General features: G+C 41.3%; 1 protein-coding gene across 1 annotated transcript; it reads left to right on the top strand.

Moving 5' to 3' along the window:
• Nucleotides 1-7,494: 7,494 nt before the first annotated feature.
• Nucleotides 7,495-43,254, top strand: LOC143322250 (solute carrier family 23 member 2). Its single transcript, XM_076733312.1, has 12 exons — nucleotides 7,495-7,566; nucleotides 15,450-15,602; nucleotides 21,342-21,499; nucleotides 25,234-25,417; nucleotides 26,709-26,890; nucleotides 28,374-28,491; nucleotides 29,259-29,415; nucleotides 32,589-32,842; nucleotides 34,824-34,988; nucleotides 36,482-36,590; nucleotides 40,603-40,698; nucleotides 40,784-43,254. The coding sequence occupies exons 1-12, from the start codon at nucleotides 7,495-7,497 to the stop codon at nucleotides 40,966-40,968; spliced, it is 1,833 nt and encodes a 610-aa protein (XP_076589427.1). The 3' UTR covers nucleotides 40,969-43,254.
• Nucleotides 43,255-68,259: the final 25,005 nt, after the last annotated feature.

Consider the following 68,259-nt stretch of genomic DNA (forward strand, 5'->3'; position numbering starts at 1 on the left):
CACCATCTTATGGACAAACGAGGGTTTGCAGCCTTGTAAGTGTTTTCAGCTTTCTGTGAAATATTCTTTACTTTGAAGAGCTGTTTTAACAGGAAATCTGTTCAGTTCAGTTAATCCACTAATTCAGCATTTTCCTGAAGGGAACTATAGTTTTGGAGACATAATTTAAACCACACAAACACCTTTAAAATACAGCATGTAGATACAATGACTGTGCTTTGTGAAAAGTTGTGTCAGACAATTGAATCACTTTAATCTTCTATTAAATTCAATGTCCTGATCGGGGTGTAAAAACATTCCACGAACAGCTCGTTACAAATGAAAAGTTCACAAACATATGAGGAAGCCTTCGTCAAGGCAAGAGACACAGTTTGACTGGTCAGTTTTGCTGCCGTCGTGTCTTTGTTTCACACATTAGGTCTGAACAAAAGCCTTTGTTCGACATGACGTATTGTAAAAAGCACATGGTGCTGCAGCCGAGGATGCTCGGTTAGTGTGATGTAGGGCAGTGCCAGAGAAAAACAGATGGATGCACCTCTGTGATGCGTCAGAATGATACTGCCTTTTATTAAATATCAGGTAAAAGGCAGGAAGTGTCCTCTCCACAGAGAACCACACAGAAAACAAATCAAGTTTCCCCACCACTGAGAAGCATTAGAGCTTGTCCTGCGATGCATTTCATCTTCTTTTTGAGGCTTCCGAACTTTTTATTTGAAGGTAAGACTGAATATCATTATGACCGCCTGGAAGGACATTTGTTTGTTCTTTTTTTTTTTTTTTAACTCATCAAATAAAGCCTTAAGAGAACATGGCACAGCTGTCTCTGTTGTATAAAGTATATAAAAAATACAAAACACACCAGCAGGAGGTAACTTCATGAAAGAAAATTTGATGTTTTCTGCCTTTAATTCAAGGATTTCTCATAAAAACAGCAGCTCATGTGTTTAATTGAATATTCCACTGATATCTTTTCAAAAGGATTAATTGAAAGAAGTCACCATCTGCTGTCTATCACTGCAATTGTTTGCAGGTGTGGCCTGTAAAAGGACATTTTGTTTTCTGGATCTCATCTCAAGCTCAAATGAGATCTTTTTGTCAGGATGCTTTCCCGTTAACTCCATTTAACTCTGCTCTGAGCCGTTTTTTAAGATCAAGAGGTCATGAGGAGACAGTTAGCGCTGCTTAAGGCACAGAGAGTTTCATAAAAGAAGATTCATAAATCACAAAACAAAGAAAGAGACGGTCGCCTGTTCTTTCAGCAAAACATCTTTGACAGCAGAGATAAATCAGCCTGACGTGCCACGAAATGCAGTGAACTTAACAGATGTATGTCTACTGATGAAAAAACTGTTTTGAATCAACATTAAAAAAAAGTTGCATAGTGTGCAAAATGTCCTCCCACAGCCACTCACAGGACACAGGAAATGAACACTGGTCTCTGGTTCTACACCTCCTATACCCTCCACTCACTCACATGAAACCTGTTTACACAGTCACATTGTGGGGACTCATCTTCCTTATGAGGACAAAATGCAGGTCCACATAATGTAAATCACTGAGGTTCAGGTTAGGGTAAGGGTCTCAGCCAAAGTCTATGTAATATCCCCAAACTGATAGAAATCTATTGTTACATTCCCAGAATGTTCTGGGAACAAAACTTGACTTGGGTGAAATTTGCATCATTTGAGCAAATTCAGAATGTCCAACCTTTATCGCAGGGCTTTGCAGAGTGTTGGCGGGAGACCTGCTGAGCTGGCGAGCTGTGGAGGAGAGAGCCGGGAGCAGAGTCGAAGCTTCTGGAGGAATAAACACCAGGTTTGGCTCTGATTCTGAAACGTTTGCCAGTGGGAGGAGAGCTAAGAGTTTATTTCTTATATTTGTGGGATTAAAAGGCAGATTTATCGCCACTTGCTTCTCTCCCTGTTTCCACCGTCAGTTGTTTGCAGTCAGTCTCCGTCCATGTTGACTGCTCACTGGGGAAATGTACTAAGTCTTCATGAACACAGAGGAGAGGAGGAGAGAAGAAGGACTGGAAGCAGAGAGAACTGCCATCTGTGAGTGCTGAGTTCAGTCAGAGGTTGAATAACCACACACACACACAAACACACACACACACAGACACAAACACACACACACACAGACACAGTCATGCTTGCGGATGCTTGCTAGCTTCCTGCTAATGCTTAGGTGTTATAGCTGTTTCGGACGAATAGACACACAGGTCGAGTATTTGTATTTATTTCCCGCAGTCACAGGAGGTGAAAGTTTTCTTAACGTTTGGTCTGAAAACACCGTGACGCTCTGCTGACCACCCTCCTGCACGTGGTTCAGCAGCTACAGTATTGTGTAAGCTCCTTTTTGTTGAGAGCGTCACGGTGTCACAAGGGTCCACGGTTCATCAAAGCCCGGAAATGAGCCCCTGATCAACTCTTTTTAATGAGTATCTATTCATATCTTTCACTAGACACCATCAACCTAAGTAACGTACTAACCTAACCCAGCTATCTGTCTGATTGCTTGAAGTGACTGACAAGATCATTTATATTAAATATGCAGCACATTTTACAGTACTTCTTGGTTCTGTAAGTCTAAGTCAACCGACTCACTGTGTTTTCAGTGAATGCAGCTCCAGAATGAAGTTTTCTCAGCATGGAAATATTCCCACCTCTTTGGTTTTATCACATGAAAGCTTCACTACAACATTGTTGTGAACTGCGAGCGGCTGAAGGTACAAAGAGTCTTTTCAGTCCAAGTGGTACCATGTCAAATCCCTTCAGATACCTGCTGGACAGAATCTCAACAGCAGCTTGAAAAAAGCCTTTGAGCGAGAATCATGGAAGAAAATTGACTTGAGTATGGACGATTGCACATGCGGGGAAAAGAGCATAAAACGCAATTTACAGCTTCAAAGACCTGAGGAAATACAGAGCGTGACCAGGGGGCTTCATTGTGGTGATGATGTAAGTGCACGAAGAAAGTCATAAATAAGAAAATCAAAAGGTGGCAGAACATCGGACGCCTTTGAGGCTCGCCGATCCTCACGCCAGGCAGAATTTCTAAAGTGTACCCTCACAAACTGACCCTCACAAACTGTTGCATCCCCCTTTGATTCAGCTCCACATGGTGCAGTGACACTCAACAAACACAAGTCTCAGTGGTGCACCAAACCAAACGTTGCTTAGTTGCTCAGATTCTTTAATCAGTTCAAAGGAGCTGCACTGTTTCGTCTTTTCAAGCAAGTAAATAAAACTTTATTTACATAACACTTTTTAAAACACAGACACAAAGTGTTTACTGGAAAATGAATGAACAAAAGGGTAAAGCTATAATTCAATACGAAAGACAACACAATGAGAGTCAAACCAGACAACAAACAAAAAAAAACAAAACAAAAAAAAACATCCAGAATGGAGATCTGAAAAAAGGCTTGCCTATAAAAATTAGTTGAGCAAATCTGAAAGATGGAGAAGAAGATTCCAGAGATTTGGGGCCAAAACACCTTTTGATCACCTTTTGTTTTTGCAGTTGGAGCTGGATGATGGATAAAAGGCAGAGATTAGAGGATCAAAGTGGTTGAGAAGTTGAATACGGGATGAGGAGATCAGAAATGTAACTTGGGGGAAGGTCATTCAGAGCCTTATAAGTAATCCGTAGGATCTCGTAGTTTATTCTGAGCTCTACAGTAAGCCAATGGAGGGAACCAAGAACAGGGATAATGCGTGACCGTCATCTTGATCTAGTTAATAGTCTGGCAGCTGCAATCTGAACTGACTGTAAATGGTTTAGAGCAGCTTGACTGAGACAACTGTAGGGAATTACTTCTAAGCTGGAGAACACAGGACTGAAGAAGTTCAACAACATTCTGGTCAGAAGTCATACACTGATCTCAGATGATACTAAGATTATTAGCAGTCGATTTGATATTTGAATGAAATGGACCAATAAACTGATCAGCTGGAGAGGAAAAGTCCAATTAAAAGAATTTCTGGTTTCGTCAGAGATGACTAAGAGCCATTAATTCCATTCCATTCTTTGGTGGCAGCTAAGCAATCATGGGAGGACAGTTGATTCAGGTTACTGGGTTCAACAGAGAAATAGATTAGTGTCATCGGCATAATAGTGATCTTTCTTGAACCTGAAAGCAGATGCACAAATGACCCCGAGGAAGCATGTCCAATCAAAAGAGGACTGGTCCAAGAAGCGACCCCTGCGGGACGCCACAGAGTAGGGGAGGTGAGGATGACGCATATTTGTGGATACAGACACTAAAATATCTATTTTTCAAATTGGAAAGAAGCCATTGCCGAGCTGTATCAGAAATGCCAACACAGTTATGCAACCTATCAAGAGAAATGGCGGGATTGATGGTGGAGGAAAACAGGAGCAAATTCAGACAGGAAAACAGGACGGCTGAATGGTGTGGACGGTAAAACAGACGGTGGAAAGTTGGACCTTGGAAAAGAAAAGAAGAAATGTTCACAGACAACAGAAGGAGGAGGGGAAGAAACCTTGGGTTGTGTTTACTACTATAAATTAAGGCAGAAAAGAAGGACGCTTTCACTTTTTAATAGTTTGACTCGGTTTAAGCAATAACCGATATGGAGGTGATGAGCTTCAGGTTTTAGATTTTCTCCACTTCTTCCTTGTTATACCTCTTCTTTGCTGTCTGATGTCATTGTTGATCCAGTGGGTTGTACTAACAGCTGGAGTAACCCTGGATGTGTGCAGAAACATCAAGGGCTGCTTTACACTAGTCATTAGACCAACTTGTTCATTAATATTAATGAAGTGAGGAGGGAGACTGACCAGATTAGAAAAGTAGCTGGAAACTGCTCATCAATGATGCCAGAGGGGATTGTATGTGTCTGTTGTAGTAGGTAGTAAAGGTGCATCAACGGTGCATTCAGAACCGTGTGACCGGGTGGGCAGAGCTCCATTAGAGGTGAGCACTTGGCAGGTTTAAGCCAGGTCTCAGTAAGGAGGAGGAAGTCTAGGTTATGGGATGGAGTTTAATCATTGATGATGATGGAACAAAGACAACTGGAATAAGGGTGCTGGAGTGGATTTACTACTGCAGACTTGTAATCAGATTACCTGACATTTGCAGCATTTAACCGTTCAGCTAGTTGTGGAGTCGGCGTAGGCGACCAAAGCGAGAGATCGGAAATAATTACCCAATTTCAAGTGCACGGAATCTGTTTTGATGGTCTCAGACTAATTTGGGATGAGGGTTTGGTCGTAGACGAGTGCAGAGGCAGTCTTCTTAAGCTTGCATAGACATACATGACTGTGACCATCATGGGGCGAAGGATAATAAAACCATTCAATATATTATCTTACACTGAAAAATTTTGATTCTGATTGGCCGGCAGGTGTCCATAAGTGTGACTCAGGTGTTTGTTTGCTGTTTCGAATTAATTAGCTCGTATTAAACCGTGAGAATCGAACAGTTTTGTTTCAAATTTGTTGTTGACTGACTTTTGTTTTATGACTTTGAGCTACTTTGATTCATTTTCTGTGAACATGCTTGACAAATGCTGACCATTCACCTACTAAATATCAGTATTGGCTGAAAAAATGATGTCGCAGGACACGTTTGATGGTGGAAAAACAAATCATCTGCTCACAGAAAAGGGCAAGACTATGTCAGACTGAATGAGTCACAAAACCAACAGTCATTTGTACATCAGACTCAGAAATTGAGATCTTGGGTGATACGGTAGGTATGCTGATATTTAGTTAATATTAAGCTTCGCGAAGAAAAAGAAAAGACCTGAACTTCGTGACTAGCCCAGTTGTTCCTTTCTACCGTGTAATTCAGTCTGTGCAAAGTCTCCTCAAATTCCTCTCTTCTGTGACATGTGAACTTATGATTCCCTGCATCAAATTTACACTTTCCGACTAACAAGCCTAGAAAAGCACGAGCTCCGAGATGCTCCCAGACCAGACGACCCCTTTTCTCAATGACTGCCGCTCTCATGACAAGCCACCCAAAATTACCGTGACAAAGGACTGAATTGATTTCTCTTTCCCTGAGCAAAAAATATTTGGCATGCGGGACAGTGATGTTCAATATACTTTTCATGTTGGTTTTCACGTACCCAGTGTGTCAGCGCCTGATCATGTGCGGTAATGGAAAAGGACAACAGGAAGGATCAGTGCGTCTAGGTCAGATGAGGCTTCGGTTGTGGAGAAAAAGTCTGAAAAGGCTGACTTAGAGGTTTAGAAAGTAGCTGTAATGTGACGGCTGCTTATTGTCATTGTTATATCCTGTAAAATACAGTAAACTCCATTTCTGATATCCTGGTATCCTTTATAATGGATTTAGAAGCCGAAATAAATGTAATTAATGGTTAATAAATCATCATTTTCTCAAGCTATATTGACCAATATCAGCATTAATGACCTTGAATCAGTTAATGAGTCCCATGTTTCTCACATTGTAGTCATCAAGTCTGCAGTTTTAAGTATTTAAAAAAATCCTTTTTAAATGCACATTTCATGCAAATTTTCATACAAATGTTAATTATTTTAAGCAGTATTTATGTATTATATAAATATCATTTTTCATGACAGGCCACAAATGAAATATATTGTCAGTGAACATTTTGCTGTCACAGTATTTCAGATAAGATATGATAAGACTTTATTGATCCCACACCGGGGAAATTGAGTCGTTGCAGCCAGCAAGTACTACAAAAAACAAAACCAGTGGCCCAGAAGGGTCAAGATAAAAAAAAAAAAATATGCAGGAAACAGAATAGAGAAACAACTATGTACATGTGCATCACATACAGATAATAAAAATACTTAATGCCATAAAAATCCTACTGCCTGTTAAAGTACTACTACCAATATTCTCGTCATACGTTGTATTGCACTTGAGAGACTGCTGTCGCAGAGCAAGGAAATAATTTCTAGGAGATAAATGGAAATGTGGAAAAGACCCAACAACAATTTAAAGACAAGACTCGGTGGCGGCGTAACTTCATCACTCATTCACTCAGTAAGCTGCAGACAGACTGTGTGTGCAGCCAGAGCGCATAAAAAAGCACTGTGAATAAATAACAGTTAACACTTGTACTAAGGTGAGATACAGTAAAGGATTGTGGGTGAGAGAAAGTTGGAAAAGGAAAGTTTTAAAAGTTGTAACAGAGGTGCACAATATGAGCTAGACAGGAGGCTGGAGGTGAAGGGACCGAGAGCCGCCTGTGACAAATGTCTCCGCTCATCCACCGTCACACAACAACAGGCACATGACCGCAAGTCGGAGGAAATAAAGCCCTCGCTCGCCTTCGAGGACCAGAAACGTTTCAGAGCTGGAGACCAGATTACAAAATAAGTGAGCCGCTCTCTGGGCTGTGATAGTCAGTTTCCGTGGTGACGTGAGGCGGTCGGTCACACTTTTACTCCCACAGCGTGTTTGTTTATCTGAGTGGAGTCCACTTTTATCCTCAGAAGCAACTGTACAGCACCTGGCCTCATTTTACCACAATGCATCTCTCTTCAGAGGAGAGAGTAGAGCTGGGACTCAAGGAGCAGGGGACGGTCAATCCTGCATTCGGGGTAAGAGTAGCGTCGTCTTCATCTTCTCTTAATTGTTCAGTTTGACTTTGTCACACCAGCAAAATCAGGGTGTCAAACGCTGGGCGAGAAGGTGAGACAGCACTTCTTTGTAACGTGGATAACTAGAATATGGATGTTGTTTGTTGTTGTTATTATTAAATTTCTGATCTTTACAGACCGAGAGAAAGGGAGATGCAGTGTTATGTTCTTACAGTACAGCAGTGAGAGCTGAACGTAAGCCACTGTGGAATGCGAAACGGCCAATGTGAGCATGTGTCAGTCTGTAGTCGAGCCGAATCAAAGAGCGTCGAGCTGAAACTGGAAGGCTCTTTGGTAAAACACCAACCGAGACGCAGAATATTGAAGTGAGGACATGGAGGAGGGTGTAAGTGTACACAGCTGAGCCGGGGTTGATGTTTCCCCCTTTTTTCTCCCCATCCTGATTAACTGAAGAATTTAGAGAAATGGGAAGAGCAAACAAACAGCGCAGCTTGGACTGCAGGTGGGCGAACACGCCGGTCTGTCAGCGAGGCACGGGCCCTCATTTATATTTCTTATCCGTGTATTTAAACTACCCGACACTCCTATGCAAAGGCCCAGTGAGGGACATCCGGCACACAATGAATTCAAAGACTCTGAGGTAGGATTTATACGCTCAATAAATCAGGCTTCCTGACTCTGGCATCCAGATTAAGTTTTCATAACTCATTTTTAGACTTTGTGTATGTACATATGTTTCACAAGAACCTTTTGTTGTTGTTGCTGCTGGCTTATTTTAGGCTATTCTGGGAGAAAAGCACCAAAGACTAAAGAGATGTGCAGAATATTTAGGTTCATTATGAGCTCTTTGTCCTTTATTGTAACGGCCCTGTGTGTTAGAAAAAAAAAAAAAAAATGGTGCTAAGGTGATGGCATCACTTCACACATTGTTATTCAAACAGAACATGCATCATCCCGCCGGCAGATATTCTTACCCTGTGGAAGATTCCATTTTAACACTTGAATACCATAATGAGAGCCTCAGGAAGAGGCAGTGTTCTGCAGTGTTTGGTGCTAAAAACATCAAACGCAGATAGCACGTGAGAAATCCCAGCAGTCACTTCTTTAGGTTATTAAGAGTAGAACACCGATTCAAGCTGTAATGACACGGAAGCAGAGACCAAACCAGTGCAGCGTCGAGATCTTTCTTAGATGTTTGTATATGATAACCTGATAACGACTGATCTTATGTGAGATGGTGCAGATATCCCACACAGATGCCTGAACTGAGACTGTTAGTTGACTTTTACATGACGCACAGAGGGTCTTTTCTGGAGGGTCAGCGGATGTGTTTTTGTTTGCCTGCCCGAAGGAAGTCCATTCAGGGTTTCAGGTATCATCAGAGGGTAAAGGCTAAACTCCAAAAACAAAGGAATGTCTTGTTAGTTGTTGTTGGACTTCAGTAGCTTTCTCGGGATAGTGGAACGCTGTCTTGGTCCAGCAAATCCGACCCTTGATCGCCTCACTGGTGGTTGTTTTTAATGCTGGTGATAACAATAAGCTTTTGGGGTCATTCTGGGTTTTACTCATTGCGAATGACCGTGGATAGATGTGTCATAACTGGTTAACATAAAAAACTAACTAAACTTACTAACTAAATGAATTAATACAAGGGAAGGATACAAAGTCAAACAGCAGAGCCAGTATTCTTAGACAAATGTCCCCCCAGCAGTATTCAAAACAAGGCAAGAAGGTATATCTTACAGTGGAGAGCAGGCGCTGTTCTAAAACAGTTCAGTTTGCTTGACTTGTTGAAGAGAAAAACTGTCATTATCCGGTTCATAATTCCCGAAGATGAAGGTGATTAGCATGCGGGAGAAAGAGCAGAAGAGACTGCTTTGACGATCAAGGTGAGTCCAGCACAAAAGAAGTCATAGCAGCGATAAATCTAAAATCAATGGTCGAAGATGGTGACTCGATGCTGGCGTGCTTGCTATCAGTTTTATCAGCCCCTGAGCAGCCTGGACCTCAGTGCCAGGCTAGACGCTGTGCGGACAAGTTGAGCGATGAGTTGTTGTTTGAGGAGGAATTCTGGACAAACACCACATTAAGCAGTGATCAACTAATGTACATGTAAACATTAACTTTGAAAAGCATGAAAATGGGAAAAATAAGACCATGGAGAGTGCTGGTGTAAGACAACCTTTTGACCTCTAGATTAAAACACAGGAAGTAGCTCTGCACAGTTCCCCCTTTTTCCTTAAACATCTACTTCAGATATGCAGATGAGCATTATACTCTACCAACACATCCTTCACATTAACATCCTAAAACCACAGTGGTTAACGTTCTGCATTACACTAAACAATAACCTCAGTTTGAATATCTGCGGCAGCGCAGAGAAGTTCACAGCCAACACAGAAAATCAGTCATCTGGAAAGCAAACCAGCAGTTTTTCTGTGGTACGCTTTACAACCTGTGGCTTGAAGAGCCTCTTGAAGATCATGCATGCAGCCAGCAAACTGATTGGTTCCCACGGCCAGCTTATCCATCCATATCATCTCAGCTGCGATGTGGAAGGCACACATCTCAGCACATGATGCTGTGCGCTGATAATCACACTGGGCAGCATTAGTGATGATTAACCACACTTTTAGTACCATCTGCTTCCAGTTATCTGTCTCTGTGTGTCTGTAATTTTCAGGTACTGGAACATTTGACCACTTCTTTGCATGACTCTAAAATAAAAATATATTGTGCAGCTGCAAAATGTTGATCTGCTCACAGCTGCTAAAGAATTATTAATATTTTTAGAGTGACGTTGAGGAAGTCACAGCACTTAAGGTTAAAGTTATGGAAAGTTTGTGGTGTTGGTTTGAAGCCTGAGTTCATGGTATTAACATGCAGCAAAAACTAGATTATTTACACACCTCTAGTGCTCTAAAATACGAGTCCTCCGTGTGGTTTAGGCGATAAAAAGACTTTGGTTAAGGTCAATGAAATGTTGCAGCCTTGGTTAAATGTTAATAAAGAAAGATGGTTCTGTCTTAAGCTACTGTTGGCTCACAAATTTGTGATAACGAGCAGCAAATGTCCCAAGCTTCAATCAAACCAAGGAAATGGCAGTTATGTGTGATATCTGTCTCTTTGCTGGTGGATCTTATTCCACATAATGCACAGAAAATTTTCTCCAGTTAAACCTGATTACAAACAGGTCTGTGGATTGTCCAGAGTAACAGGCCTGGCTGATATTTCTCACTTACATTAGAGATTTCTTTTAAAAAAGAAAACAAAATCATCAACAACTTGTCATTACAGAGGTAATATCTCCAAACTTAGACTAATAAAACCACGATGTGACCATTCAGAATATCTAGATCCTGCAGAAAGTGAGAAAACCCGCTTCATTTTCTTGTTGTGGTTTTGTAGACCTCCCCAGTCACCTCCTCTCCTGTGGTTACTGGTAGATAACCACTAGATGGAACCAAATGGCCAGGTAATCCCTGAAGCTAAACCACTGGCTGAGACCTTTGAGACGAGAGTGAATCGAACACGAGACGAGACGTGATGCAGACGGCCTGTCTCTGCATGGTCCGTCTGCATCATGGGACTCTTGTGTGATAAGGCTGCAAGGCCGAGGTGTTGTGTTTGACTGACCACCAGCTTGAGAGCAAATGCTGGAGCACGTGGTTTAAATTCATTGTGGACGTTATCTTGTGTGCTGGATCTCGTGTGTCATAACTGTGACGTCCAGAGGGATGATGCTGCCGTCCGGACCCTGTTAATTATTGCTGATTTGATACAAAACAGACAGATGGATGGTTTGATTTTACACGCAGGGCTGAAAGTACTCGCACACTTCAGGAGAATCATGCCATCGTCTCCCCGTGTTTGTAAAACTGCTATATCATTGTGAATTTCAACGTATTTTAATACATTTTTAATTTGAATATTTATGAATAACAAGTATTTTAGCAAAAAGGTCAACAGACAGATTGGAAAAAAAGATTCCTGTGGCATTTGTTACACCTTGCAACGTCCTGTGATATGTCTCTGCCTGAGCTCCCTCCTCTTCCAGCTTTAAAACATCTCCCACAATGCCCCTGTCACGAGTTACACAATTCTAATGACTTGCTTACACTTCAAACACATTCTCAAAAGAGTTCTACCAAATGCTCTGGAACGTGATCTGTTCCATGTGGACTGTGTTAGAAGGGAGCTGACCTCTTTGCATTTGAAGACAGCTCATGGGTGTCACGGCGGCATCCGTTCATTTGCTGTTCACGCAAATATGTAATGCTGGAAACTCCTCAGAGCTGTTTGTATAAACACAGGAAATTGATGAGTCCCATGTGGCCTGTTTTTAGAAGGTGTTGACCTCTTTGCCCCTGGTCGCACATATCACATGGCCCTAAAAGTCACTCTGTATCAAAAATCATTGAAACAACGCAGGCTCACATCTGCCATCTTCACCTATTCCCCAAAGGATGAAAAACCCAGAGCAGACAACAGGCTGCCTGTCCGTCACGGATCTCTCTGACCTTAAGAGAGAAACAAGCTTTAGTCATCAGATGTGACAGATGTGCTTTTAGATCACGATAGAAAAACACTTCAGTGTCATCATCAGAGCGTTTGAAGTTGAAATGTTCAGTTTGGTAAAACACACGAGGGCAGAGCAGCTGAGGTCCCTTTCTCGCGTGTTTCATCTCCTCTGTCATGTATGTATTGTTGTATGTTAGTTTTATGGCATGCCTTAAAGCCTGCGGTGAAACCAAGGGAAAAAACTCACATGGCGGCCAATAATAAAAGTGATTCAAGGCTGGGAGCTTGACTCACTTATATAGGAACCCACTCTCATGATGTTACAAACAATGTGAAGCTTCGCTACAGTTTCTGCCCGTCGCTGATTTACTATTTGGACCGAACACTTGATGCATGGCAATAAAGACACATTTGAATAAACCCGGTTCATTTTCCGTCAGGACGTATCGTCATTCTTTAAGATCATGTCAAATGGCTCCAGCTCCCTGCTGTATGTTAACTCTGCCCGTATGAGTGCTGCCAAATTGAGTCGTTCTACTTAAAACAGTGTGATGAAGGCTCAGCGCCAAAACGCAGACGCCAAATAAGCGAGAGGAATGTAAATATTTTGTCCTCCTCAACTTCATAACCTGGGGTGTGATTCCTTTTTATATTTTTTGGAATATGCTGGCGGATTTTGGATTTAACACTTCACTGAGAATAATGCTGTTGCTTTCACGGTCCACTAACAAATGCCAAACAACCGTCAGGTATCTGACATAAATATATTGAACTGTAAGTTGAAATCTAATGTTGCGTTGGCTGGATGTGTAGCACATGCGGATTTGATTGCATTTGTGTGTGTGGAGACGTAACTGCTGTCCTTGGTTGCACAAACTGTTGCCCAGGGACATCTGGCTTTTCAGCAAAATGAAGTGGGGGGGGGGGGGGGGGGGGGGGGCTTTTTTTCCCCAAAGACAATGTATGAGTCTTTACATAGAACTGGAAAGTATCATTCATGGCTTTTATTTTGGCAGCTTCACTGCCAGAGGCTGTCCCTGTTACATGGATATGCTTTATCGACCACAATTTAATTGTAAATCATCACATATATGTATAAAACTGCTTTTTGTGTGTCGCATTTGCAACTCTTACTGAGACTTACTGTCTCCATACTGAGCCAGAGTTTCAGTGTTACATACCTGAAGACCAGAGGACCACACCTGATTTCCGTTTACCTTCTCAGTTTATGATTTGTCTTGGCTTGAGCTCACCTAAATGATTTAAATGACAAAAAAGTAGAGAGGATGAGGTCGTTTGTGAATCCTTTTTGACATCTACTCAACTGAAAACAGCACAAAGACAATATATTTAATGTTTGACTTGCAGCTTCATTGATTTTGGTCAATATCTGCTTATTCTGAATCTGATGAACACGTTTCAAAGACTGGGAAAGATGTGGAACGCTCCAAAAACACCTGTTTGGATCATTCCACGGGTAAACAAGTTGATTGGTAACAGGTGAGAGGATCACGATTGGGTATGAAAGGGCATCCTGGAAAGGCTCAGTCGATCACAAGCCAGGATGGAGCGAGGTTCACCACTTTGTGAACACGTGATTGGATGAAGGAGGTTTCTATGGACTCAGGGACACCTTTTAAAACTGTTTGAAAAAGATTCTGCTGTTATTTACCTTTCAGACAGCGTCCCAATTTTTTTGGAATCATGATCGGAAGTCGCCCTGATGGGAACAGAACCTCTGCTGCTGTTGCCGACATTTGAACAGCCAAAAATAAGAGGTCCAGACCTCAGTACATTTTCCCTGCTTGTAAAACCTGAATACAGCTTCCCCTTCAACAGAGACCTGTTTTTCATACTACTGGTAGCTGCTGCGTAAGGTTTAGGGGTTTGTTTGCTGTTGTGATTTAATCTGCAGAATTACAAGTTGGTTTGCGGGAGAAGTTGATTTCCCACCATGACCACAAGATAAGACAGGACATACATGGACAGCAAACACACATGCATCTTTGTTAACGTACAGTACATAGAAGACTGAGCCCCACATTCCGTATGCATGCTACATATCTGAATGTTAATGCTGATGAGGGTGCCGTGCTTGCAGTCAGTTTGACAGACATGTTCAGACTCTCTCACAACGTGGACGTGCAAATAAAATGCTTTTATAGTTATGTGTTCGTCGCTCAGCTTTTCATCAGGATCAGATCATGCCCAATCCCAGATTTGCCTCATAAAGAAAGTTAACAACATGATTTGCTGCGTAAATATAAACAGATGCCAATCACAGACACTTGTTGGAAAGTGCAAAGTGCAGGATTTGAAAATTCACAACCATGGTTCATTTCCTTTGTGCCGTACAGGAATGCACACTCGTACACTTCTTTCCTACACATGCATGTGTTTAAAGCAGCATATGGACTTTCCCCTGGTAATGTTACATTTTCTTAGTAATCACGCCTCCCACCAAAATCACTGAAACATGATACAGACATATACACATAGAAGGTTTAAATGAAGGTTCTTGGCAGCTGCGTTGAGTTTTTATGCTCTATTGTGTTTTGTGAACTGCAAATCTTAACTTCATTCAAGTTAATGGAAATGGATAACATTCATTTTCATCCATATCTATATCTGCAAGCGCGCATTCCAATCTAAACATGTAATCAATACGATGCAGGACGGCGGTATGAACTATCATCTCTTTGTAGCCACTCAGGGCAGTGGCTGCAGATATATTTGTCCTCAGTTTGACAGCTTTCCAAACACATTCTCAAGGTTTTATATGAATCCAATTGTTTGCTGTATGTTGGACCCCGAGCCAGCAAACTCAATGCCCCTGTGCCAGTGGAGGGGGATGTTGTAATGGAACGTAAGTTACTGTTGTCAAAAAAAAATACTTAACATTTTCTGTATGTTTATATAGCTGTCAAAGGTCAGAAATGTGGTGTGGGAGTAGCACCTTGATAGGATTTGTTCACCCCACCTGCCCTCCACTATGGCCCCTGTGGGTGTTCCACATGCCATAAATCAGTAATTCCATTGCCTGTGCTGAGTCTTACTACATCAACAGAACTAAACTAAACCAACAACTCCAGATTAAAGTGCAGATCTCGGAACTACCCTCAGTTTCAAGAAAAAGCAAAACCATTAAGAAACCTTTGGCTCTGTGAGAATCTCTGGTATGTGCAATGCAATGCTGATTGAAAGTAAGATTGTGTTGTCGGATGATTCTGGGAAATGGTGTCCAAACAGTCTGGATGGAGTTTAAGAGAATATTGTTTTTTATTTGATGTTGCTTGGATAAATGAAACTGATGAATGAATGATGGGTCTGCCTGTGCTGTGCTTTTTTTTTCTTTCCCCAAGAGCAAAGAGAGTGATGAACAACCCCAGCTGACAGTTGAAACTGGGGAGCCACACACAGAGGCCCTGGAGGAGACTGTGGACAAGTGCAGAGATTTGGTTTACTCCCTCAATGACAGGCCGCCGTGGTACCTCTGCATTCTGCTCGGCTTCCAGGTAAATCAATGTCATGGCTGTTCCAGTGGTCTTTGTTACAGAAGTCCTCTTGTTGTCATCCAAACTGACAGACACAAAGCTCTGACAAATCATGGCTTTGTTAAGCTGCTACGATTAAATTGCAGCATTAGCATTCAAACGCTGTCATGTTTCTGTCCACCTGATGAATGTGCGTCCAATATTCACTCCTGTTTTAGCTCCGTTAGGTCTCCAACAACTCCTGAGAAAAAAAAGATTCGCCTCTAACTGAGCTGCTAGAGGTTTCAATCAGCTAGCTCATTGCTAACGGACACAGCTGCCCGCTGCAGAATAACTGCATAAAATTAAGCATATCAAAAATGCCTCTTGTGTATCTTAGTTTTCGACTTATCGTATTTTTTTCTGATGGTTGTATAATAAAGTTGATTGGTCTGTAATGTAGATAAGTACGGTGAATATGATACACTTGCAGCATATTGAGCAACTACTTGAAAAAACATACTTTTGCAAATTATATAATTCTGCCAGTTTACAGAAGAGGGTTCTATGTTTTAAGAAATGTTAGCGTGATACTCTCCTAATAACTCTAAACATGAGGCTGGGAGCCTGTGGCATTTCTCGGATCTTAATTTATCAACCAAGCTCCTTTTTTTTTTTTTTTTTTAAAAAAAAGAAGCTTAATCTGCTTTTTTTAGAGCAAAGATTTTGCGTGTTCGTTCCAGAGGAGCTGCACCCTTTCAGTACCTTAAAAACACTTTTTCTGAATCTAATCCATTGGCTTCGTCAAAGAGGGATTGAAGCTGAAATTTCCTTTTTCAAATTGCTTACAGCAATTGTTCTCATGCAACTGCATTCATATGTTAATGATGTGCTTGTTCTGCAGTGCTTAAAACATGTTGCTTGATGTTCTTTCCAATCATGTTGGAGGAAGAAACTTGTTTCATTGGTGTTTTATTATAGGTGGATATCCACAGTGACAGATGGGGAGAGTATTTCTAATACACAGGCTAATGTACAGAAAAAGTAGGTGATGAAAAGTCGTATGGAGTCGTATTGGTGTTCAAGCTTAGATGAGAAAATCAGAAGACTGCAAAGTCATGAGTCTTATTCCAAAGCAGAACAGCCTTGACATTTGAATCATGCAGTAAAATTAGTTCCAATGAAGCTCTGCAAAATGGATAAACTCTGACTTGTTGGTCATGAATCTGCAATTTAGATATTTTTAGGGTGTAATATTTTCAGTTTTCCTGTGCATTAAAGGCCTCAGACTGACAAAGAACACGCTGTGTTTGAAGTGTGTGTCTCGTGTCAACATACCTTGCTTGCTGTTCATTACTTCCAGCTGAGAGTTGTTGAAAGACAGATGTGATCATTTTAACTAGATGCTTAGTTTCTCGTTTTCCTGATTTTTGTTGTCATTTATGTGCATTTCTTTAAAGAACACAGTCATATTTTGCAGCGCATCAAAACTGCAGCCTTGAGGAAGAGATGTAAGACATTATTCCTTATGTTTGGACGTTGCAATGACTGTATGTAGAGATAAAGAGCGGTGGGCGCCAGTGAGCGTCATGGCAATTCCCTAACTGAAAGATCAGCTTGTGAAAGTGAGAAAAATGGGGAACAAGGGGAAGGTCAATTGTCAGCTTTAAGAGGTTGGCCCGTCCAAGTTGGATCCATCACTTATATTGTGATAAAAACTCACCTCACCACAGGGATTATTGTCTCTGTCCGACTTTTCAATTTACTGCCCCTCGTGCCTCTTGTTGACATGCCTCTGTTTTCACTTTGCTTGCCAAATATTAGCATCATGACTTCCAGGAAAAGGCCTGCGTGGTCTCCAGCGCCAAAGCAGTGCTCTGCTGAGTGATTATGTTGTTTAAAAGCATACATGTATTGACTTTACTTAGCATTTTGGTAAAATGTCCAAATTTCAAGCTTCTCTAATGTGAATATTTGCTTGTTTTTTATGATAGTAAACTTTGTTTGGGGCTTGTTGGCCGAACAAAACAACGCATTTTACGATGGTAGTTTAGACTCTGGGAAATTGTGATTTGGCTCATTAACAAATCTGGAATTAATCAATAATTCAAATAAAATAAGCTGCAGCCTTAAGTTTATTCAGAAACAAGAGGACCCTCTATCTATTACTATATTACTGGGACTGTCCCGCTAATTAAAATGATTTATTTCTTATGACTGATACTGATATTTTTGGACTGAAGCTACCAAGTTAGCAGCCACTGAGTCAAACATTGTTCATTGCCATGTGTTTTCTTCTTTTTGGATTAAACCTGTTGAACTGTTACACAGGCAGCACACTGCCTCATCTGAGTGTTGGAGGCCACGTTTCCAGCTTGTTTGGCCCCTGCGTTTGATTAAAGTTAGACCATGATTCTTCCTGAAGACTCGGTAATTATTTCCAGCACCTCACCACCCAATGACCACACTATATGGCACACACACTTACTGTACACTCAGGTAAAAGCATTAGTCGGTGAGCTCTTAAGTCTCTTTAAACTTTTGACAGAACACAGGAACAAGCTAATGGGGCATCTGTTTTTAGCTGCGGTTAGATTTTATTCCATTAGTAGCTTGTAGTCCAGATAGAAACTTCATTCTTCCTAAAAAGGGTGATTGAATCCAACAATATCTACTCGCTCTCTGCACATGGTTGAGTTAAAGGATACTGGCACGGACACATCAGGATTTGAAATGGCGACAATGGATGAAGCTAAGGTAGCTTATTAGCTGTGTTGCACCATTTTTTTTTTTTTAAATTTTAGTTAACCTCCTCTGTTGGAGCACAAAGTTTTACAGAAAAGAGCAACGAAACTGAACAGTGGTGAGACAATTGAAAACAGCTTTGGAAGCTATTGTGGCTGACTAGCGTTAGCCTGGCTGGGCTGGCGAGCTAGTTAGCAATCGCTAACTAGCTCCTGTAGGTCACCATAATGAGCTCAAGCTTCCCGTCCCACATATTTCATTTGGACCTACAAATGTCATTTTGCGTGCGACCTCTGCATGAGGCTGGTGTTATGCTGCAGTTATTGTCCAAATAATAAATATGAAAAATCACAAACCTACCATCTTTAAATAGCCCAGCTGAAGATATAAATCTTTAAAAACAAGTCAACAATAAATAGTTTTGTAAATGTTAAAGGACTATTTTGAGTTGCGGATTAATACAAATTTGTATATGTATTAATACTTCACATTGCATTACATTTACTAACTAACTAAATGGATCCATGGTCGAAGAGAGGATCAAAGAACATTTTTTGGGAACAGGTTTTGGTTAATATACAGAAAAAATGTGTTTTTGTTCACTAATGAGAGGTCATTAGGCCATTTTATAACCTTTTCCGTCTCTGAGTCATGCCCCTTCATTATTTGGTAGGTTTTGGGAAACTATTACTTCTTACTACAGTCAAAAATTACTTTCAGAGCACACTGATATTTTTTTGTACGCTTAGCTTGGCTGTACATATTCAGAACAAGGTGAGATTCAGTTCGTAAAAGTGACAGGGGCTTTGACCGTTTAACTTTGACATTTACTTTGATCCACAAAGAATTTTCTCTGTGTGAATGTCAGTGTATTTAATTAGTAAAAACACTGAGGTTTATACAGCAGTCACAAAAGCTTCTGTCAATCTGAGTGGGCGGCTGTGGCTCAGGTAGGGCGGTCGTCCACCAATCAGGTGATCGGTGGTTCGATCCCTGGCCTCAGCAGTCCACATGCCGAAGTATCCTTGGGCAAGATACTGAACCCCAAAACTGCCACCGATGCTGTGCCATCGGTGTGTGAATCCATATGTGCTTTGGATAAAGGCGTCCGCCAAATGTCTAGTCGTGACTGTGTTGCTCCTGAGGGAATCCTCCTCCCAGTTTCCTCTGAGATGAAACTGACCTTAGCCATCTTCCTCTGACTTATGGTAGTTGTAGGTTTGAAAATACCTCCATAAATCTGCTGAGGCCTGTCAACATCTGTCTTCAATTTCTTCCGCTTTGTCTAAATTCTTTTGGAGCAACGGCAATCCCCACCGTCCCAACACACACATGCACACGTAGGTAACGTTTGCCGGACAGTTAATTGCACTCGAGCTGTAGAAGTACGAGATGTTAAAGAATATCTTGCTCTATGTCAAATAACCCTGTGTGCGAAATGATTGCCATATTTATCATCAATACAATATAAAGGCTAACTGCTCTATCTCTATCAGAACTGTCAAATGAAGAAAAAATGGAAACTGTGTATTTATACAGTTACTCATGCACTTTAAACCATCATACACGCGATGCATTAATGACAAAATATTGTATGAACCATGTTCCAATACTACATCAACACTACCTTTCAGAAGCTTATAATGTTTGTTTTTGTTGAGATTGCTCTGGGCGTTTAATCAAATGGCAGTGTTTGCTTCCTGGTCATTAAATCCAATGACATATTGTGCAGATGTACAAGGTCAACCTTGGATTCAGGTTCCTAAACCAGCTGAAACTTAAACCACAGAGGTGGTACATGACAAAACATTCCTACGTAAGGTGCTGGCAAACCATGTTGTGGTGATAAGGGTGCTGGATTAAAACACACTAATAGGTGTTGCTTTAGAAAGCAATGGCACACAACCTGTTTGGCTGTTTAGGTTGGAGGACTTGTTGGGGCATGAACGTGCCGGAGGGTGCCCAGGTTTACTCGACATACTTAAACTGAGAACACACCCTGTCAGCTAATGTGATCTGGCATGGTGTCTTATCACTGCCCGAGCTACTGCTGAGCTACACTGGATACGTAAGCAAGCACAGCTTCATTTGTATAGCACAGTTACAAAGTGCTACACACATTAAAACTTAAAAATGAATGAACAAATCTGATAGACGGAGGAAGGTGATTCCACAGGGTTGGGGCTAAAAACGGCAAAGGCACGATCATCACAATCAGTCCACAGGGTCTTGTAGTTTATTCTGATTGTTTCTGATTGAGGCATGTGTAAAGGGAATTATGATAATTAAGGCAAGAGAGAATGAAAGTGTGGCTGAAGAGTTCAAGATCTGCCACAGACAGAATATGTCTGATGGTGATATTTCCTGGCTGAAAAAAAAAAGCAATACTGAGATCCTTAGTGGTGCATTTGATATCCGAGTGAAATGGACCAGTAAACCGATCAGCCACAGAGGAAACGTTACAAGGACCAATGGAAAGAATTTCGGTTTTGACAGGGTTTGGGTGGAAGAAATTAAGAGACATCCGTTCAATGGGGGCAGCTAATCAGTCATGGAGGGAGGACACTTGATTGGACTTATTACATTTAGACGATGACCTCTTTCCTCTTTGTCTATCTTGGAACATTTGTTGCGTGTCATCTTCTCATGTTTCTGCTTTATCTCTCCTGTCAGTAACAGGCTGAAATGTGAAGAAAACATGAGGAAATCAGTGGTATAACATTCAAAACCTGTTTTCTTTTGCTGTAGCAGATTTGGAGGGGTTTTATGCTTGATTGTTTGAAACAGTAATAATAGAAAATACATTATTTTGTTAGCTAACAATAACTTATTTACATAAAATAAACTATTATCAAGGCATTTTAGCATCGTATTTTTCCACCAGTCCTTTCAGTTTGTTGTTTTGGAACACATGTTAAAATAAAGAGGTAAGTTCAGAGGAAACCAAGAAGCCAAGATAAAGCTGGTGTGAAGGAAAACATTTTTTGTACCCCTTCAAAGAGTCCCCAAATGTGTCCCTTACATCTGCCCCGACAGCATTACATCCTGGCGTTCGGTGGCATCATCGCAGTCCCGTTGATCCTGGCCGAGCCCCTCTGCATAAAGGACAACAATGTGGCCAAAAGCCAGCTCATCTCCACCATATTCTTTGTGTCGGGGTTATGTACGCTCCTGCAGACAACTGTCGGCACCAGGTAACAACCCTTTATTGTTCCAGTGCACCAGAGAGTAGCAGAGATGTCGACAGAGCACTTAGAAGCTGCTAAATGTCATGTGGGTGGAAAATGTCCTGCTTATGTGTGAAATTAAGTACTGTAGCTCTGTGTGGAATGGCATTTGTTGGTGTGTGTGTGTGTGTGTGTGTGTGTGTGTGTGTGTGTGTTCACATTTTAAGCAGCGCTGTCAGTCAGGTTTAAGTTTCACAGCAGGTACAAATGAGGGAATGCCCCGGTTAAGAGAGTTCACAGTATGAAGGAAACTCTCATTATATTACCTGTTTCACACACAATAAGCCTCAATGTTTCACACCTCTGATGCTGAGGATGAGGAAGTGTCACATCTTACTTTACAGAGGATTATGCACAGTATACATCTGTCCTCGAGCACTTTCCTTTCATAACTGCCTCTTTGCAGTGGTCTTAGTAATGAGGATTCAAGCTGACTTGGATAAACATGACGTGGATGATTGAGTGTCTTTGCAGATATGGTTTCACAGTCCTCACGCCCACCCAAAGCAGCACTGAGCTGTATTTGCAGCAGCCTGAAGTTATAACTCAGCTCATGCTGAGACCCCTGCGGTGTTTCATGTGGAATTAAACTGTCAGTCAGTCTGGTCCCGGCCTCTACGTGACACAGGCTAAATGAGATTTACCCTGCAGGATAAGTTCTCAAATAGTTTTGCTTATGATCTCCAAAGTTTTGTACCTCGATATGTCAATATATTCTTATAACACACATGTGAAATCCTGCAAAGTGTTTGATACTTAAGTAAGAAAATACATAGTGAAACTGATGAATCAATCTTAATGCTTTACAACTGTGCAGCTGCCTCCCCCACATGCACACACATACACACACACTGTACAGTACACACACCATCCTGCCCCCCTCAGCACTGCTGCAACAGTAAGCCTGAGCAAATAGCCGATGCTTTTGTTTGAGTTACCCACCTACACAGTTTGACAAAAGCTTAAAGGGACGAAAAACGAGATTCCAGTTCACACTCTGACATTGAATAATGAGGAAGTTAATCGTTATTGCTACTGGACCTTTCAACACTGTGGTATGAAGGGTTTTGTGAAACAAGAGAACACAGGCACAAAAATGCAAACATACAAAGGTTCATGGAAATACTTTTGCTGGAAAGAAAAAATTTCCTGGTTCAAGGTCTTTTGCGCCCAACAGAAGGACACTGCTCAATTGGCCAAAATTAAAGCTGCAAGCAGCAACACGCATCTTTCAGGCTTTCAGGCGAAGGAGTGAGACCAGTCACACACTTTCTTCATCATAACAAAGCCTGCAGATATTCAGTAACTGAGTTTAATCAGCATTGCTCAAAGGCATATTGAATGAGCAAATATGTGATCGGCCATGCCCTCTTACACCAATCAGTATGGCTCTTCAGATCTTGGTTAATGTTTGCACCCAGAGCATGCACGCCTGCTGATGAAACGTCGGACTTCCAGGCCCAGTACACAAGCAGGATGAAGATGTCACTGTCATCACTCAGTGTTTGGATGGTGCCCCCTGCTAAAAGTCAAGCAAAAGGGCCCCCGTGTTGTAGATGGGCTTGCCTTTAAAGCTTTTCTCACCTCCATGGTTATGACTCTCTACTCAGTGGTGCTATGGAAACCATCCACTGTTCACTAATCTGAGAAGCATGTTGCACGTTCAGAGTCTGGAGCCACCTGTCTGTTCATGATGTTGTACAGGATTTGCTGATTCTCTTTCATGGGACAAGAGGGTTTCTGGAACTCCTCCACAGTTTTCTCACAATCCCTTTGATCCTGCTTTCCTCTTTCTCACTTTCCTCCCCATGTTTCCATCTCTGCTTCTCATTTCCATCCACATATGCATTTTCTTCCTCCTCTGGTTTCTTTAGCATGTTCTGATTTACGTACATGTCCTCCACTGCCTGGAGAAGATGGGAATGATTGGCATGGGAAATGATGCACTCTGCAGGCTGGGTCCTGCTTGGTCTCATGTGAATAAGTTACTGTACCATCCTGAGGTGCCAGGTGATGTACGACATGTAATTATGGTGGTCAGCTGGGAAGAAGTACGGGACCTTCTGCTGGAGACAGTGCTGCTGTCAAAGGAAGCTGAAGGAAAATGAAGTGTGACATATCAACAACCTTCCTGTAGGGTGTTCACATTCTTTTTCCAGATATTCTGTGAGAGCAGCATTAGAATGCAGTCCATCATTCAGAAGTCCTCAGAGGTGGATAGCCACAAGTTAACTAGAAGCAAAATTATGCTAATTTCTGGTTTTTGGTGAATAATTAGCTCATTATGCAAAATACTCACAATCCTAACATGCAACTCTTAGCATGTCATTTTCTGAGCCACAGGAAACAACGTTACAGGGTTTCATAAGGCCACACAAGGGAGTCACTTCAGCTGGTTTAATTTTGTTTAAAGGAGACCAAGCGCACACTTGTTTGATCATCACAGAGCCTGCAACATTTCAACAACTGCACGGTCAAAGTGCTGATATTTGTCTACTTCCCTGAACTTGAATGACACTTGTGTATGCAGGCGATAGCACAGGATGTCACCCTGAATTTAATCTCATCTCAAAGGCATCTTCAGTCTATTCCCAGACAGGGCTTGAAGATATGCCCTGACATTTATGATGATTGGCCAAATCATTAATGAGTTATGGGCATTTCCCTGCTAAGCCCCGGCCTCAATATCTAGAAAACCAAATAAGATATCAACAGGTTTTATGAAACTGGATGAGCTTGGTCCCATAATGATCCGCAGACAATCTAGTACCAATCGGACCTACAGTTTAGGAACTGATCTCAAAAATGTGGGGATGGCGCCTCCAAAATTGCATTTTTGGGCCTTAAATATGATTCCTGGACCCACTTTCATGTTTCTAGGTCCATCTCATGGCAATTTGAGCCATGAGATTCATTATTAATAATTACAGTAAACTGGTACAAACAGGGTCATACCCCTTTACGGCTTGAACATCTCTGGGCATGGGACATGTGTTTCCATTTAAATTTTAGTTTCAGATGAAAATGTAAAGCTCCTCTTACACTCAGTGAATTCCTTCCAGGCAGTTAGATGTTGAAATGTGGGCATATTATTTTGGAGTTCTACATAGAAGGCTGTGACAGCATGCTATTATAATGAGACATAAAAACTGCAGACAGAAAATCAGAAAAACTAAGCCAGAAAATACACAGAAAAATGACAACCATGCAGAGGACAGGATTAGCACAGCGTACTGTAAATGTTGCTAAAATACCCTGCAGGACAATTGCTGCAGTCAAAGTTGAAATTGTGTCTGTAGGAAGTGACCAAAGCTGCATCATTTTCTAAATTAACAACCTAAATCTCTGTATGATATTAGTCTGAGACCGCTTCTAAAACTATTACATTACTATTATATTATCCTGTGAATATTTGGATCAGGTTCGATTTTAGGAGCTGCAGCTTTTGTGAAATCCAAGATGAGATCATTTTTCTAAAATCAGTAAGATTAGTCCTGGGATTTATCTTAGTCCTTGTTTAGTACTAATAATTAATGCTACTAATTAGCACTAATAATGGCTCCCAAGTCTGTGGCAAAAAGCAAACTGCTCATTAAAATTCTCAGATTTCCTTTCAGGCTTGCTTTAAACAGACCCAGGTCATTCTCGTCCGCAGAGACCTGACCTCTGACTTTTAATCCCGACATGGTACTGACTTGCAGGTTACCAATCCTCCAGGGTGGGACCTTCAGTTTCATCACTCCGACCCTGGCCATTCTCGCTTTGCCCAAGTGGCAATGTCCAGCCCCCAAAGCATCCGTGATGCTGTCCACGCAGCTTCAGAACGGCACCAGTCCGCTGCAAATGGAAAATTCTGATGAGGTCTGGATGTCACGAATGAGGGAGGTATGTAAAACATCACTTGAGCCAGAGGACGATTCTCTGTACCTTCTGTGTCCAATCCAATTGGTCACGTGAGCAGATTTAAGGGATACGATGAAGACCTGTATACCTTTCTCAGACCTTAATTTTTGCATGAAGATTTCACACAAAATTTGCCAACTTAAGACAGATGCATGCCACACTTGGCAAGTCCTGAACTTATGACTTGTTGTGAATTCTTGTAAATGTTCTATATTGTTCTCTTATCATAAACTATCAGTCCAGATAAATAGACTCTTTATGTTTATAGGTACATTAAAATGCATTAAAGTGAATTACATTTTCGATTGAAACGGAAAAATTAAAAAAATGACTTGGGGTAAGACCCGAGAATTGTTTTAATTTGATTTGGTGCAAAACTTGGGGATGCAACAGGACCAATGAAGTGTGTGAAAATGCAGAAATGTGAAATAAACAAATGTGAAACAACAATGAAAGTTCAAAGTTTAGTTCAAATAAAACTCAAAAACTCTTAAATAGCAAAATTCCTCTTAAATATTACCTAACAACCTGTTATTGTGGGGAAAAATCTTAAAAAAGGAAAAGGTAAAACATTAGCCAGGAAGTGGACATCTGGGGTAAAAACCTCCAGATTTTGGTTGAACAGTACCCCAAAATTGTGTTGAAATGCTGAGATTTTGTGTAAAGACACACAAATTTGGATAAAAATATGAATGCTTCGGCCAAACAAAATAAAACAAGGGGACAGAAAACTGCATGGAAATGCAATGGTAAAACCACAAAACTTTTGATTAGACCCCAAAATTGTATTCAAATGCAAAAATTTTGCGCATGCACAAAAAGTCTGATCGAAGCTAAAAGATACAAAAAAAAAGGCTGACAGAATTATTCTGACAGCGCAGGGTGAGATGTGTCCACCACCATAAAAACCTCAGACTAATACCATCCATCTGCAGCTGTGAATTTATGATGGTGAAACAGGTTTTTCCCATATTTGCAGCTCTCAAGTCCTTTTTTTTATCCTCTTTTGTTGTAATTTAAGACTCAACATATACCTGTCACTGCTTTTTACACGGGAACGGGTTATAGGCCAAAAGCTCATATTGTTTCTATGACATGTCAGTTCACCGCCCACTGTTTCCCGGTAAGTCCGGAAATGCACTAAAGGAACTTTTTATTTAAGAAAGACAAGTTAAAGATGCCTCCAGGAGCATTATTGCTGTGCTATGATGCATCCTTGAGTACCAACAACCTGGTTCATGTATCTCAGCTGTGTCCCTGCTGCCATCCACAGATCCAGGGAGCCATTCTGGTGTCCTCTCTGCTCCAGATCGTCCTGGGCTTTTCCGGGCTGGTGGGCGTCGTGCTCAAATACATCGGCCCGCTGGCTATCGCTCCCACCATCAACCTCATCGGCTTGTCGCTGTTCATCGAAGCTGGAAAGAAGTCTGGAGGTCACTGGGGAATAGCTGCTCTGTGAGTGGACGGTGTTTTACACATAACCAAAATGTTTGTTTGAGACCTGGGGACTCATCGCCTGTCTGTGACCCAGCAGCCCGGCAGTAAAACCTACCTTCATGAAGTTGCATTTTGTGGTGTTGTTGAACTGTATTGTGGCCAAAATATTGTGTCTCTCCCATGAAGAGTAATGAAAGAATTGCAACACTTGACTGATTGATTTGAGCATTACAGACTTTAACCTTACAAATGTTGCACAGTAAGACAAGAATTTCTATACATTCAGTTCCTCCAATTGAGAAACTTCCTTGTTTCTGTGCAATCAAATGTCAGCACTCATTCAGTATCTATCCGCTATTTAAATCCACCTAATCTCCACAATTACTGCAATTCGCAGTTCCACATGTACTCTCCTTTTGTTTACCTTTGCTCCTGCAGTGTCCAACCCCATGAAATCTGCCTTCATTTACCACGGCCATCTCCAGATAATGCAGACTAAAGTCATTACATAGAGTGATCCTTGTGGGTTTTAAAAGGCTCAGCACATCCACCTCCTGGTGCCATATATGGATGGTAATCAGTCATATCCTTCTTAGCCTTAGTGCCCTGCTCCCCCCCCCCCCACCCCACCCCCCGCAGCCTCCGTTCAGCACAGCCGGCAGCTTACTGGAGCGCAGGCACTAACATCTTGTGGTTGTAATTCAGCTCTCCCAGAACACACAAAAAAATACTCCTCCAGTCTGCCATAAGACAACCTGCCAGGGAAATAAAGTCAGTTTCAAATATGATCAGAAAGGAGCTAACATCCTTTATCATCATTTGAAGCTGCAGGACGATTCAGGTTTTACAAAGTACACGCTACAAAAGTCAGTAAGCTAAAGCAGTTCCAGATTCTCACAGCTCATGAAAGGAAGATACGCCTGCTGGTATCCTTCTCTGATATCACGCCCTGCACCTCCCTCCCCTGACTGCAGCAAACCCTCCTGGCCTTGTCCTGGTCTTTCGTAAGATAAAATTAAGATTTCTGAGAATTTGGTGTTCTTTAGTTTAAGCGCATATTTTCCATTCCATATGTCCATTGGAACCGTTTTCAGCTGTAGACTTGCCCACTGAAATAACATGCACCATGACACTTTCACTGGTCCTGAACAGTGTTTCATGCACAGTGTGCGGTGTTTTAATACACAGCATGAAGTGCTTCATGTGCAGCATGAAATTCCATTCAAAGGCAGGGAACTGAGCAAAGCACTGAACAATGTTCACATGGCCACTTTCACCATACTTTCACTGTTATTACACATAATCCTCTCAACAATGACTAGCATCATGTAGGCATGCCTGCCATTTAAATGATGTGTGCATTTGCTCTGACCTCTTCCTAAGTGTGGTGTATGGAAGTCTGCCATGCTTAAGTGTAATTACACAAAGAGTTGTGAGGGCCAGGCCTTCGGGGAAACAACTGTCAGTGACACATTTTGCCCTGTCTTCTGTTTTCCCACAGCACAGTTGGTCTGATCCTCCTGTTCTCTCAGTATCTCAGCAAAGTCGATGTTCCAATGATCGCTTACAAGGATAAGAAGTGGAAGGTTTTCCAGTATCCGCTCTTCAAGCTCTTCTCTGTGAGTTGCCAACACTATTCCGATCTTACACATTTCAAACAGCACGTTTTTATTTTCGGACTTGCTGCATGAAACCTGTTTATAAGCTCGTGTAAGTATATTCTTATTTTCTGTTTTGGGTTGAGGGTCTTTTATGGGCAGTCAGAGTTATTTGGGGGATGATGTGAGCCCCATCTCTAAGCCCTTAACTGTGACTACAGTCATTACCTGTCAGGTAGAGATCGCCTGTGGTGAGGGGCGAACGCTGGGAACGTTTATGTATCTAAGGATGGGCTTCAGTCAAGCACACATCCTGCTTTTAACATCCGCCACATGCGTGCAGTTACATGCCATGTCAGTGTGAGAGCTGATAAGTGCGGCCTCAATCCTCTACAGGTTGCTGTCAATCACAACCATATAGCCATATATTTTGTACTTTATTACCTACTCACATCAATAGATATGACATATTGTTTATGTTTAACAGCAGCCAAAATGATGACGTGTTGGCAGGAGCCTCGGCTGAGTGGCTATAATGCATAGCATATTGTATTCACTTAATTTGATGCTTAAATATGACCGTTGCATCTCTCAAAATTCATCTTCTTGCATCAAGATGAAATCCAGTAAATCTGAATAGCACAGTTTTCTGGCATGCGTTTCTGCTCTTGAGTTACTGTTTGATCCTCATTCAAGAGTCCTGCACCAGTAACTTATGCAAGTTTCATGCTGAATGAAATTCAGTTTTACACGTACTGAAACACTCCATATGTGACAACAAATTCTAGGCTTTGTTCGGGATGTGTGGTGCCTGGCTGGTCTGCTTCTTACTGACCATCTTTGACGTCCTTCCTTCAAAGACCGATGAGTACGGCTTCTCGGCGAGGACCGACATCAACCTCAATGCTGTGACGAACTCCCCTTGGTTCCACGTGCCTTACCCAGGTAATTGCATAGATATACTTTCACAGCATGCTTTTGATCCTGGATACATAAATGGTCAAACTTACTTGCATATGTGTATCTGTTTACAGGATGCATTTTACAATAACTATGGGTGCCGGTGCTGCAAGAGGTCTAATAATAACAATAATAATAATAATCTTTATTTATACAGCAAAACAAAGTGCTTTAGAGGATCAAAACATTTCAGGAACAATGTCTCAGTTATTGCTATAACTAAGTATCCTGATTGTCAAAAGTCATTGGAATCGTCTGAGTTCTGACTCTCCTTAATTTTGGTTTTGACAAATATCCAGTCACATGCAAACAGAGGGCGTTCTGTGACTTTGCTGACCGTTGCATAATTGCTCTTTAGTGATCCACCAACATCTTGCAGAATCTCTTAGAGCAGTGGTTCCCAACCTGGGGTCTGTGCCCCCCGCTGGCAGGGACCCAAGAGATCGCAGGGGGTGTGCACAATTTTGTCTGCGCTGAGGCTGTGAGGTTACCAAAATTATATTTTTGCACATCAAATTTATAAAATCCCAATAACACATCCTATTGGATAATCAGAATTCTGTACAATCCAAATTAAAACATATTTTTGCTCCACTTTAAATTCCTTAAGCTATTTATTATCTCTGACCTCTGAACTTGCGTAAGCAACCTTCAGGTCAGCTAACCGCTAGTTGCACTAAAATCTGGGGGGGAGTTGGGGTTGGGAACCACTGTCTTAGAGCGAATGAGAATGACCAGCTGTTGCTTTAAATTCTTTTAATTACTGCACAATACACATCCTTCGACACATCACAACATATTTTGAGGACAATAATATGACAAAAATATGGAAAACACACAGCGTAGGACTGCAGCTATTTGTACAATATTCCCAGCAAAGCACTGAGATAGATAAAACTCATACCAGCTGAGTTTTTGAGCACTTTCCAATCTGGCATGTGTGATGACCTATTCATCAAATGCTTGCATGGTTGAATGCATAAGAACTTACATGTACATGTAAGGTTTATATTTGGCCCTTTAAATAATTACAGGTTGACCATGTGTAACTGTGGCAAAGAGAATTTCTTCCAAACTGAAAATGTGTTTTACAGACATACTGTATGTGAGTCTTTCAGCCATGTTGTCAAGACGAAGGTCATCAAACTTTTAATCCGTTCCTTTGGGCATGCCTGTTTGGTTTGTGAGGTAAATAGCTTGAACAAAAGAGCAAAGCCCCGTGTAGCCATTTGTCTGAGGAATTCTATAATCTATAGATTTTCCTACTGGGACTGCTGCCATGAATTTACTGTGTTAAAATCTTGAGAGATGTAACATAAAATCTTAGCATGATTTTGATCTGCACAGGTGTTTGTGTGAAAGGTCGTTCGTCATTTAGACTTTTGTTCTTGCAGATGTGTACTACCACTCATCTATAAATCCATATGAACACATGAACCTTTGAGCCTCTCAGGTCATGTGGTAGTAGTCTGTTAGCCCTCAAAACATGTGGAACATATCATTATTGTGTCAACCAGAGCTGGAACAAACCTTAAAATATTGTTGGATTTGGGCATAAATTCAGGACTGACTTCATGATCGACTGGCTCTGCCCAGGCCTCTGTCCTCTCTCCTCTCCTGTACAGCCTGTGCACCAGTGACTGTATTGAAAGCCATCACATTGTGAGGTTTTGAAGTTTGCAGATGATACAGTTATAGTGAGCCTGCTGAAGTGTCCCGTGATGTGACATGTGAAATGTGTGTATTTTTTTTTTAGATGCTATCACTCCAAATCTGTCAACACACACGCATTAACTGTCAGGATGTGGGAAACGCTGAGGCGTACAAGTGATCGCGGACTATATGATTGACATTAAGCTTGTCACAAACTGACTCTGAGAATGTGACTGCGAGAGATTTAAACAAAGACAAAACAAGAGTGATTTATTAAACCAAGTTTAACAAAAACATAAGATACAGGATGGATGCCAGGATGGGAGAAGCAGAGCAAACATGTGGGCCAGCTCTTAAAGGGCCCAGGTGATCTCAGTTAGCCGATGACCCTCCATGTCAACCAATTGCCTGCTGAGGCTGCCAGGAAATCCTCCAGGACAGTGGGAGGGACGCCACGAAGCTGAGGAAGCGGGATAAGTGTGGTGTTGACAGCCCTGAGACTTTGTCTAATACACTGCCCGGCCAAAAAAGAAAGTCGGCACCCACAAAAAGGTCACACACTCTAACATTTTGTTGGACCGCCTCTAGCTTTGTCGTCTAGCTTTGCATTGTTTCGATAAGCTTCTGCAATGTCACAAAATTTATTTCGTCCCGTGTTGCATTAATTCTTCACAAAGATCTTGTATTGATGATGGGAGAGTCGGGCCTTCTCCAGCACATCCCAAAGATTCTCAATGGGGTTAAGGTCTGGACTCTGTGGTGGCCAATCCATGTGTGAAAATGATGTCTCATGCTCCCTGAACCACTCCTTCACAATGCGAGCCTGATGAATCCTGGCATGGTCATCTTGGAATATGCCCGTGCCATCAGGGAAGAATAAATCCATTGATGGAATAACCTGGTCATTCAGTATATTCAGGTAGTCAGCTGACCTCATTCGTTGGGCACATAATGTTGCTGAACCTAGACCTGACCAACTGCAGCAACCCCAGATCATAGCACTGCCCCCACAGGCTTGTACAGTAGGCACTAGGCATGATGGGTGCATCACTTCATCTGTTAAATCCAGGTGGCGAATGTAAATTGTATGTAAATTGTCTATTTTTATCTATTAGCATACTTGTCTCAATCTTAAACAGAAAAACGCGTTAACAAAGCGGATTAAGGCCTGCAGATGTATTAAAGGTACAGATTTTTACAATAAGGAGTCATTAAAGAAAGCAGAATCCATCCGTTCAGACCAGCCTCTGCACAGGTTCAGACCTTCCCTTCAGGTTCCTGCTTTAAACACTCATTTGGCAAAATTACCAGTCACTTTTTCACACTCTCCGCCATTTAACGCTAAACTCCTACTCTTTTTATATGTTGTATTTAATTGCCTTGTGTGTTATTACTGTTTTTACTTGTCCCTCCGGGATAAATAAAGTTGGACTTGCCATGTAAACTTGTGTCTGTAGCTAGTGTACATGCACAGAAACTAAAGTATGCCTGCTCCGTACCAACAGGACAATGGGGTATGCCCACAGTGAGCGTGTCTTCAGTGTTGGGTATGATGGCAGGCGTCTTGGCATCTACTATGGAATCAATCGGTGACTATTATGCGTGCGCTCGCTTGTCCGGCGCCCCTCCTCCACCGACTCACGCCATAAACCGAGGTATCGCCGTGGAGGGCATCGGCTGTATCCTGGCTGCGCTGTGGGGAACTGGAAACGGCACAACCTCCTACAGCCAGAACATCGCCGCACTTGGCATTACCAAGGTACATGTCACAAGAGCCTGCTCTTGTGTTTTAGGAGCCAACATTTCAGCAAACATTTGCATATCTATACATCACCTGGAGTCCTGTTTCTATCGAATTTATGTCCAATATTCTCTCTCCTTTCTGTTTTTGTCTCCGCCTCCTTATCACAAAAATATCAGGCACTTTAGCTGCTATATATTCCACTTTCTTCACTCGCTAGTTGCTAACTTTGCCGCCATGTGACTCTGTGCAGGTCGAGTACGGGGGGTCTAACTGGCTTACAACAGCTGCGAGTGAACCACAGTGTTACATTCACAATGAATTTAAAGCGATTACAAGAGGAACTATTCACTGTGTCTTGAAAGAAGTCTGCATGCAGACTTTTAAGGTCTAGCAGAGCGCTGGGTTGGTTAACTTCCTGTCAGCCCTTCCCCATGGAAGAATCTCTGCTGCTGTCTTCCATAATGTTCCAGAACATTATAATAGCCTTCAAAGGGCTCCTAGTGTGAGGCACACAGGGGTTCACAGAAAGCTTTGTGATCCTCTATTATCAGTCCACCTGCGCGTAGTTAAATAGAAGATTAAGTTACAAGAGATTATACATAAATGAAAAAATATGTGCAGGTTTAACTTTAGGTGAAACGTTTAGATAGTCGTAAGCTTTAATCCCACATTTTCTGAGTACCATTACGTTACAAGTCTATTTGTTATAATACTATATATAACTATATAATTATAATTATTTTCCATTTTTTTGGTTTGCTCAAGGGCAACACTGTTTGTCATGTTGATTCTAGACTTCAGTCACACTGCAAGGACTCAGTCATGTGACATACTGTGTTCCTTCTGCTCATGTGATGCACGCGGTCACCAAGTGCAAGTGAGTAGCAGACTAAATGACGTGTGGAATGCAGAAATAATTTTGATTTATGGTCATTCAATGTCTCTCCGGCTAAGAGCTTTGCAAGCCAGGGGGCACTCCGGTGTTGACATTGAGTTTATGTTGATGGCGACAAATCCATGTGCAATCCATCTCCTGTGGGCATCATCAAGGGATTTTAAGTTATTCAGAATTATGATGTTTACATAAAATGTCAGCTGAAAACCATAAAAAAAACCCCATCCGTCCCATAATAAACAGTATTTATGGACAAAACTGACTCTTTAATTACGCCGCCCGAACGTCTGCCCAGACTGATAACATATAAAAATACAGAACTGCAGGGCTTTTTCTTAGCACATGGCCCAAGTTGAAGTTCCACTTTAGTGAGCTGCTGATGTGAACACTCATAAAGTTGTCAATTTCCTTTAGATGTACACCTTCCTTGGAATGGACAATAAAATCACGCTGTTTCGTGAACGGAGCTTTAGAGCGTGCTGTAAACTTAAGTTTCATACAGATGGAAACTGCAACACCTCCTCTGCCCTGTATCTCCCAAAATGGATAGCTGTTTTCAAAAAAATTGTCCTCACATTCTTTAAAATTCTAAACTTGTCCATCGTTAAATAATGGGCAACCATCAGCACTGCGCAGATGAAAGCATCCATAAAGATGTCTGAATGCACTCTTTTGGCAAACGCAGATGATGTTCATGCTGAGGTGACAGACTTTGCATGTATTTATATGCATTTTCTTGGCGCGCATCACTAGAACGGTATGTATTAAATCTATAGCACAGACTGATGGTGTGTCAGTTTGATGTACTCTTCGAGCAGCACTGCTCCCTCCCGCTGCAGATAAAAGCCTAGCCTCCCACCTCATGTTTCATGGCCTTTGCAGGCTTGACCTGAGCATTCTTTAACTGAGGCCGCATTCTCAGATGTCTTCATTTCACTCAAAAATCACTGCAGATGAGAGTGATTGTTCCTTTGTCAAAATGTCTCTGTTTTTCAAAGTTTTTCTGAGTAAAAAACAAACCTGGCGCAGTTGATGATGCATGATTAACCCATCTTGTACACACCGGATAACGATCCTCTGTCCTGATTTTATGCTTGGCAGGTTGGCAGCAGACTGGTCCTACAGATGACGGGTATTCTGATGATCGTTCTGGGGATCTTTGGAAAATTTGGAGCAGTTTTTATCACCATTCCAGACCCAGTCATCGGAGGCATGTTCCTCATTATGTTTGGAATGATTGCAGCGGTGGGAATATCAAACCTCCAGGTAACCTCATTTCAATTATCTAACATGTCATATTTTATTTTGTGGACATGTTAATCTGAAGCACCCAATGAATGAAGCACTGAAAAATATTTAGAAATTCAAGATCCTGAGACACAAAACATCCACAAACACGATAATGAGTCTAATTGGATCCAGGGGTGCTGCTCTGGCACTGACTCTGTGACCTGAAATACAACCAAAAACAAAAGAGTCCTACGGGGATCAATTAAACGCACATAATTAAATAATCTATATTTGGATCGCTCAAAAGCAGAAAGCAAGAAATCAATTAATTTAAAGATCCGGTGTGTAGGATTTAATGGCATCTAATATTATTTCTTAATATTATATTCAGTTTCTGCCAATAGATCCTCCTCAATCCTGCACACTGGACCTTTTATTTAAAAGACAAACCAAAGTGACTACTCAAAGTCAGCATCGAAACAGTGAATATTCATCTCTTTCATACGGGAGTTTACATAATCCACAGTTGCATATCAGATATCAAATACAAAACCATTGCTCTCTCTGCGTTAGTATTTAGCGTGGCAGTGCCTGGCCTTCGAGAGTCCATGACACACCCGTGAACGCCTCCTTATGGTGGTGATATACTTTGGTCATCAGTGTCGCTGGGAAGGAGTCCAAGACACAGGAAACCAAATGAACTAGGGTCAATTGTAATACTGTTTCCTGGCACAAGATATTTCAAGGTGATTAAAGCAAGAGTGCAGGGCAAGTCTAAGCGCTGTTGCCCATTAAAACCACCCACAAACAGTTTTTTTCTGCTTGTTTGAAAAGTCTCAAACTGCTCCTTTAATGAGAACTGAAATCTTCAAGTATTTCGGTGACGGTTTCTTTAGGTTCCAAGTGGCCGGGAGTTTGAGGGAGAAAGAAAATGAACTCAAATCCAGAAATGTTTCCTTTGTGCAGTCACTGAATCATTAGTGCAGAGAGCCAAAGTCCCACCCACAGTGTGTTTTCCCATAAGGGTTTCTCTGAAAAAAGGCAAATGATGACACAAGGTTTGCAGTGAACTACAGCCCCCCCGAGACTCGTCAAAGATGTCAAAACCTTGTGGGAGCTACAGTATAACATAGATCGATAGATATTCAGAAAGACCAATAAAAAAAATCCTCAGTGGGAGAATACGTGAGAGCAGGGAGCTACTGGAACAGAAACTAACTCAGAACTGGGGCAGATCTTTGGCTCTTGATCAACAACTGTGTCAAAGCCCCTCAGTCATTTTGCATAATGGGTCTGGAAAAATGTTGCTTCTTTACAATTTAATTAACCAGTCAGAGGACATTTATAGACCGATCTGGCCTGTGTTGACCTGAAACGATCAGATAAATGTGAATCCTGGCCCAGAATAGAGGTCAGGTCGTTTTTGAAGATCCAGATTATTTCTAATCACATTTTAGTGAAGTTCCAAAACAGAGATGGCAGTCAGCTGATGCACAAAGACAAAACAAAGTCTTTTTCTCTCTCTGCAGTATGTGGACCTTAACTCTTCCCGTAACCTCCTTATCCTCGGCTTCTCCACCTTCAGCGGTCTCGTTTTACCCACCTGGTTCCACTCCAATCCCGGCATCATTGACACAGGTGATTTTCAGACAGTCATGGACACACTGATGCACATGCACACGTTAAGTATCACCTTAAAGTGGGAGCAGCCCATAGGATTATTAAATCTACACACATAATGACTATGCCTAACAACATACACAAATTTGTTTAGTCTGGATCATCAGATAGGGGCATAATTGAATGACCGAGGTCAAGACATTGGGGGACAGGTAGAATACGATTAGTGACGCCATTAGGCAAGTCCCACCAGGACATTAAATATCATGTGCTTCTGTCCCACAACAGACAGAGACATTCAAGAAAAACTGCTTCTTTCTAACGTAATTTGGACAGAAAGAGTGAAGAAACAGAGGAAAAAGTGCTAGTTGGTGAATGGAGAGATGAGCTGTGAACTCTCACAGAGGTGGAGGGCAGAGCTCATCTCTCCATTCACCAACTAGCACATTGCTAGTTGGTGAATGGAGAGATGAGCTGTGAACTCTCACAGAGGTGGAGGGCAGAGCTCCATCAGAGAGGAGTGAATTCAAAGTGATGATCATTTTTTCTTGCCACTCTCAAAAGATCAGTAATGGAACGGACTCAGTCAGATCGCTCGTTCTTGAAAGAGCAAAGATAGCATCAGGAAACAACGCCAGAAACAGACACAGGCTGTAAATCCTTATCAGAGGAGCAACGTGGTCCTCTGAAAGTGAGGCTGTGTGCTCCTCCGCTTACAGATTACCCTTGAGAAGATGGCAGCGGTTCGCCAGCCTAAGCGCCTAAGGCCAAGGTTTTCCTCCAATCCCACAGGCCCAGATGGCAAACGCTTGGCTACCATTCGTCTTTAGCCTAGATTTGAAAGTGGCAAGGAGAGCCTTTTCAATTGTCTTAACTGGTCCTGAACTTTGAATCAGTTTGTGTGTGTGCATTTGTTTGTTTGTTTGTGTGTGTGTGTGTGTGTGTGTGTGTGTGTGTTTGTTTCTTTACTTGTTTTGCCCCAAATAGGCATTTTAATGACAGAAATGTCAGTTGTTTTGTATCTTGGTCAGGCAGTCGGGTCAAACCACCTGCGTCCAGTTGGGTGTAAGAAGCTGTTCAGCCTCCAGGGGCCACTAAGGAGACTTTTACACTCTTGATCTTGATTTTTTTAGCACGTTCACACAGTGTGTAGAGGTTATTCAGACAGGCTTATCTTGATTATAAATGACTCGGGGAAACAACAGTCACATCACCACAGGTGTGCAGATTATTGGCGACTGTCAGATACGACACTATAGACACACTGGATAGATCAAGTTGTCAGATTTTGCAATTCGGACTCATCTTCTGACTTAAGCTTTTATTTTCAATACCATCATTTTCTTCTCACTTAGACACATGACTGATTACAGATATTACAGATCGACTTGACGCGACATGAAATCTGAGTCAGACTACTTTTGACTTTTGACTTTGTGCAGGGAAAAGTTGATGTTCTTGAAAAACTGTTTAACTCCCCTGCAGCTGCAACTGGTAAACCCATCATCTATGTCACATAAGTTATGAAAAGTTGTAAAAATTATTCGGGAAACTTTTTTACCCTTGAAAAAGATTAAAGGGAGAAAATTAGGAAAGTGGGGTGACAGAGGGCAAAATTCTCACACATTACCACTGGGCTAAATGTGGGTTAAACTGGGTTTAGTGGTGTCAGGGGGTTGATTTTGTGTTCCAGTGGACACAAATGGCAGTGGATGTGGGTTCAGAGCCTGTGGTTAATGTCTTTGTCACTCCAGTAGTGTCACTAGTGGTTGGTTGAGTAGGCAGAGGAACTCATGGGAAAATGAAATTGGGAAAAAAAAGACATTAAATTTGACAATATTGACAATAAAGTGAAATATTGTTTTTCAAGACAGGAAATTCTCCAGTTGACGTTACGCAAACATAATACACACACTCATACACGTACAAACGTACACGCAACAGGTAGAACCCAATTACACTAATCCAGCCATGAAACATTAATCCAACAGATGCAACTCGACCATGTGGAGCTTTTACAATCAAGACTGATCAATCAGAGCTCTCAGAAGCTCAGATCAATCAAAGGCCATCAGCTGATGATTCTCTGCTCTTGATGACACATTGATCGGCCGTGGAACACGTCTCTAGCCGCTTCCTATGAAGCGCCATCAAAAGAGCAATCCTCTAGATTAAACAGCTCTTCTCTGCAGACATAACACCTTGATCCTATGAGTCATGTGATGCAAGTGTCTCCCAGGAAAGTGCTAATCCAGAGTTCAACACTGGGCATGAGGGTTTGTCTGGTTTTCTCGGGTCTAGGCTGCTTACCTCTCAATCCTCTTGGCAAAGTGCCATGTAACTGGCTGTAATCTGCCCGGCTCAGATAAAGCACTCTTGCCCCCAAGTTTTTCCCCAGCCTCAATACTTAGCTGATAGCGCCACACAAGAAGAGGCCTGTCAGCTTTGTAAACAAACTGCTGCTCACCCAGACATCTTTAGATGTACAGGCTGTGGGATTTAAATCAACTCAGCGGGTGCCATGAACTTTTGACTGCTGCCTCTCTGGGCAGGAAATATGTGTGCCTGCCTGTGTGTCCGTGTTTGGATGGGTCCTTTGAACAAGTGTGTGTTCAGAGTCCAACTACGACAGCACAGTTTGCAGATCTTGATTCAATTCAATACAACTTCATTAGGCACTTCATTGCCTGAGGGGCATTATGAAAGCAGGGAGTCAGACCTGCAGGCATCCACGTATTCAATGGCGCTCTGTATTCAACCATGTGCTTGAGGTAGCACATGCCACAAGAAAGGCCAACTGTTTCTCAGGATATTGGAGTGCCAAGGTGGTCTAGTTATTACAGAGGCTGCCCCTCAGACACCAAGCGACTTTCATAAGTCCAAATGTCTGAATGTCGGTGGACCTGCAGACTTCACAGGACTCTCCTGGGAAATCCTGCCAGGCCATCCATGTGGCCTTCAAGGAGAGCTCACTGCAAGTACCAGCAAAGTTTTCTCTCTGCAGGTTAGTCTTATCTTTTTCTCATCATTTACTCCACTTCAAAAGTGTTGTAAATACTTACAAGAAGAAAAGATAAGATAGATAAGATAAAGAAGGAAATAAAAAAAAAGGTATTTTCTCACATAACCCTAGCAGTGTCCAGCCATGCAGACTTTTTTCATTTTGCCTGGCCAAGTTTGTGATATCCATCTCTGAGATTTCTGCCAACACCCCTACACAATGGAGGTTGATGATCTCAAATGGCATTCAGCTCCGATGAAAACTGTTCACGGTGAAATCTGTGGATTATCCAGAGTAAGTGGACTATTACAAGGGGCTGATGAAATATGATCCAGGAAGTCCAGGTTGAGTAAAAACCTTATCTGGTGCCAAGACACTCAACAGTGGTTTATAATATTACGAGAAAGGATTTTAATACTCTGTTTTGTTTTTTTTTTAGCTTCCGTCATGGCAATTCAATAAAAATAAAAATAAATGCAATGTGGGGTTGTGCAGAAACTCCACTGTCCTCCTCCATCCCATCGCAGAGACAAAAACTGTGAAGCTCGGTAACATAAAACCAAAGCTGTCGTCGTGGGTAGCTGTAGAAAATGACTTTTGTCAACTGTGTGATCTTTTAACTGTTGTGAAAAAATGTATTTTCACTTATGAATATGTCATCTGAAGGACTGTTGAATGAACTTTGATCAATGCTGTAGTACAAACTGCCTTGTGTCTGCCAGTATACATCTGATGACGGCAGTGTCGTCTTTGGACATGTGGAGGGAATACAAGGACGTGGTTCCTTGGGTTCAACACAGAGATGTGGATTGTCTGGTCAAGAAAGCCTGTCTGGCCTCATATAACATCCAATCAATTGATGGATTGGAGATGGACTGTGCGTGGGTTGAGTGTTGTCCTGAGGGATTTACTGTCATTTAAAATGACCTCTGACCTCCATGTGGAGGAGGCAAGGGCAAAGCGAACCTCCCGGTGAGATTTATTTGAAGGTAATAAGTTACTTGTAAATGTTATTGTTTCTGCTTGAAGGAGTAAAAGAGTTGGACCAGGTGATTGTCGTGCTCTTCACCACACACATGTTCATCGGAGGATTCTTTGGGTTTATCCTGGACAACACCATTCCAGGTATGACAAAATACTCGTGCAAACAATGATAAATTATCACACAAGCCATAACGTCACCATAAGCAGACTGTCTTTCCTTTCTCAGGCACTGACAAAGAGCGGGGCATCCGCAGCTGGCAGGACAAAGTGCAGAATGAAAGCACAAACACGTGTGACCAGTCGTGTTACGATGTCCCCTTCTGCACCTGTGTTTTGAAACGGTTTAGGTGTTTCCAGTACCTGCCCTTCCTCCCGTCTTACAAGACCGCCCAACAGAGGACATCCAAGTAAGGAAGCGTTGACTTACAGGGCAGCATTGATGCTGGCTTATTAGCACCATTAAGACGAACTGAAGTTAGTAAGCATTGAGAAAAAGGAAAGTTATGTTGTTTAATTGCTCCTGCAGTGATATGAAACCTCACTGTGAGTGTTAACCACTGTGACACTGCGTTTTCTGCTGAGCACGTCCTCACCTGAAAAACTACCGTAAACAGCAGAGGTTCTCAAACTTAAAACTAAAAGACCCGCATCTGATTTTATTCATGGGCAGACGTTTGGAACGTTTGGTGATTACAAAATAACAATTAACCAATTAATTAATGTCACATCTCTTGTGATTGGGCCAGCACGAAACTGAGGCAGACGAGGCTCAGACATTTTTCCATTTGTCATTTTTTTACTCATTTACACTGGTTGCAAAAACTGAGAAAAGGAGAAACATTCTGAAACATTCTGCAATTTAGCAGCTGATAGCCAATTCTTCTGTGTGACGTTAATGTGTGAACATGGCAGCAACAACACACAGCGGTCTCTCCAATGTCATGACAATGAGATGAACCACAACACAACCACGTCCATCTGTGGAAAGGATCACAGTGAATGACCTGCAGCTGTACTGTATATTTAGCATCACTAACAGTTACTGTACACTGTAGATAAAAAAAAAAGAATTTATTTAAGCCTAATTATCCTATTATATTCTAATATTTTCACTTTCTTTCAAGTCAATTATTCAAATCTTTTGCGAGCATATGTTGTTGTGAACAGACTGAAAACATCGTATTGATGATGAGATACTTAACTAGGAAGTGCTCTCAGACCTCCAGATCAACCGTATGAGACAAGCTTAGCGATTCTTGACAAATCCTGTAGTCCGTCCAGTGCCCTGCTGTCAGCTCCAGGGAATGACCCACCTGGGAGCCGAGCGGTTCGATGGTGGGTCCACAGAGTAGAGAGGATGCAACTGGAGAATAATCTGATTCCGCACAAGAGGTGAACTATCAGTTTACGAGTTTTTGGCACAACGCCAGTGTTTGATAATTTAGATAATTTGGTTGCGGATATCATCGTGTTGCTGTTGTTCCTACAACATCATAATTATCAATTATTTCCTAAACCTAACCGAGCAGTTTGGTTGCCTAACCAAACTGCCACAGAAAACTGAAAATAAAATCAAAAAGAAGCTGAAAATAAGTGAACTAAGTCTGTGCTTGACCCATTCGTCCACCATGACCTGCCCCCTGTGCCGACTTGTTGATCAATTACAACGACGGTCCTGGAACAACATCAACTGAGATACAGTGTTTCCCAACCACTGTGCCGCGGCACATAAGTGTGCCATGAGAAATCATCAGGTGTACCGTGGAAGATCATCCAGCTTCACCTGATTGGTGCTCTAAGGCTTAGAGCACCAATCAGGTGAAATCTCCCTGTGTGTCTTTCTTCAATTCCTGCAAGAATATCAGCTTTGTGTTCAACTAAACAGGCCCAGATTTCACACTGAGTAAGTAAATTGAGTAAATTGAGACTAGATTTTCATTATATTTCAATGAATATACTTTTTGTGACATTTTTGTTTGGAGGTGTGCCTTGTGAATTTTCTAATGCCAAATATGTGCCGTGGCTCAAAAAGGTTGGGAAACACTGATCCAGCAGCACAGCACCAACACGGTTTGAGAGTTTGAGTGTTTAAAGCTGCAGTCTGAAGTCTGAGACGAAAGAAGTGGAGAGTAAACCATCATAGTGAGGGAGTGGCAAGCTGATTAGCAGCAGCAGAGCAGAGGACGGTCTGGGAATATATGGTTTGACCATGTCCTGGATGTAGGATGGGCCTGGAGCATTCACAGCACAGAAAGCAAGTACCAGTGTCTTTAATCAGTGCTCATAACGAGCTTCCAAAGACATTCGTTAAACACAATCCTCTCATTTGTAAATTGCACTCTTTTGGTTGTGCAAAGCTTTTTGAGGCTTTCAGCATGCAGAAAATCTTTGCATGACGCCGCTCATCCTTTTTGACAACATCCAAGTCACATTGATGTAGAAATGAATTAATGTAGAAACTGCTCCATTGCAGAGAAATGAGTTAAAAACTGTATTTAGTAAATGTGTCATGAAGCTACTGAAGGCACTCTTCAGGCATTACTAATGTCAGTAAGATCACCACTACCTCATCAACCACACTAACTTCCAGAAACACATCACTGGAAAACAGAACACAATATATTATATTAAAAGCTGTTTTCATTAACGTTATTAAGGTTACTGCTTTATTCATTTTTCGTTTGGTGTTTTGTAACTTTTAAATCAGATGCTTTTACATAATAAAAAAAAATACAAATGTAAGTAATACTAACTGTTGTACTATAATTGTGTTCATGAACATATTAATATTTATTCATATTGAATCAGTCCTAAACTGTCACAGTAAAGCTGTTACATGAATTCTAAAGTGAATAAAAATTTTCATCATCTTTCTCAGTTTTTTTTTTTTTTTTTTCCAGTTTTAGATATGAGGTTTGATTTAGGTTGCTCTTGTTGTTGGTTTTAATTTTTCATCTTTTTTTCCTTTGGCCTTTTGGTCAAGGTCAAAATGAAAAAAAAAAAAAGAATTACAGTGAGCTGTTTAAAAGCGAGGGGTAACACAGACTCTATTGGTTCTGCCTCGCGGGAGATCTGCCGGATCGGATGGCTCGGATCAGCCAGGATTTGCTGGACCTTTCAAAGTTCTTACAGATGTGGACGCACATTCAAAGTTGTGCCATTTAGCTGCACACTTAAGACAATACCCTGCAATCTATTCTATTTTGAGGGTAAGTGACTCATACCAGCTGACGAAGGAGAATGTGGCTGATTCAATAAAACGAGAATCAAATATTTCCATGAAGAACATTAACATTAAAACTTCAAAGCTTCTGATAAATGATGCTTGAAGGTCAGCTTGTCATCAATTACAGTGCCAAGATATTTGTTCTGCCGCACAAACTCAACAGCCTGATCATTAATCACCACAGGAGAGACGGCTGTGGGATTCTTCCTGTTTTTTTCTCTTTAGTCTGATGTCCAAGAAGGACGGATTGCACCCCTCCTTGAATTCTGCCACTACAGGGTCACAACCAGGATTATCACTGCTGAGGAGAAACACGGTGACAAGCCATCGTGAAAGAATCGAGGACAGAACCTCAGCACGATTGGCTGGGATTCAGTGGGACCTGTGTGTCACATACTTCACAAAGGGTATCAAAGGCCCCCGTCCAGAAGCCTGCACGAATGGTCTCAAACACCATAGATATGGCTCCACTTTGTGATGGGTCCACTCTTGAGCGATCATCTGTCAACTACGCTATGGATTCTTCTGACATGGAGAAAAATATTTTCTGACAAAGCTTCATATTTGTAAGTATCTGAAGGAATGAAATCTCAGGATAATATTTTGCTATATTTATCATCTTTCTTTAATTAGTAGAACTCAATTCAATCAATTTTGACATCAAAAAGACATGTGGGTAGCATACAAATCCAATAAATACAGCAAATTTAGATCATTTAGGTCAATTAAAATGGTGAAATCCATTAGATAAGGAGACCTTAAGGCCTCTAAATAATTCTGGGAAAAAAAAAAAAAATCATTAGTCATAGCAGTCAAATCACATCCTTTACATAAAGAATGAGTCTTACGGGTCCCATATCGAGCACCTGTTGTTTTCTTGTGCCTCTGAAAGTTGATCAATGCTCTACGCCAACACTGTTAAATTGCCCAATACTGTGAGCTGTTAACTAAGACCGTTACTGAACTGGAATGTGAAGCTTACTTGTTTTTGAGCAAAAAATATTCTTATTTTGGACCTCCTCCTTCTCCTTTTCCCTTCGGGCTACTTCATGCTTAGTTGCTTTTTCTTCGCTCTGTTTAACGGCAGATTATAACCATTGCTTTTGAGGCTGCACACTGACATCCTCTACTTTATCAGAGGCATCGTGGTTAGTGGTTCATCAAAATAGAAGTCCTCTGCTACTGCTGTACCCCTGCCCTACCAAGACTATTAACATTACATGTTTACAGATCGATATCACTCAGATATCAACCTCCTGATACCTGAGGATGGTTGCAAATGGGGGTAAATTTTGCCAATTTTAATGAGGACTGGCACAAGTTAGCATCAATTGTATCAAAGGTTGATTGTTTTAAATGGAAACTTTAGGCTATGTCCAAATTTACTCCTTCAGGCTTCCTGTGTCTGGGACTTTAAGAGCCAATGACTATTGCAAAGCATTTTCTATTTGAAAAGAGACTTTGGTGGCTTTTGCTCTGGATGAATAAGAATTTTGTACGTCTATTGAGTTATGCAATTACACAGTGATGTGCACCTATGCTAACGTAGAAAAGGGCACTAATTGCGACAGAGCATCTAATAATATCTAAGGAGAAGGTTAACTGGGTTAATGGAAATGCTAGGATTAGACTTCTAGTGGGAGAGGTTAAGGTGAAATTTAGGTCACCGAGCCAAGAGACCCTCACAGCTATAGCAATAATCAGGTGTCTATACATGTGTCGATTAGCACATGGATGCTTGAGTATGCGGCCGCGTTTTGGCATTTTCAAGTTCTTTTCCTTCGACAAAAGCTTTGAAGTTGACTGATGTTTGACTGATGTTTTGTCTTGTTCTTCATTCCCCAGTGATGTTGAAGTGAAGAGCTCCTCCTTGAGGGTCTATACAGATTAGAGTGTGCCTTTTCTCTGAGAGACATTTTCGCTGTAGTCTTCAGCCTTTTATCTAGCATATCATCCAACAAAGGTCACAGCTGTAATCCCCCGTGGTATTATCTGTCTGTAAGTGCCATGAGCCATCATAGTAGGGAGGCAAACTATGCAAAGTACTGATATTTTCAGGCCCTTTGTGCTTAGGATCAAAGTGATGCCATTCAAGATGTGCACAACACCTTTAAAGTAAAATATGTAGGTACTGAGGTTAAGATGATGTTCCTACAAAATAGGAAAAAATTCTTAATCATAAATTTAACGCAATAATTTAACAATGGATTTTGTAAAGTCCAACTCCAGGCAAGGTGGCTCACTGATTTGATCCACACTTATATCAAGTATCCTTATGAAAACGCCTATCAGTCGTGTTCCAACTCAGATAAAGAAATGGAAAATTAGGGGTTCTGCTAATACCAAGACACAGTCAGACAAACCAACAAAGATTTCAACTACAACTGACAGGAAAATTAGTCAGGATGCAAAACCCACAAGCAACTTCAGCTGACATACAGGCTGCTCTGCAAACAAAAAAAGGTCTGCGGTTGTTTCCAGATGCATAAAAAGGAGGCACTTGAACAAAAATGGGCTACATGGTCCAGCACCATAAGCTATCGTGGCACCAGCACCACAAATGAACCCACTTATGATATGCCAAACAGCACTGAAACAAACCTCAATACCCCTGGAACAAAGACATTTGGAGTGACGAGACCAAAATTGAGCCTAATGGTCATAATCATGAATGCTATTAGATTTTATAGTGACTCAAACAAAAAACTGACTCCCTGGGTCGTAATTGGCTTGGCCGATTCCCAACATTGTGTCAGGCAGCCAATTCCCAGCACTCAAAACGAGCATTTTGGTCAGAGTGGCTGCAAAAAAAAAAAAAAAAAAAAAAAAAAAAAAAAAGCCTCATGTTAAAGAATAGAAAATGTTCTAAGTTGCATATGTTTGAGTTTGCCACCAACCGTGTGCGCCATCTGGTTATGTTCACCTACAACATGGTATTACGTTACATTGCCTTACATTTATTTAGCTAATGCTTTTAGTCAAATAAACATAAAATAATATGCACATAGAAGAATTTAGTGCAACAGAAGTTCGTAACAGCTTTTGTGACATAGCAGGTAAAAACGGGGTCACACACAGTGAGTACCATATGTGAGAGCCATGTGGCTGGAACAAGTGCCAAGTTTAATGCTAAGACCATCACCCGGTCAGGGAACAGGCCAGTTGCAGGGATATACGTTTAAGATGGCTGTCTAGCCTTGCAACTCGGTTGGCACAAATCTAACAGGATTACTAAATCCTAATCGGGATAGAGTTGTATCGACAGATGCGTGTGTTCATTAAGTGAAGAGGCACCTTCAGCCCCAATGTTCCAAACGTGAGGTATTAGAGAAAGTCTGTCAGGGCATTACCTGCTCTGGGTTTTATCATCCACTGGAAACGTGACTCATGTTGGAGGTGCGCCACCTCTGAACTGAAGGTTTTCGATTTCTGGATGGAGAAGAAAAAGGTGGCAAATACTAAACTAAGCGTGTCAACTCCATGTATAGAATCTAATCTGAAGAAAATTAGCTTTAGGTATGACAAAAACTCATTTTAATTTGATGAATAATCCATACTCATTAAAAAAAGAACATCTGTGCAAGCATTTATTTTCCAACTGAAGCTGAACTTCTTATAGCTGTCAAAAGCCCACCAAGTTCAAACTTTCTCTGGCTGTAGATGTCTTGAAACCTTACACCATTCACAGCTGGCTTTCAAGACAGAAACGCTGAGCTGGAGGAGATCTGGGGGTTGCAAGAAAATCAGGGAGAGGTAAAGAAATCCATCTCTAAATGCTACCCAGACCAACAGATAAGGGATTAGAACAAAAGATGGTGCAGGTTTGTTTCCTCTTGCTTAAGCTACTTTATGCAGCTTTACACCAAGGCACACCATACTGAAGCAGCCCGCGAGCCCGGAAGGCTGGAAGCTGTTATTTATTAGTCTTAACTGAGTTATGATGATGACACTGGAGAGTCTCCGAGTTGGACAGTATCAAAATGGAAATCTATGGAAAAATGTTATGGAAATTTTGGGGAAAAATGTGCTGACTTCCTGATTTACACTAGAATGTGTCACATCTTACCGTCCTACATATCCTGTATACTTTTCCGTCACTGCAACACTTCAAGTTTACTTCCTGGTGAGTGTACAAAGCAGTGTTACGCATTTGTGTTAGATTTAAAGGTATCAAGTTGTTTAGTGTTAGGATTGCTCTGTTGTCCAAAGGCTGGCAGCACCATGGACAGGGCCCCACTGGGTAACACACTGTTTAAAGTATGTTACTCTTTTATTGCATTGCATAATCAACTCTGACTATAAATTACACACATATGGAACTAAGCTGCATTGGTTTAAAATAACGCAGATTGGATTATATTCATTGGCAACATTTTGTGCTTGTCTTTTAACAGATGATTGGGGAGGTCAGGGTCGATATTGCATGCCTCAAGTCAGTGCAGACTTCTTCAGTATTTACCTGCTGGTGCATGCTCTGCTGCACAGTCTGTGCTCCACCTGCCTCCATGTCAACGTGACATCCTGTCAAGTTGTGTTCTTGTCTGTTATTGGGTGGCTGTTATTGTCAACAACTGTCCATCACTGCCAGGAAGTTAAGATGGTCGACCTACAGGAAAGGAAATCTGGGTCTGATTTGTGACTCAGGATTATTTGTAACAGTTTGACGTTACAGCCAGAAGGCCTGGGCACCACCAAACTCAGCTACAGCAGGGAAGAGCTGCACCTACTTGGGTCTACTTCCCTTTGCAATACTGAACAAGCTGCTGTCTTCCCATCAGAAACCCGATCTGTATGTCTGGCTGCCCCAAGCAGTGACCGTGGAGAGCATGGAGGTGGTATTTGAAGTTAAAGTGACTTTGTTAAGATAGTTATCTACTGCAGATCTTCAACGTCTATGCCTGCCAGAAGGCAAAGAGAACCATACATGCTGTTTGCATATCCTGTGGACATGAGTCAATGGCGAAGCAGTCTGCCAGTCACAGCTTACAAGGTAAATACGACATCTGATTGGACTGTACTTCAGCAGAAGAAAACAATAGGTTATGAGCAAATGGCCCTGCCTCCAGGATCCCTGCTTTTTTTTTCTTCAGACAGTCTATTTTGCTCTGTCAGACAAGAGCTGTGAGGAAACGCTACCTGAAATCACGTGATTCGCAAGCTTGCAACTTTGTAGTCAGATCTCTGAAGAGTGGATGTTGTAAACTGAGCTCTGAGCTCATTGAAAATAAAGATGCACTTACTAGAAGGTCGGTGGTTCGATCCCTGGCCTCCTGTGCCAAAGATATTGGGCAAGATACATCTTGTATCTTGCCCAATATCTGCAATAACTGCAAGATACTGAACCTCATATTGCTCCCGATGCTGTGCCATCAGTGTGTGAGTGTGTGTGCATGATCAAAAGCTTGCAATGAGCACATGGCCTCGCCACCATTGTATGAATGTGGGTGTGAATGGATGATTGCAGACTTGTGTTGTAAAAAGTGCTTTGAGTGGTCATTAGACTAGAAAAACATGATATAAATTCAATCCATTTACCATGTATGATTTCAGAAAATCCAAAAAGAGAAGCCTGTGGTAAAAGTGGACCTCAGCGGTTCCTGTGTGCTGATCTTGTGTCGTGGCTGGTCCTGCAGAATGTCTGTTACAGATCACATTCTGTAATTTTGTGATGGTCAAAATGTTGTCTGGGTCTTAAATAACTGAGAATGTTACAGTGACTATTCCTTTCACCGCATGTGCATGTTAATCCTGTGCAAATGGACCTTTATTTAACTCTGCTTGAAGAAAACAACACCCGCATCAAGTCTCACACGTTGAGCCCTTTTGTTTGTTTTACCGCTGAATTATGGTACTTTGTAGTGTTCCTGGGCTTCTTTACAAAAAAACACTCTCGTAAAAGCAAGCAGCCCTGTGCACAGACTCCTGGAGATAAGCCATCACATTTCAGAAACTCTGATCTGATGCTAATCTGTAGGGAGTGCACACGAGGGTGTGGATTCTTTGAGAAAACTGTCTCATTGACAGTAAATTGCAACATATCGTGCAAGTTGTTGTGAAACGCCTGTGTTTTTATGGATGATACTGGGCTAACCAGCATGCTTTTTTGAGTTCCTGTCAACACAAACATGCTTTTCTTGGCTTTTCTGGTTCTGTTTTGAATGAAGTCCAACCTCATCCTGAAGGTGTGCTATCAGCCAGTGTACTGTTGTTTGCTTTGGTGGTGACACCAGGCCTGTTGAGGCCTGCAGGAAGGCCTGGTGTCAGTGGTGGAGAGGAGGACGAAGGACAAGACCAAAACCATTCTGGAAAAACTTCTCTCACCCGACACCCGATCTGTGCCTGCTGCCATCAAACCAGAGTCTAAAACACCACACAACATATTTTCCACAGTGTTTGTTCCAATGTCTCTCTGCTAGACTGTTGGACTGGTCACATACTTACCATATTTATTGATATACTTTGTATACCATACTATGCCCACACTACACCATATTCCCTTTGATTACCTTTTCTGCTCTCTTTTATGTTATATTGCTGTACTGTCTTATACCTCTACTGCGGCACTCGGCATCTTGGATTTTGAGGCACAAGTGACCATGTTTGGATGAGAGAGCAGAGCTGGGGATGATGCACGTTTCTATGGCCTACAGCTTAACCTGCTTTTCTGTCTATTTTAATTTACAGGTGACCATAATTTACAAAGTAAAGATCAAGCTGTATTGAAGAAGACTTGATACTAGCGACCGAGACCATAAACTCACTAGGAAACTATTTACTGAGTTCATGAGTGAGAAACAGGTTCATTTTCTGACAAAGCTGACATACAGACAAACCTTTTTGCAGCCAGGGGCTGTCCTGGCTGGCCGGCCGTTAGACAGGCTGCAGGCTTAAGGCACTTAAAGGCATTGCTTTCTTGTTCAGACCCGGAAGCTCTGTCAATTTATTTCACTGACTATGATCACGCCACTGTCACTTTAACCACTGTACCTGTCATTTTGTCTCAGATGCTCTTGTAACGTTTCTATTTTGCAGTCTTTTCTTATTCTTAGCTTTACTTATCTCTGTTATTTATTTCTTCTGATTTCGGAATTTATCTGCACATTTTTCTGCTCTGCGCTGCTTCAACAACTCGCTTTCCTTGCTGGGGATCAGTAAATGATTATCTTATCTTAACCTCACAAGCCGATTACTGAAAGATTTCACAATAGCATTTCCAGCGATGACGTGAGTGTGTGTGTGTGTGTGTGTGTGTGTGTGTGTGTGTGTGTGTGTGTTTTTTATTGATATTTCACCATAAAAAAGCAGCTTTTACATTGAGTCTTAATTAAAAATTGTCAGTTTTTAGCCCTTTCATGTGTCTTGCTTCCTAAACACGCAGGTTTTGGCGTGTGTATTTTATTGCAATACCTATAACCTGGAAAGGGCCTGCAGACATGCATGACATGACGGAGTTTATCAGTAACCAACTACACATTATACACACACACACACAAATGATAATGGACCAAAAATGAGATTGAGAAATGTGCACGTGTTGTCGAGATATTTATTCTCAGACATTTCTAACAAAAAAAAAAAAATGCCACCATGCATTCACAGACAATCTTCCAATAAATCAGTGGCAGCAGACAGTAATCCAATGATGAGCAGCCCATGTGACCTCGAAACATTTGAAGAATTGTCAGCGCATAATCAGATTAAATGTACAAATCATTCAGTGGTGCCATCTGAAAACACATACATACATGTGTGTAGGTCATGCTTGGTACAAAGGTGAGTCATATAATGTTGGATTGCTCAAACTTTTTACCTTGAAATGTAAGCAGTTGATTCAGACTTCCTTGGCATTTATACGTTGCGATAACAATGTGACTGACTGTTTTAAAGATTACTTTAAATCTGTACTGCACATCTGCAGCTTTGTCACATACAAGGTCGATAATAAGTCGTGCAGCAAACAGTTAGCTTTATGCATATATCAATTCAAACACATTTTATTTTTCAAACTACTGTTTACCTCATTGTTGCCAGTAGTGCTGTAGCTGTTTATGGCTGTTTATGGTTAAGGATTAGGACTATTGGCTAAGCACTTTCAAAGCTGTTATGTTTATGACTGTTGTTGTGTATTATACATTTTTACTTTTAATAAATCATATGGTCCTGTCCAGTTTCATCATGATCTTTTTTTTTTTTTTTTTTTTTTTTTTTTTTTTAAATATTATGACTAAAACTAAGTCTGCACACATGGAGATCAGGGTTCAAGAGGTTAACAACACAAACTAAACCGTAAGATAAAAATGGCTGAAGCTGGCAAGGAATCCACGATCAAACAGTAAAAAACAATTTCCTGAAGCATTCAGTGGAACAGAATTGATATCTGATGTCTTTTAGTCAGTCTGTCTGGCACATCTGCATGTGATTCAGACAAAACCTGCAGGTTAAACAATTAAGAAAGGCGCCGTCGCTTCTCTGGAGCCAGGAGTGATTAGATAAAGCGGATTGTTAGAATTTATATGGAAGAATGCTTTATCAGGGCTATAATGCAATTGTGTTACTACTTTATGATGGATGAGCAGAGATTCAGTATGCGGACATTCAGAATTTGGCCTGAACTCCAACCTAATTCAGATACTGTGCACAAGCACAGATTCAAATTTTTTTTTTTTTAAATCTAGAATGAAGTCACGGATAAAGTTTTCTTTACCAATTTGCAGCGTAAAATGGTCGTATGTCCGACCGAACACAGATTACAACATTTTTTATTATTATTATTCGTTTGACGTTGATTTGGCTAAAAACTGAAGTTACATCTGCGTATCCTTTATTTGGGCACAGTGTCAGATCAAAATGCAATTCTTGAGTGTAATGTTGAAACACACTGCATCAAGTTCAACGTTTAAAAGCTCCACAACGTGCAGTTGACAGTGGTAAGATAAATAAAGCAACTGCCTTGCTTTTTTGCTGTTATTTATCTTTTTTTTTTGTATTAGTTATAGCTCTCCATTATAACGACCTGTTCCTTGTAGCTGAAGTAGGCGGGACGTGATCTGTCTTGTTTGTGAGGAAGAAGATCCTGATGAAGAAAACCGGGGTCAACAAAGTTCATAATCGTTGTGATACAAATTATCTCTGTTGTGTCGAGCCAGCTCATGCAAAGACAGAGAACCCGTTTCTCAGAATACCCCCCAGGAATAGGAGTGTGTTAGATATATGACAAATGTCCATCAAACGCTATTGCCATTGCGTCATAGGCCATGCTCACTATCGTCAATCAATCCACATGTTTAACATGAGGTCAAATTCTATTTAACTGACACTTAAAACCCCTTTCTGATCCATCCTGTTGCCAAAGTTGAAGCCTGTTATTTATGACTTTAGCTGTGTTTTATGTGTGCAACACATAGTCCAGCTCTGGCTCAAAGGTCACAAAGTGTTGGTGTGAGTTAGTCTTAGTTGCCAAATCTGGTTTATGTCGGGCAATTTCGAGTAATGGATTTGAGTCATATTGGCAATTTATTGCAGGCAGAAAATCCAAGTTATGGTAAACAGGAGGAATCTTAAACCAAGCAAGCAACAATCACAATTAAGCACAACTTATGTGAGGAAACTTTTCCTTTTTTTTTTTTTTTCTTTTACAGATTTTGCTAAACTCACAAGTATTGCTGCACCCTGAGGTACTTTAGCTTTGGCCATGTTGGTGCATGTTTGGTTGACAGTGAAAGTGGGAATCAGTATCGGTGTTCCAGCAGAACAATTATACTCAATGACTGGACAGTGGCCAAGAAGCTTTCCTGTGTGCACCTTACCCGGTGTTCTTAAAGTGCGAGTGTCAATCAGCCTATGCAAACGACACAGGTAAAAACTTGTGGGGCAACATGTCAAAGAACACTGCATCTGGTACAGTTTGTGGAAATGAGAAATTGCTACTATACAGTCCACTCATGCATGAGCCGCATTTTATGAGCGATGGCAACAATAGCTTGTGAGTGAGATAACCCTAGTTGTATTTTAAATTTGCAGCAGTTCCTGTAACTGCTGCTGTAAAAGTGTCAAATGCCTCTGAAGTCTTAAGCTGCCCTGTAAGACATAAGGGAGCACACAAAATAAATAAAAAGAAGCGCATTGTTATTTTAAACTATGAGCTGCTACTGTGCATTTTAATGCAATATTTTAATTCCAGAGGCCTAAACAACCACGGTTAATGAATTACACAGTCAGTCCTGATGGCATGATCTCTGCACACTCATACAGTGTCAACAACAAACTGTTCAGCTAGTTAATCATCAGTGTGCGGCATTAGAAGCTGGGAAGTGTGTGATCAGCAGATAAACTGTGGGGGAAAACGGTGGATCTGAGACGCAGATAAAGCGACGTTATCAAGGGACGGGATCAGTGACGAAATTAAGGAAACACGTGAGCGTCACATGCGATGTGTCACCAAACTATATGAAGTAAAGCTAACGCCACCAATCTCCACATCTCTGTCGTTTTTACTATGTTGTGTTCCGTTTAGGTGTGTACGTGAGAGCTTTCGTTGTGGAAGACATCTGTTTACTATTATTTTAGTTGGAGGTATGAAAATAATAATTCCTGCATCCCTGTTGTCCTTGGAGCAAAAGCAAGCTTACATCAACAGTCCCAGTAAGTGTTCTGGACTGAATGTGCAGGGTGGCCTCAGTAGGCGGTAAAATCACAGGACTGTCAAAAGCAGTGTGGGTGAAAGTGTATGAAACAGGCCAGAGAGAAGGCAGAAGGTGTCTGCATCCAATCTTAGCCACTGAAGCGTAGCTTATTCCATGTCAAGCGTATCACTGAATTATGGAAATTGAATTTGTCTTCCAAGCAGTGGCCAGGTATGCAGGGTGGCAGTAAAACTTACTTACAACATAGAATTTAAGAATAACTCACTCACAAGGACAAGCTCTTGAAACACACACATACGTCAGGTAACTGTAGAACTATTGGACTATTTGTCACAGAACCACTGCATGATGGGTAAGAGGCCCGGTGTGAACATGGTATGCCGGGCCCTGATTATTGACATGTGTGCACACCACAGGACAGTACTTATATTGCAGCTAGTTCAAGTTTAATGGCATAGCCTAACATGACAGGAATGCGGGTTTTAGTGCTGTGACCAAATATTTAAAAAGAAAGGCAAATCTGACCATGACAGTATATAAATAAGGCCTTGTACCTCTTTTTACAACCCAGATTCGGGCAAGTGTGAAACATAAATAAACCTCACAGAAACACAGTTTGGTTGCAAATAATTGGATTTTGTTTTTCACAGTCTCTCAAATTTTTTTCTGAATTGACGTTGTATTTTTTTAGCCACTTGAAATGGACTTTTCAACTCAGAATGATGCATTTTAAAAAAAACTGAACAATCAAAAGGCTTTTAAAATGTCTACAAGAGGTAAGTCAATATAGTTTAGATAAGTACAATGTATGAATAATTGGTATAAAATAGCTCATCACTTCTCAGCTGTGTTAAACAGATTCTTTGACAGATGTGAAGCACTAAAGTATTAACACTATTTAAAGATGTTCAGTTCAGTCTCCTTTCAGCTCGAAAGACGAGGATTGTCACAAAACAAGAAAACTGTTCACGCTGATTCAACAAGTGTTCGTTGTGTTGCTTGTAGCTGCTCTATCATCATCGATTTAAAACAATAGTTAATGTTACACCATTTCCACCATTATCCGACTCGACTGCAGACAGTTAACAAGCCATTTTTATGTGGTTTCTCGGTTTGATTGATCTGAGCAACTGTAAACGTTTTGAGCATGTCAGTGCCTCCTGTGCAGAAAATCACTCCTCGCCGTGCATCTGCAGTTGGCGCCACAGCAAAAGAGTGACGTGACGTCGTCTGCGAACAACCTATCACTCCTGTCCTAATGTTAAGACATTCACATGCACAGCAATCATCAATGAATGTCAAAACCGCTTCGTTTAAGCCAAAAAAATAAATCAATCAAAGTCAATGGTGAAAAATAAACAAGACAAGAGGGTGTTCATGTTTTTTCTTAAATGGGCAGTCCTCACCCTCCTACAGGCAAAGAAAGCAGGCAAGGAAAGGCATTAAATTGCCATCGAATTCTTCAACCCGGACAGCAGGATGAGAAGGAGCTCTGGACTCCTGACTGTGAGCACTTAATAAACTGAACAGGATGATGGTTGCTCAAGACACCTTCGGACACAGATGCAAGAATCACAGAGTAATGTTCGTATCCCTACGGCGGCTGCAAAAACATTCAAACCCCAGCTCCGCAGGTAATGCCAGTTATTTGATTTTTTTGGTGAAAACATTCCACTGCCAGAAGCAGACCGTGTCATAGATCCCAGACGAGACCAGGTCCTGAGCCGAGTCCAGCCTGTCGCTGCTGGAGACAACTGGGAGAGGTGAAGAAAGATGAAACAGTGGTGAGGTTAATGCATTGACGGACAAAGTTTAAATACACATCATGCTTCCCGAAGGTTTGGCAAACATTTTCATGAGGTTAAGATTACAGAAGTGAGCGTGCACACCTACTGTTCGGTCCATACGTGTTTGGACGTGATTTCTGTTATTCTGTCTCTGCGCTCCACTACAGGATCTGAAAATAAATAATGATGTAGACTTCAAGAGCAACTCCCATCTTAAAGTTGAGCGTCTGTTCAGATGTATCAACGGAGCCATGTAGTAATGGCCGCCATTTGACAGACTTCAAGGACCACAAGTTACTGGGCGAATGCCTGTAAAGCTAAATAAAATGGTCACATTTAGTGCTGGGTTGCAGATTCTTTGAATTTGATGACCAAATAATAAACACTCTGCGGGGATATACACTTTGTGGCCACACTTTGTGTACGTCTGCACAGTCTGCTGTAATCCAATAAACCAGCTCAGTCATAAAATCTGCCTTTATGATGCCTGTAATGTTCAGGGCTTTTACGCTGACATAGAGGAGTTCATTCAGTTATGTCTAAGCATCAAGGCCATAGTTGGTGGTGGGGTTGTACTGAGCTGTGTTTTGTTCTTTAGGCTGCACATAGTTAACAATTAGACACAATAAGTTCTCATTATTTTAAGATACATAAAATTAACTGACTGTTCTGATACTAAATTGAGCTAAATTATGGTATAGGTAAAGAAAGAAGGTATAAGTCAGTAAGATGCTGAAAAGGATCTATTGAGCATCATCAGCCTTTTTATATACATTTGTACGAGATTAGAGTTGTACGGAGAGAAATCTGAGGAGCTGTTAGTTGGTTTCATCGGAGCTTTGCATGTTTTTTGTGACTGCACTTGAAGATTCACCCAAACGTCTTCAAATTTTGCAGACTGAGTGACCTTCATGTTGAATGGGACTATTTCATGCCAACACTACTTCTGCACAACATAACAAAAGTTCTCAAACACATTATGAAGGCAAGAAATTCCACTAATTAACGTTTGACAAGGCACACCTGTTCACTGAAAACCACTCCAGGTGAGTCTCCTGAAGCTGGTTGAGAGAACACTAATACTGTGCAAAGCTGTCATCAAAGCAAAGGGTGGCTACTTTGAAGAATCTAAGATTTAAAACATACTTTTCACTCCAGAATTCTGCTTGTTATATAATAGTTTTGATGTCTTCAGTAGTAATCGTCAATGAAGAAAATAGTAGAAGTAAAGAAAAACAATGAATGAGACTGAGTCCTGATGCGAACAGCTGAAAAATAAATATAACAAGAGCAGAACAATTAATGCAAGTCACAGGAGGTGAGGAGATATGAAGAATGTGTGTTGCAACTTGCTTTCAAATTAAAAATGTATGTATATACATAAACTCCTCAACCTCAGATCAATACAAGCAGCTTAAGACTGGGGGCTTGGCAGTGAAATGGGATTATGGTGCACGGTGAAGAAAAGCAACAAGTAAACTGGAAAGAAAATGAGGAAAATACAAATATAAATAAGTGGCCTCCATAAACAAGTCTGCTTTCAGTTTTATTTTGCATATTTGAACAGTCAACCAGATTTGAATCTCACTTGCTGGAATCTCATGTGCACCATCTGCCCTTTCATACTACAAATATGCTGTAGTGCTGTTGGTTACAGAGAAAGCTCCCATTGCAGGAAGTAAAACATGGCATGTTGAGCATCTGGTTTGAGCATTTGGGGATTTTGGTGGATACTGATGAGATTTGATAACGAAAAGTTCCTTTTACATGGAAATTCAAACGGAACAAAACAAACTGAGGACAAACTGAACTTTGGACTCATGCCAACATTCAGCTGTTTTCCTTACAATGTCTCAACTGCTGTGAATACCGGTTCAATCACAACAATGACAGCAGACACCGGGAGTAAGATTTGGTGCTTCCGCCTGCAGACATCTGGGTGAGTTTATGAGCTGTAGTTTGTACATGTAGGGAAGACTAAACCTAAACAAATCACATGTGAAATGTGACAAGGAAAACACCTCTTGCAACTTCATTACAGACAGCAGGAAGCTACTGCTTCTCTCTCAATATCAGGTGGATGGACGTTGAGGTTGGCCTCTGTGGCGAGAAGAGATGTCGAGACCCCGTCTGTGTACACTTGTACGTCTTCCAATTTTTGTCAAAACAACAGCGGCTTCTAAAAAAAGCAACATCTCACATTGCTGTGCACCAATCAGAATTTAGCTATATCTGAATCAAAATGTTATGACTGCTGTGGTGTTGCAAAATCTGACCAAATGACACCCTAGGGCAACGTTTTACCACAAAAAAAAATTCCAAAGTTAAATCCATCTTGTCTCAAATGCTGAAAAACTGGCTCATGCATTCATCACCTCTAGGCAAGATTACTGTGATGCCCTTTTTGCAGCACTCACCAAACAGTGTTCAAAATGCTGCAGCCAAAGCATTCACAAGAGAGACCAAACAAATCACTGCTCACCGCTAGCAAACCCTCAGATCACCAGATACAGGTCTCCTGACTGCACCCATGATAAGAAGTAAATCTGGTTAAGATGCATTCAGTTTCACTCTTTGGAAGGAGCTGCCTGATGATTTAAAATGCACCACACACAGTGCCTCCATCTGTCTGCCTCTCTCTTTGGCTGTGTGTCGGTGGGTCTGTTTTGGTTGATGAGCATACCGAGACCTTTAGATCTTAGGCATTGGACATGCAAACGTAATCCACGGTACTCTCCGCACTCTGAAGGTAAAAGTTAAAAGTCTTCAGCTTCCACCCTTTCAAAAGGTATCATGTTTCCTTAAGAGCCCATTATCGATTTATTGTACCTTGCTGCACCACATCTGTTGCTAGACAATTAGTGCTATTGAGTTTGAAAAGATGTATGTGTCTTGTAGCTCTGTTACTCATTGATGATTACCTGAGGCATTGAAATGTCTGCTTCGTGTGCGTCATACACTTCTATACATAACACCATACAGGACAAAATATTTTTGGATCATTTGGTGCCAAGTACAATAGTTTTTATCATAATACACTTCACAGTTTTACTAAGTTCACAATGCCTCGACTTGTATGATGCCTCTCTGCTGGTGTACAAGGAAGTAAAAAACAAGGAAAAGCAGCGAGATCATTCATCTTTGAAGGCAGATTATCTTGTTAGATGACATGGGCCAATGAAAACTGGTTATCTCACTGGTTCACCCACTGCTATGATGCCGCAACAGCGTCTGAAGAAGGAATGAGGAATGATACCAAAAAGGTGCTGTAGATTTTTCCTCCAAAGTTGCATGTAACAAAATATCTAAGCGTAAAGGTCAACTTTCTAGCTTTCAGAGCTTTCAGTTGCATCTCAGGCTCTTTATTGAGCAAATGTAGCTGGCTCAGGTGTCATCACGGCACCAGTGTTACCTGGTAATAAAATGATCTGTAACTGGATGCTTTATCTGAGTAATGACATACGATCCAAAGGCCTGTGCGTTCACTCCTGGTTGGCTATTGGAGTGTTCACTTTATCTCAATTATGTTAGCATTGTGATTGCACCATTCAATATGCAGAGTAGTTAGATGGGGCTGCTGGACTTTTGGTGGGGGTTAGGGTTAGGGTTTGAGCTGGCAGGAAGAGGCAGAGTTATGTGACTTTTCAATTTGCTGGGTGAATTTTTATAGTTTTAAAAATAAGTTGTACAGATTTCCTTTGTACCTGGCTGAGATCTAATCACGATACGATCCAGACCACAACCATAAGTCATGTAGCCAATTTGACTATGTTATGTGTGCATTTACATATGGCATTTATATGCATTTTCCTATCAGGACATGATATCCAAATACAGATTACACAGGGTCAACATGAGCAGTCACAGCTTCAACTGGTAATGGGCATCCTCAAGGTAGCCCTTGACAGCTGGTGCCTCGGGACCTTCTCATTACGCAGATTGAAACCACCTGAACATGAACAAAGTCCCACATTTAGGTCGTGTGGTGACGCCTGAGCCGACCGTGAAATGCGTTTTAAAGCTCCTTACTGTAAGTGATGAGGTCTTACATGAAACCACACACTTAGAATGACACAGGTTATTTTACATGAGAGATTTTCAGTTTGTCTCATTAATTTGATGACATATTTCCAATGACCAATCGCAATATAACAATATCAAAACAGCAAACAAGTCAGACAGTTGTTTGGTGAGCAGGCAGAATCAAGCAAACAAATAAGTAGCTCGCATGGCAAGCAGGGCATCTGTGTGAAATCAGGAAATGTGTCAGCCAACAGAAATGGCTGGAAAACTACAAGCAGCTTGTCATGATCGGCAATCTGCATCACTACTGCTGAAAAGTGCTCTGTAGGGGCTTATGAGGGAATTAGCAACAGCTGAGCAGGTGATTGTGTCAGATGATCTCTAGAGCAGAGAAACTCACTGAGAGCATCGAGAGAGATGAGGTGTGACCACAGACCAGGACCGAGACTAAAACTGGTCATTTACAGCTAAATCCAGTCACTACATATGAATAATACACTGCCCGGCCAAAAAAAAAAAGTCACCACCCAAAAAAAGGTCACACACTCTAATATTTCGTTGGACCGCCTCTAGCTTTGTTGTCTAGCTTTGCACTGTTTCGATAAGCTTCTGCAATGTCACAAGATTTATTTCGTCCAGTGTTGGATTCATTTTTCACAAAGATCTTGTATTGATGATGGGAGAGTCGGGCCTTCTCCAGCACATCCCAAAGATTCTCAATGGGGTTAAGGTCTGGACTCTGTGGTGGCCAATCCATGTGTGAAAATGATGTCTCATGCTCCCTGAACCACTCCTTCACAATGCGAGCCTGATGAATCCTGGCATGGTCATCTTGGAATATGCCTGTGCCATCAGGGAAGAATAAATCCATTGATGGAATAACCTGGTCATTCAGTATATTCAGGTAGTCAGCTGACCTCATTCGTTGGGCACATAATGTTGCTGAACCTAGACCTGACCAACTGCAGCAACCCCAGATCATAGCACTGCCCCCACAGGCTTGTACAGTAGGCACTAGGCATGATGGGTGCATCACTTCATCTCCCTCTCTTCTTAGCCGGATGCACCCATGACTCTGGAACAGGGTAAATCTGGACTCATCGGACCACATGACCTTCCCCTGCTCCAGAGTCCAATCTTTCTGCTCCCTAGCAAACTGAAGCCTTTTTTCTGATTAGCCTCACTGATTAGTGGTTTTCTTAAGGCTACACAGCTGTTCAGTCCCAATCCCTTGAGTTCCCTTGGCATTGTGCATGTGGAAATGCTCTTAGCTCACAATTAAACATAGCCCTGAGTTCTGCTGTTGTTTTTCAACGATTTTATTTCACCAAACATTTAAGTGATCGCTTTCCAGTTTTTAATAATGCGTTGGACAGTTCTTAACCCAACTTTAGTAATTTCTGCAATCTCCTTAGATGCTTGATGCATGCCAATGATTTGACCCTTCTCAAACAGACTAACATCTTTTCCACAACCACAGGATGTATCTGTCAACATGGTTGTTTAAGAAATGAGAAGCTACTCATTGCATCAGCTGGGGTTAAATAACTTGTTGCCAGCTGAAAGATAACCACCCATGCAGTAATTATCCAATAGGAGGCTCTTACATATTTGCTTAGATAATCCAGGTGGTGACTTCTTTTTGGCCAGGCAGTGTATTTCATATAAAGGAACTTGACAAAGCATTTCATACCAGGATTCAATGTTGATGTAGCCATAACAATCAGATGAGGCTAAAAATTAAGTAAAAACAAGTGTGAAACCATGAACATTCAACTACTGCATGGCAAACTTATTTTTCTTGATTCAACTGATCAGAAAATACCTTAGATTTGACAACTAACTGCAGAAAGTGAAGTTTTTTCTTGCTTCCATGAGAACCAAAATCAGGAAGTAGAATCCAAACCAGTGAAATGGACAACACCCAACCCTCAACAACACTCTCCAGCCACAACTGTCACTGTGACACTGGTGAGATTTGTTGCCAGGCTCTCATAGTCTACTTGTCTTGTTTTACAACTGCTACTTGCACTGAATGGCAGTGGCTGTAGCAATAAATGTAATCATTCACCTGCCCAACCTTTGCAAATCTACTCTAGGAATTCAAATAGCCAACCTTTTAGTTTCTCTCACGTCCTTCTTGTTAGGGAGCTCAAACTAGTTTAATTGCAGCCTTGAGCCAGAACTACATAACATCCACTTTGGCATCACAAGAAATAGTTAATTGCTACATAATCTTCTGAATATTCATGTCTGTTTTACTTTAAATGGCTATAATTCCAGGTAATCCAACCTGACCAACAAGAGCAGTGTATTGATTCAGGCACATTAGCACCAAACAGGTTCGTTTGGTCAGTTATCACAATAATCCATTTTCAGTTTGGGGGAGTTCATGCACCGAAATGCTCCATGTAACCCTCTGAGGGCCAATTATAGGTTTGCACAGTGATGCTGAGTTAGATATTCAGGACCTGCAGCTGCCCTGAAGGCAGAGTGGTTTATTTCTGTCCAGTTAATCCTGCTCGTCCAGTATTGGCCACACTGGCACTTCCACTTCCTGTTGACAAAAGAAAGTAGGTCATAATCTGGCATAATTATAGACACCGAATTACGTGTGATCAATCCGCCTTCCCTTTTTGAACTTTGTTTTCACATGCACTCTGTTACAATGAAAGTGATGCACGACATGTTTGCAATCAGAAATTAATGAATAAATTGTAAGGAGAAGCCCTGCAGGACGTGAACCACTGCCGGTGGCTGTGTCTTGAGTAACAGTTTTAAATTACTTATGCAAACAATTGGCCACAGTGCTCTCAGTGCTAAGTCTCTGTGTAATGGGTTTAGGTTAGACATTCAGCGTACGGAAACAACATTCAAACCAGGCATACAGCAAATCTCCGCAATACTGAATCTATGTGGCTGTATAAATTTAGGTGTATTCTCAGATGGATCATTAAACCGCAATTTAAGGTCACAAGAATAATTGGATGAGTTTCGAGTCTAATTCCTCCCCAGCTATCCCTTCTACCTGAGCCTGGGGCTTCTTACGGTGTAGCCCTGTCTCGACTGCGTATCTCCTCTTGGCACTCATCCTGAGTCTGGGGAAAAAAAACAGCAAACTTTGGGTGAACCTTAACATCTAACGATGCCCCTGCAGTGTCAAGTCCATATTTTTCATCCTAAAATGTTGAATATAAAATATACTGTGTTTAGTTTTTTAGGTTTGCACACCAACTCCAAAACTTTGTCAATCATGACAGCTTTTATTACTGTTTTGATCTTCATTTTCAAGTGTTGGAGTGATGACGAATGTGATTGCCTGAAGCGGCGTACCGTATAGCTGTGTGCATGTCTGTATCATATTGCCAACTGCTGTTGAGGATTACTTCAGTCCTAATTGGCCAGATTCTTGTTGACATTAGTATGCAGCTCCAGTATCAGCTTGTGAAACTCTTCCTGCGATACTGCTAGAGGGCTTAACTTTATGTCATGAGGTTGTTTTTTTTCTGGAAATTACAACATTTAACAAGTTCCGATGGAAGATTCCATAAAACACATACGAAACTCCTGTAGTCAGAAACCAACTCCACTATGGAATTGGCTCTGAAACTGGGTATGAAACTCAAAAGCAAGCTGGACCATCTGTTCCATTGGACAGAAGGTGCTGGCAGATACCATCTTGCCAAACTGACCATGAAAAAGTCACTGCAGTCTGTCGGGCTGGAGAGCTCAAGGACTGCTGAATAAATACTTAAAATAGTCACTTTTTTGTTGAGACTATTTCTCACTGAATGACAATTTGAGTGTGTACATTGTGGTGTAGTAGTACTGGATTTAATTATACTGAAAGGGAATACTAGAACAATATAAAGCATTCCAGTACAACAGCAGTACAATCAAAACCACCCGAAGACAGTGAGGTTTCTATTATGTACTCGTTGTGAATTATGGTTATCGACAGTCGGGCAGATGTGCACTCAGACAGCTCCATGATGACCTCCTTGTGATGTGCTTTTAATGCTGCAGCGGATTTTGTGCTGACACAGGACCAAAGAAACGTTTTCTGAATGCTGCACATAAGACTAAAGGTAGAGGAGATCCTATTCATGGAGCACAAAGATCACAAGTCAGTGCTTCTTCTGCTGGAACAAAAAAAGCAGGACCTTTCCTGGGCTTCAGCTTATTGGCCGTTCTTCTGTTCTGGCAAACCATGAGTGTTCCTTGGGAACAATACTGCATGTGAATGAATTTAAGCTCAAAGGTCCACGTATGCACGTGTGGAGCTTTCAACCACATCCTACTTTCTCTCAGCGAATGGAGCTGGCTCAGTTATTTTAATATGGTTGGGTTCAGCGTGCTTCAAATGTACAAGCTTGCACAATGTGTTGTCTGACCATGTCGAAAGGCAAAAGTATTTCTATGGCCACGCTTGAAGGTAAAGCCAGAAGCTTGCTGTCGTGGCCTTCTCCTGGCTGCCTCTCTGTTTTCTCTCCAAGAGCTCTGTGTTTTTTGGATGTCTTTCTAGCCTTGGTGCAATGAATATTACTAATGGTAATGACGAATGTGCACTTTTTTGGACAGTCTTTCCTCAAAGGCATTCATGGTTTTGCACTTGGCGCTATACACAAAAAATGAATTAGGTAGTAGTTATTGGAAAATAGAGAGCTTGAGAGAGAAGCGTAAATCCTGCTACTTTGGCTCCTCAGCACACATGGTGAAGCACTGTGGCTATTTGCTGACAGATTGCTGTTTTCAGAGGGTTCTAAAACTCATCGAACTCTGAACCCCTTCACATATGCACTGCATACTTTAACGCGAACTTTACATCATGTCTTAAAATATGTTATGTTGCAACCCTAACCCTAACCCTAGCTGTAACCATATACAATACATATGGGGGAAATATAAAACCCTAACACCAATGCTCAGCGAGTGAGAATGTATTTGTCTATGTACTGTGTTCCCAGTCTATTGTATTGCAATAGACTGGGAACTTTTCCACGGCCATTCTGACCCTCAACCAGTGCACGAGAGACCTCACAATCCTGAACACGATGTGCTTTAGAACCAACTTTTTTTTTGGTTCCAGAGAACCCTAACCCATAGTTTGACCATAATCATGACAATTATTCAAATTATTCAACATTAAGTCTTGCATCTTTTGGACAGTTGGATCAGAAGTTGCGCTGACAATCCTTAAAATTCATGTTATAAATTGACACTCTTAGTAGTACAAACATGCTAAACATTAGGGATGAGCGAGTACACCACTATCTGTATCTGTATCTGTATCTGTTCAGCCATCTAAATTATCTGTATCCGTATCTGTACTCGGAGTGGGCGGGGCCTCACTGAAATGGGTGGGGCTTAAATCAGTGCATTATTTTAAGTCTGTCCAAAGAAGACATGGAAAAACTGGTTCATGCATTTATTTTCAGTAGGTTGGACTATTGCAATGGAGTCTTTACTGGCCTAAACAAAAAATCAATTAGGCAACTACAGCTGATTCAAAATGCTGCTGCACGAGTCCTTACAAACACCAGAAAAATGGACCATATCACACCAGTCCTTAGATCACTACATTGGCTTCCTGTGAATCAAAGAATAGACTTCAAAATCTTACTGTTGGTCTTCAAAGCATTAAATGGTCTAGGACCGAAATATATTGTAGATTTATTAACTCCATATGAAGTATCCAGACCTCTCAGGTCATCAGGGACAGGTCTATTGTGTGTTCCCAGAATGAGAACCAAACAAAGTGAAGCAGCTTTCAGTTATTATGCTCCTCACCTGTGGAACACTCTCCCTGCACACCTGAGGTCTGCACCAACTGTCAGCTCATTTAAATCAGAGTTGAAAACATTATTATTCGCTACAGCTTTTACTTAAAGTAATCATTTTAAATGCTAGATTATTGTCTTAAACACTAAATTATTGTCTTTTACTGGCTTCCTTTAATTGTATTTTATTTTTATTTTTCTATTCTCTTCTAATCTCTTTCTTTCTTTCTTTCTTTCTTTCTTTGAAATGTATGATTTTAATGTATTTTTATGCTTCTGTAAAGCACTTTGAATTGCCTGGTGTATGAATTGTGCTATACAAATAAATTTGCCTTGCCTTGCCTTGCCTTAAGTCTGAAATTGATATACAATAAAAATATTAATATAGGCTTGTGCGTTCAGCTATATATGTGTAAGTGTGTAAGTGGTTGTAAGACATTATTTTTTAATGATCTGTGTGAACTTGGTGATTCATACAAACATCCAGTGATGGCAAACAGGGAAATAATATGTCAGCCTTGTTCACTGTATTCTTCTCAAAAGCACCGCGGTCAGTACGAGCAAAGTTTTCCAACTGACTTTATATCACCAGCAAAACTAAGAGCAAGCAGACGCTTAAAAAAAAAAAAAAGAAAAATGACCGGAGTGGAGGCAGTGACCGACGCGACACGAGCTGTTTTCAGCTCTGTCGTCAAATGCACCGCGTACGTTACGAAACAAGTTGTGAGAACAGAGCAGAGCGTGAAGACAGTCAGTTACCCAATGAGGATTTTCCTTCAGCACGAGCACGGATATTGACGAGTTTTATTCATATCATGCTCGTACTTGTCAAAAATGCTTTATCTGTACCATCTGAAACAAGTATCCGGCTCAACCCTACTAAACATGTTCCAACTAAAAAAGTAAGGAGAGTTTAGTGGCTCATTTCCAAAAAAGCTGAGATCTTGTGTAGAATGTACACAGGAACAGAATGTGATGATTTGCAAAACACTGAAAGCCCATATTTAATTGAAAATAGCACAAAGACAACATTTCAAATGTTGAAGATTCTATCCTCGCTTAGAATCTGAATCCAGTTGGGACAGGGTCATGTTTACAGCTCTGTTGCATCAACTCTTCTTTTAACAACACTCTGTAAGCGTTTGGGAGCTGAGGAGATCGACTGCTGTCATTTTGAAAGCAATTGTGGCAATTAACTATTTTCCCAGTTTTGCTTGATGTTCAATTTCAGCTGTGATGTTAGGTTTTTCCAAACATTTTCAATGAGTGACAAGTCGGGACTGGAGGCAGGAGAGTTCAGCACCTGGACTCTTTCACTGCGGAGCCACGCTGTTGGAGTAAGTGCAGAATATGTTTTGGCATCATCTTGCTGAAATAAGCATCACCTTCCCTGAAAAAGATATCTTCTACTTGGCAGCATATGTTGCTCAAAAAGCTGAATATATCATTCAGCATTAATGGAGCCTTCACATATGTGCAGGTTACCCACACCATGCGCACCAATGTCCTCCCAATACCATCACGGATGCTGGCTTTTGAACTGTTAGCTGAAAACAGGCCGGTGGTCCTTCTCCTCTTTAGCTCGGAGCACGCGACATCCATCATTTCCAAAAAGAATTTCACATTTTGACTGGTCAGACCACAGGACCAGAGAAGGTTTCTGGATCTGGTTTAAATATGGTTTCCTCTTTGCATGGTAGAGTTTCAGCTTGCATTTGTGGATGCAAAAGCGATGAACTGGGTTCACAGACGATGGTTTTTGGAAGGGTTCCTGAGCTCATGCGGTGATGTCCATGACAGAATCTGTCTGTTTTCAATGCAGTGCTGTCAGCCAATACTGGTTTCCGTCCTCGTCCCCTGCATGCAGAAATTTCTTCATGTTCTCTTATTATGAAATTGTCGCCCCCTAGCAGCGCCACTGGTTGTAGTAAGCATTTGCACATGACAGACTAACATGCTGACAGGATGGCAGTGACCCTCATTAATAACAGAGGACGCTCCCTTAGGATTAAAAGAATTAAAAGAATCCTGCTGATGTGTCTTATCAGGGACCGGCTCTTTGAAAATTATATGTGTGTCTGGTGCTCTCAGTACATGGATAAGGACATGGGAGAGGTGAGAAGGTCAGCTGGGGGACAAGACAAAGATCTGTACGTAAAACTCAGCACTTTCATCGTAAGGGTTACATTTGTAAAACTGCACAGGCGGCCTTCTGAACAGCAGTGACATTGCATCAATTTGTG

Source organism: Chaetodon auriga, chromosome 6, assembly GCF_051107435.1.
Source record: "Chaetodon auriga isolate fChaAug3 chromosome 6, fChaAug3.hap1, whole genome shotgun sequence".
NCBI classification, from domain to species: domain Eukaryota; kingdom Metazoa; phylum Chordata; class Actinopteri; order Chaetodontiformes; family Chaetodontidae; genus Chaetodon; species Chaetodon auriga.

Coding starts and splice junctions, on each gene's coding strand:
- LOC143322250 (XM_076733312.1), top strand. CDS start 7,495: ATGCATCTCTCTTCAGAGGAGAGAGTAGAGCTGGGACTCAAGGAGCAG. Junction 26,891..28,373: donor CACTGGGGAATAGCTGCTCT/GTGAGTGGACGG, acceptor GTTTTCCCACAG/CACAGTTGGTCTGATCCTCC. Junction 29,416..32,588: donor GTTCCACGTGCCTTACCCAG/GTAATTGCATAG, acceptor CCGTACCAACAG/GACAATGGGGTATGCCCACA.